At 46.9% G+C, this 70,362-nt stretch overlaps 1 protein-coding gene across 1 annotated transcript; it reads right to left on the reverse strand.

The window, feature by feature from the left end:
* Positions 1–47,980: 47,980 nt before the first annotated feature.
* Positions 47,981–59,360, reverse strand: LOC136629185 (oocyte zinc finger protein XlCOF22-like). The gene is made up of 5 exons (XM_066605351.1): positions 59,334–59,360; positions 54,471–54,618; positions 53,951–54,130; positions 53,751–53,868; positions 47,981–49,348 (listed from the first exon to the last, which is right to left on the reverse strand). Exons 2-5 carry the CDS (start codon positions 54,546–54,548, stop codon positions 48,348–48,350), a joined length of 1,377 nt encoding a protein of 458 aa, XP_066461448.1. The 5' UTR covers positions 54,549–54,618; positions 59,334–59,360; the 3' UTR covers positions 47,981–48,347.
* Between the last annotated feature and the right edge of the window lie 11,002 nt (positions 59,361–70,362).

Consider the following 70,362-nt stretch of genomic DNA (forward strand, 5'->3'; position numbering starts at 1 on the left):
GAATAGTGTACGATGGCTTTGCATTTGCACGTAACGAGGCAGACATGGAGGCCATTGGCAAGCTTCTGGCTATTATGGGAATCCATTGGTACCTTGTAGTCCCACTTTGGGGTGCCGATGAGTGACAGAAGGAACCCCCTCCCCCTGTCATATTCTTCATGCTAAGGTTGCTATTGATTATAGCATGTAAGAAGTTGAATTGGCTGGATCTGGCTGTTAGAGCAGGAGCCTGGTTGTCATTAGTCAGCCAAGTCACTGCCTCAAAAAGATCTATGTGCAGTTTAAAGCCCATTAGTGGGGTCAGTAAAAGGTTTATTGGCCGTCACTAAGGGTTAATATGGCAGCTGTCCCACGCATTGCCTATCCTTTCTACTTGCTCTCTCTGTAGCAGTGGCATCACTATGGAGGAAATTACCACCGCAGTCTGGTGGCATGTCTTCCATATGGCCAACACGTCAGGGTTGTGCATGTTGCTACAGGTAAGCTGTGTTCACATCGGTGTTGGAGGTTCTACTAGGATATGCATGCAGCACTATTTCGTCCTGTAAAATGCCCAATGGAAACAGTCAGTAGGGCCCATTCGGTGCTATTGGGTTCCGTCATATGGATTCATTCGGTCAGTGAGTGCTGTCATTTAGATATGACAAAGCTCTAACACATCCAGGGATCTAGAGTGGACGGTGCCTTTAAATATGACCTGCTCATTCCGGAAAGCCTCTGAAAATGAACTTGACGTGAGTGTCCGCAGCAGCTGCGAGAGAGGACAATCATGTCCAGTGTAAGGCCGGTAAAGAAAGTGAAGACCAACTGTGTGGTGAATGACTGCCCAGCATCTCACAGTCCAGCAAGTGTAGCTGATGAATAGGTGTCCCTCTCGTTACTGGAGTGATTAGTGAACCTGGGGGGTTTGCTTTGTCATTGTGAAGTGGTGAGACCAGAATTGTGTGGCCAGGGTGATGGCTTTCAGGCCTCTCCCTTTAAAAAGTGTTTTCTTTGAGACCCCAGCAGAGTTTTGTGTAAGTTCTTAGGGGCTTGTTCACATCAGCCTTGACCTCGATTGGGAATTTCCGTTTCCTTGTTCCGCTTTTGGAGCAGAAAAACGGAATTAAGTGTATAGTTTTTTTTTCCCATTGATTAAAAAAAATAATAAAATTTCAGTTTGCTTTCCTTTCCATTTCATTTCTGTTTTTGTTCTTTTTCTGCTACAAGAATGGAACAGAGAGGCGTAATTCCCTAGCGGGGTTGGCGCTGACGTGAACAGGCTCTAACTGATCAGACACATTTCAGAAGTTTTGCGCACACGGTGGTTTAATGGCCAAAACTTTTTGTTGGTTCATTAAAAGAAAATGTTCGTACTTTTTTTTTTTTTTTTTTTAAATAGTAATAAATTTCTCTTTTTATTAGGGGTATAAGTGATGGTCACAGCTCACCTCCTCCCTGTATAGATCACATGACACAGCTCGGACTGGGCAAGAACATGTGTATCTGGGAAAAGAACTGGCTTGCAGATGGAAAGCAGAGGATGGTAATAAATGGTTCGTACTCTAATGGGGCCACCGTTGCTAGCGGGGGGGGGGGGGGCAAGATGGTTTAGTATCGGGACCCATTCTGTGCAGTACATTTATCAACAACCTGATAGAGGGACTGCACTGTAAAATATCAATATTTGCAGACAAAATGAAAATCTACAAGATAATTAATACAGCGGAGGACAATGTGCGGCTACAAACGGACCTAGACAAGCTGGGGGCTTGGGTGGAAAAATGGCAAATGAAGTTCAATGTTGATAAATGTATGGTTATGCATAGAGATGAGCGAGCACCAAAATGCTCGGGTGCTCGTTACTCGAGACGAACTTTTCGCGATGCTCGAGGGTTCGTTTCGAGTAACGAACCCCATTGAAGTCAATAGGGCGAGCCGAGCATTTTTGTATATCGCCGATGCTCGCTAAGGTTTTCATTTGTGAAAATCTGGGCAATTCAAGAAAGTGATGGGAACGACACAGCAACGGATAGGGCAGGCGAGGGGCAACATGTTGGGCTGCATCTCAAGTTCACAGATCCCACTATTAAGCCACAATAGCGGCAAGAGTGGGCCCCCCCCCCCCAACAACTTTTACTTCTGAAAAGCCCTCATTAGCATGGCATACCTTAGCTAAGCACCACACTACCTCCAACAAAGCACAATCACTGCCTGCATGACACTCCGCTGCCACTTCTCCTGGGTTACATGCTGACCAACCACCCCCCCACGACCCAGTGTCCACAGCGCACACCAAACTGTCCCTGCCCAGCCTTCAGCTGCCCTCATGCCACGCCACTCTCATGTATATTTATAAGTGCGTCTGCCAGAAGAAAAGCAGGCACACACTGCAGAGGGTTGGCACGGCTAGGCAGCGACCCTCTTTAAAAGGGGCGGGGCGATAGCCCACAATGCTGTACAGAAGCAATGAGAAATCCAATCCTGTGCCACCTCCATCTGGAGCTGCACACGTGGGCATAGCAATGGGGAACCTATGTGCCACACACTATTCATTCTGTCAAGGTGTCTGCATACCCCAGTCAGACCGCGTTTTTTAATAAATAGTCACAGGCAGGTACAACTGGGAATCCCCAACTCCGCAATGGGAATTCCGTGTGCACCCACAGCATGGGTGGCTCCCTGGAACCCACCGGCGGTACATAAAAATATCCCATTGCATTGCCCATCACAGCTGAGGTAATAATGTCATGTTTAATGCAGGTGGGCTTCGGCCCACACTGCATGCCCCAGTCAGACTGGGGTTCTTTAGAAGTGGACACAGATGCATTTACAACTCCCTGTGGACCCACAGCATGGGTGGCTCCCTGAAACCCACCGGCGGTACATAAATATATCCCATTGCAGTGCCCAACACAGCTGATGTAACGTCAGCTGTAATGGAGGTGGGCTAAAAATTAATTTGATTGCACTGTAGGCGAGGGCCCCCAAAAATTGCTGTATCAACAGTACTAATGTACCTCTGAAAAATTGCCCATGCCCAACCAAGAGGGCAGGTGAAACCCATTAATCGCTTTGGTTAATGTGACTTAATTGGTAACTAGGCCAGGAGGCAGCCCAGTTAAAATAAAAATTGGTTGAGGTGAAAGTTTCAACGCTTTAATGAGCATTGAAACGTATTAAAATTGTTTAGAAAAATTATATGACTGAGCCTTGTGGGCCTAAGGAAAATTGCCCGTTCGGCGTGATTATGTGAGGTTTCAGGAGGAGGAGCAGGAGGAGGAGGAGGAATATTATACACAGATTGTTGAAGCAAAAAGGTCCCCGTTTTTGATGAGGATACAGAACGATGCTTCCATCCGCAGGTGCAGCCTACGTATTGCTTAGGTATCGCTGCTGTCCGCTGGTGGAGAAGAGAAGTCTGGGGAAATCCAGGCTTTGTTCATCTTGATGAGTGTTAGCCTGTCGGCACTGTCGGTTGACAGGCGGGTACGCTTATCTGTGATGATTCCCCCAGCCGCACTAAACACCCTCTCTGACAAGACGCTAGCCGCAGGACAAGCAAGCACCTCCAGGGCATACAGCGCGAGTTCAGGCCACGTGTCCAGCTTCGACACCCAGTAGTTGTAGGGGGCAGAGGCGTCACGGAGGACGGTCGGGCGATCGGCTACGTACTCCCTCACCATCCTTTTACAGTGCTCCCGCCGACTCAGCCGTGACTGGGGAGCGGTGACACAGTCTTGCTGGGGAGCCATAAAGCAGTCAAGGGCCTTAAAGAGTGTTGCCCTGCCTGTGCTGTACATGCTGCCTGATCTCCGCGCCTCCCCTGCTACCTGGCCCTCGGAACTGCGCCTTCGGCCACTAGCGCTGTCGTATGGGAATTTTACCATCAGTTTGTCCGCCAGGGTCCTGTAGTATAGCAACACTCTCGAACCCCTTTCCTCTTCGGGTATGAGAGTGGAAAGGTTCTACTTATACCGTGGGTCGAGCAGTGTGTACACCCAGTAATCCGTAGTGGCCAGAATGCGTGTAACGCGAGGGTCACGAGAAAGGCATCCTAACATGAAGTCAGCCATGTGTGCCAGGGTACCTGTACGCAACACATGACTGTCCTCACTAGGAAGATCACTTTCAGGATCCTCCTCCTCCTCCTCCTCCTCAGGCCATACACGCTGAAAGGATGACAGGCCAGCAGCATGTGTACCCTCACCAGTGGGCCAAGCTGTCTCTTCCCCCTCCTCCTCATCTTCCTCCTCCTCCTCACCGCGCTGAGATATAGACAAGAGGTTACTCTGACTATCCAGCGACATACTGTCTTCCCCCGGCTCTGTTTCCGAGCGCAAAGCGTCTGCCTTTATGCTTTGCAGGGAACTTCTCAAGAGGCATAGCAGAGGAATGGTGACGCTAATGATTGCAGCATCGCCGCTCACCACCTGGGTAGACTCCTCAAACTTTCCAAGGACCTGGCAGATGTCTGCCAACCAGGCCCACTCTTCTGAAAAGAATTGAGGAGGCTGACTCCCACTGCGCCACCCATGTTGGAGTTGGTATTCCACTATAGCTCTACGCTGCTCATAGAGCCTGGCCAACATGTGGAGCGTAGAGTTCCACCGTGTGGGCACGTCGCACAGCAGTCGGTGCACTGGCAGATTAAACCGATGTTGCAGGGTGCGCAGGGTGGCAGCGTCCGTGTGGGACTTGCGGAAATGTGCGCAGAGCCGGCGCACCTTTACGAGCAGGTCTGACAAGCGTGGGTAGCGTTTCAGAAAGCGCTGAACCACCAAATTAAAGACGTGGGCCAGGCATGGCACGTGCGTGAGGCTGCCGAGCTGCAGACCCGCCACCAGGTTACGGCCGTTGTCACACACGACCATGCCCGGTTGGAGGCTCAGCGGCGCAAGCCAGCGGTCGGTCTGCTCTGTCAGACCCTGCAGCAGTTCGTGGGCCGTGTGCCTCTTATCTCCTAAGCTGAGTAGTTTCAGCACGGCCTGCTGACGCTTGCCCACCGCTGTGCTGCCACGCCGCGCGACACCAACTGCTGGCGACTTGCTGCTGCTGCTGACACATCTTGATTGCTAGACAGAGGTTGCGTTGGAGGAGGAGGAGGAGGAGGAGGGTGCTTTAGTGGAGGAAGCATACACCGCCGCAGATACCACCACCGAGCTGTGGCCCGCAATTCTGGGGGTGGGTAGGACGTGAGCGGTCCCAGGCTTTGACTCTGTCCCAGCCTCCACTAAATTCACCCAATGTGCCATCAGGGAGATATAGTGGCCCTGCCCGCCTGTGCTTGTCCACGTGTCCGTTGTTAAGTGGACCTTGGCAGTAACCGCGTTGGTGAGGGCGCGTACAATGTTGCGGGAGACGTGGTCGTGCAGGGCTGGGACGGCACATCGGGAAAAGTAGTGGCGACTGGGAACTGAGTAGCGCGGGGCCGCCGCCGCCATCATACTTTTGAAAGACTCCGTTTCCACAACCCTATACGGCAGCATCTCCAGGCTGATAAATTTGGCTACGTGCACGTTTAACGCTTGAGCGTGCGGGTGCGTGGTGGCGTACTTGCGCTTGCGCTCAAACACTTGCGCTAGCGATGGCTGGACGGTGCGCTGAGAGACATTGGTGGATGGGGCCGAGGACAGCGGAGGTGAGGGTGTGGGTTCAGGCCAGGAGACGGTAGTGCCTGTGTCCTCAGAGCGGGGTTGGATCTCAGTGGCAGGTTGGGGCACAGGGGGAGAGGCAGCGGTGCAAACCGGAGGCGGTGAACGGCCTTCGTCCCACCTTGTGGGGTGCTTGGCCATCATATGTCTGCGCATGCTGGTGGTGGTGAGGCTGGTGGTGGTGGCTCCCCGGCTGATCTTGGCGCGACAAAGGTTGCACACCACTGTTCGTCGGTCGTCTGCACTCTCAGTGAAAAACTGCCAGACCTTTGAGCACCTCGGCCTCTGCAGGGTGGCATGGCGCGAGGGGGTGCTTTGGGAAACAGTTGGTGGATTATTCGGTCTGGCCCTGCCTCTACCCCTGGACACCGCACTGCCTCTTGCAACCTGCCCTGCTGCTGCCCTTGCCTCCCCCTCTGAAGACCTGTCCTCAGTAGGCGTAGCAAACCAGGTGGGGTCAGTCACTTCATTGTCCTGCTGCTCTTCCTCAGAATCCTCTGTGCGCTCCTCCCTCGGACTTACTGCCCTTACTACTACCTCACTGATAGACAACTGTGTCTCATCGTCATCGTCCTCCTCACCCACTGAAAGGTCTTGAGACAGTTGCCGGAAGTCCCCAGCCTCATCCCCCGGACCCTGGGAACTTTCGAATGGTTGGGCATCAGTCACGATAAACTCCTCTGGTGGGAGAGGAACCACTGCTGCCCAATCTGAGCAGGGGCCCGAGAACAGTTCCTGGGAGTCTGCCCGCTCCTCAGAATGTCTCATTTTCATGGAGTGAGGAGGCTGGGAGGAAGGAGGAGCAGCAACCAGAGGATTCTGAGTTGCAGCAGTGGACGGCGCAGAACTCTGGGTGAACGATAGATTGCTGGAAGCACTTTCTGCCATCCACGACAGGACCTGCTCACACTGCTCATTTTTTAATAAAGGTCTACCGCGTGGACCCATTAAATGTGCTATGAATGTGGGGACGCCAGAAACGTGCCTCTCTCCTAATCCCGCAGCAGTCGGCTGCGATACACCTGGATCAGGAGCTCGGCCTGTGCCCACACCCGGACTAGGGCCTCCGCGTCCTCGGCCGCGCCCACATCCTCTAGGCCTACCCCTACCCCTCAGCATGCTGTATTACCAGTAATGCAGAAACACAACGCTGTAATTAAATGTGCCGCTTATTGGCCTGTGGTTGGAGGCTGAGTTCGCTTACGGAACGCCAGGAAATAATTTGGCGCAAACCTGCTGTAACACTTAGCTGGCTGAGTATGATTTTGTAGAACTACTACACCCAGCACACACAGACCCAGAACACTGAGCACAGTGACAGGCAGGCCAAATAATTTTTTTCCAATATTTTTTAGAAAAGGCCCACTGCCACTGCCTATATTCAATCAATAATATATGTCTTCTGTCCCTGGAGTGTGTCACAGAACTACAGAGTGTTGCACTGTTATTAACTGCAACAGAGCGGTGATTTCAGAGCACAGACAGAGCCAGGAAATAATTTGGCGCAAGCCTGCTGTAACACTTAGCTGGCTGCGTATGATTTTGTAGAACTACTACACCCAGCACACACAGACCCAGAACACTGAGCACAGTGACAGGCAGGCCAAATAAATTTTTTTCCAATATTTTTTAGAAAAGGCCCACTGCCACTGCCTATATTTAATCAATAATATATGTCTTCTGTCCCTGGAGTGTGTCACAGAACTACAGAGTGTTGCACTGTTATTAACTGCAACAGAGCGGTGATTTCAGAGCACAGACAGAGCCAGGAAATAATTTGGCGCAAGCCTGCTGTAACACTTAGCTGGCTGCGTATGATTTTGTAGAACTACTACACCCAGCACACACAGACCCAGAACACTGAGCACAGTGACAGGCAGGCCAAATAAATTTTTTTCCAATATTTTTTAGAAAAGGCCCACTGCCGCTGCCTATATTTAATCAATAATATATGTCTTCTGTCCCTGGAGTGTGTCACAGAACTACAGAGCGTTGCACTGTTATTAACTGCAACAGAGCGGTGATTTCAGAGCCCAGACAGAGCCAGGAAATAATTTGGCGCAAGCCTGCTGTAACACTTAGCTGGCTGCGTATGATTTTGTAGAACTACTACACCCAGCACACACGGACCCAGAACACTGAGCACAGTGACAGGCAGGCCAAATAGATTTTTTGCACAATATTTTTTAGAAAAGGCCCACTGCGTATATTCAATCAATAATATATGTCTTCTGTCCCTGGAGTGTGTCACTGAACTGCAGTGTTGCACTGTTATTAACTGCAACAGAGCGGTGATTTCAGAGCCAGGAAATAATTTGGCGCAAGCCTGCTGTAACACTTAGCTGGCTGCGTGTGATTTTGTAGAACTACTACACCCAGCACACACGGACCCAGAACACTGAGCACAGTGACAGGCAGGCCAAATAGATTTTTTGCCCAATATTTTTTAGAAAAGGCCCACTGCGTATATTCAATCAATAATATATGTCTTCTGTCCCTGCCTACACACTTCTGTCCCTGGAGTATTACTGCAGGGCGCAATGCTCTGCACGGCCGATTTACCAAAAAAAAAAAAAAAATGCAACACTGCAAAAAGCAGCCTCCACAGTACTGCACACGGTTAGATGTGGCCCTAAGAAGGACCGTTGGGGTTCTTGAAGCCTACAATAACTCCTAACGCTCTCCCTGCCTCCACACTTCTGTCCCTAGAGTATTACTGCAGGGCGCAATGCTCTGCACGGCCGATATACCAAAAAAAAAAAAGTGCAACACTGCAAAAAGCAGCCTCCACACTACTGCACATGGTTAGATGTGGCCCTAAGAAGGACCGTTGGGGTTCTTGAAGCCTACACTAACTCCTAACACTCTCCCTACAGCAGCTCCAACACGATACCACTGTCCCTCAGCTATGTCACAATGCATCTGTGGCGAGCCGCGGGAGGGGCCGATTTTTATACTCGGGTGACACCTGATCTCGCCAGCCACTCACTGCAGGGGGGTGGTATAGGGCTTGAACGTCGCAGGGGGAAGTTGTAATGCCTTCCCTGTCTTTCAATTGGCCAGAAAAGCGCGCTAACGTCTCAGAGATGAAAGTGAAAGTAACCCGAACATCGCGTGGTGCTCGTTACGAGTAACGAGCATCTCGAACACGCTAATACTCGAACGAGTATCAAGCTCGGACGAGTACGTTCGCTCATCTCTAATAAAAACCAATCACAGCGCAGCTTTCATGTTATTTCAGCAGTATAATATATAACAACCAATCGCAGCGCAGCTTTCATGTTACCTCAGCGGTATAATATATAAAAACCAAACACAGCGCAGCTTTCATGTTATTTCAGCAGTATAATATATAACAACCAATCGCAGCACAGCTTTCATGTTACCTCAGCGGTATAATATATAAAAACCAATCACAGCACAGCTTTCATGTTACCTCAGCAGTATAATATATAACAACCAATCACAGCACAGCTTTCATGTTATTTCAGCAGTATAATATATAAAAACCAATCACAGCACAGCTTTCATGTTATTTCAGCAGTATAATATATAAAAACCAATCATAGCACAGCTTTCTTGTTACCTCTGCAGTATAATATTTAAAAACCAATTGCATCGCAGCTTTCATGATACCTCAGCAGTATAATATATAACACCCAATCACAGCGCAGCTTTCATGTTACCTGAGCAGTATGAAAAATAGCAACCAATCACAGCACAGCTTTTATTCTGCCTCAGCAATATAAAGAATAGCAACCATTCACAGCACAGCATTCATTTTACCTCAGTGGTATAATATATGGCAACCAATCACAGTGCAGCTTTCATGTTATTTCAGCAGTATAATATATAAAAACCAATCACAGCGCAGCTTTCATGTTACCTCAGCGGTATAATATATAAAAACCAATCACAGCACAGCTTTCTTGTTACCTCAGCAATATAAGATATAAAAACCAATCACAGCACAGCTTTCATGTTACCTCAGCAGTATAATATATAACAACCAATCACAGCACAGCTTTCATGTTACCTCAGCAGTATAATATATAACAACCAATCACAGCGCAGCTTTCATGTTACCTCAGCAATATAATATATAACAACTAGAGATGAGCGAACGTACTCGTCCGAGCTTCATACTCGGGCGAATATTAGTGTGTTCGGGATGCTCGGTACTCGTAACGAGTACCACGCGATGTTCTGGTTACTTTCAGTTTCCTCTCTGAGACGTTAGCGCGCTTTTCTGGCCAATTGAAAGACAGGGAAGGCATTACAACTTCCCCCTGTGACGTTCAAGCCCTATACCACCCCCCTGCTGTGAGTGGCTGGGGAGATCTGATGTCACCCGAGTATAAAAATCGGCCCCTCCCGCGGCTCGGCTCAGATGCCTTGTGAGTTAGCTGAGGGAAAGTGCTATCTTGGTGGAGCTGCTATAGGGAGAGCGTTAGGAGTTAGTGTAGGCTTCAAGAACCCCAACGGTCCTTCTCAGGGCCACATCTAATAGTGTGCAGTACTGTGTTAGCACTGTATTTTTTTATTTTTTTTTCAAAATTGGATCTGCAGAGCATTGCGCCCTGCAATAGAAGTGGTGGTTAGGCAGGGAGAGTGTTAGCAGTGAGTGTAGGCTTCAAGAACCCCAACGGTCCTTTCTAGGGCCACATCTATCCGTGTGCAGTACTGTCCAGGCTGCTGTTAGCAGTGTTGCATTTTTTTTTTTTTTTCTCAAAACCGGCTGTGCAGACCATTGCACCCGGCATTAATACTACAGGGATAGAATTGTGTAGGCAGGGCCAGAAGACATACATTATTCATTGAATAGACGCAGTGTGGCTTTTCCTTTGAAAAACAAGGGAAAAAATTCTATTTCGCCTGCCTCTGACAGTCCTCAGGGCTCTGGGTACGTTTGTGCTGCGTGCAGAACGTTAAAAAAAAACAGACGCAGCCAGCTACGTTTTACTGCAGGCTTGCGCCAATTTTTTTCCTGCATGGGAAATCCCTGATCTGCTGTAGCGAATAACTTTGCATCACTGCAGTTCTCTGACACATTTGCAGGGCCACAACACAGTTATTAAACTTAGTAGTATTCATTGAATACACGCAGTGTGGCTTGTCCTTTGAAAAACAAGGGAAAAAATTCTATTTTGGCTGCAGGCTTGCGCCAATTTCTTTCCTGGCTTGGAAATCACTGGTAATACAGCATGCTGAGGGGTAGGGGTAGGCCTAGAGGACGTGGACGCGGCCGAGGACGCGTAGGCCCAAGTGAGGGTGTAGGCACAGGCCGAGCTCCTGATCCACGTGTGTCGCAGCCGACTGCTGCGCGATTAGGAGAGAGGCACGTTTCTGGCATCCCCACATTCATCGCCCAATTAATGGGTCCACGCGGGAGACCTTTATTAGAAAATGAGCAGTGTGAGCAGGTCCTGTCGTGGATGGCAGAAAGTGCTTCGAGCAAGCTATCATCCACCCAGAGTTCTGCGCCTCTGCGCCGTCCAGTGCTGCAAATCCGAATCCTCTGGCTGCTGCTCCTCCTTCCTCCCAGCCTCCTCACTCCACTACAATAACACCTGCTCAGGAGCGGGAAGACTCCCAGGAACTGTTCTCGGGCCCCTGCTCAGATTGGGCAGCAGTGGTTCCTCTCCCACCAGAGGATTTTATCGTCACTGATGCACAACCATTGGAAAGTTCCCGGGGTCCGGGGGATGAGGCTGGGGACTTCCGGCAACTGTCTCAAGACCTTTCAGTGGGTGAGGAGGACGATGACGATGAGACACAGTTGTCTTGCAGTGAGGTAGTAGTAAGGGCAGTAAGTCCGAGGGAGGAGCGCACAGAGGATTCGGAGGAAGAGCAGCAGGACAATGAGGTGACTGACCCCACCTGGTGTGCAACGCCTACTCAGGACAGGTCTTCAGAGGGGCAGGCAAGGGCAGCAGCAGGGCAGGTTGCAAGAGGCAGTGCGGTGGCCAGGGGTGGAGGCAGGGCCAGACCGAATAATCCACCAACTGTTTCCCAAAGCGCACCCTCGCGCCATGCCACCCTGCAGAGGCCGAGGTGCTCTAAGGTCTGGCAGTTTTTCACAGAGACGCCTGACGACCGACGAACAGTGGTGTGCAACCTTTGTCGCGCCAAGATCAGCCGGGGAGCCACCACCAACAGCCTCACCACCACCAGCATGCGCAGACATATGATGGCCAAGCACCCCACAAGGTGGGACGAAGGCCGTTCACCGCCTCCGGTTTGCACCGCTGCCTCTCCCCCTGTGCCCCAACCTGCCACTGAGATCCAACCCCCCTCTCAGGACACAGGCACTACCGTCTCCTGGCCTGCACCCACACCCTCACCTCCCCTGTCCTCGGCCCCATCCACCAATGTTTCGCACCGCACAGTCCAGCCGTCGCTAGTGCAAGTGTTGGAGTGCAAGCGCAAGTATGCCGCCACGCACCCGCACGCTCAATCGTTAACCGTCCACATAGCCAAATTTATCAGCCTTGAGATGCTGCCGTATAGGGTTGTGGAAACGGAGGCTTTCAAAGCTATGATGGCGGCGGCGGCCCCGCGCTACTCAGTTCCCAGTCGCCACTACTTTTCCCGATGTGCCGTCCCAGCCCTGCACGACCACGTCTCCCGCAACATTGTACGCGCCCTCACCAATGCGGTTAGTGGCAAGGTCCACTTAACTACGGACACGTGGACAAGCACAGGCGGGCAGGGCCACTAGATCTCCCTGACGGCACATTGGGTGAATTTAGTGGAGGCTGGGACAGAGTCGGAGCCTGGGACCGCTCACGTCCTACCCACCCCCAGAATTGCGGGCCCCAGCTCGGTGGTGGTATGTTCGGCGGTGTATGCTTCCTCCACTAAAGCACCCTCCTCCTCCTCCTCCTCCTCAACCTCTGTCTCGCAATCTAGATGTGTCAGCAGCAGCAGGACGTCGGCAGCAGTCGGTGTCGCGCGGCGTGGCAGCACAGCGGTGGGCAAGCGTCAGCAGGCCGTGCTGAAACTACTCAGCTTAGGAGATAGGAGGCACACGGCCCACGAACTGCTGCAGGGTCTGACAGAGCAGACCGACCGTTGGCTTGCGCCGCTGAGCCTCCAACCGGGCATGGTCCTGTGTGACAACGGCCGTAAGCTGGTGGCGGCTCTGCAGCTCGGCAGCCTCACGCACGTGCCATGCCTGGCCCACGTCTTTAATTTGGTGGTTCAGCGCTTTCTGAAAAGCTACCCACGCTTGTCAGACCTGCTCGTAAAGGTGCGCCGGCTCTGCGCACATTTCCGCAAGTCCCACACGGACGCTGCCACCCTGCGCACCCTGCAACATCGGTTTAATCTGCCAGTGTACCGACTGCTGTGCGACGTGCCCACACGGTGGAACTCTACGCTCCACATGTTGGCTAGGCTCTATGAGCAGCGTAGAGCTATAGTGGAATACCAACTCCAACATGGGCGGCGCAGTGGGAGTCAGCCTCCTCAATTCTTTTCAGAAGAGTGGGCCTGGTTGGCAGACATCTGCCAGGTCCTTCGAAACTTTGAGCAGTCTACCTAGGTGGTGAGCGGCGATGCTGCAATCATTAGCATCACCATTCCTCTGCTATGCATCTTGAGAAGTTCCCTGCAAACCATAAAGGCAGCCGCTTTGCGCTCGGAAACAGAGCCGGGGGAAGACAGTATGTCGCTGGATAGTCAGAGCACCCTCCTGTCTATATCTCAGCGCGTTCAGGAGGAGGAGGAGGAGCATGAGGAGGATGAGGAGGAGGGGGAAGAGACAGCTTGGCCCACTGCTGACGGTACCCATGCTGCTTGCCTGTCATCATTTCAGCGTGTATGGCCTGAGGAGGAGGAGGAGGAGGAGGAGGAGGATCCTGAAAGTCATCTTCCTAGTGCGGACAGCCATGTGTTGCGTACAGGTACCCTGGCACACATGGCTGACTTCATGTTAGGATGCCTTTCTCGTGACCCTCGCGTTACACGCATTCTGGCCACTACGGATTACTGGGTGTACACACTGCTCGACCCACGCTATAAGGAGAACCTTCCCACTCTCATTCCCGTAGAGTAAAGGGGTTCGAGAGTGTTGCTATACCACAGGACCCTGGCGGACAAGCTGATGGTAAAATTCCCATCCGACAGCGCTAGTGGCAGAAGGCGCAGTTCCGAGCGCCAGGTAGCAGGGGAGGTGTGGAGATCGAGCAGCATGTACTGCCCAGGCAGTGCAACAGTCTTTAAGGGCCTGGACAGCTTTATGGCTCCCCAGCAAGACTGTGTCACCGCTCCCCAGTCAAGGCTGAGTCGGCGGGAGCACTGTAAAAGGATGGTGAGGGAGTACGTAGCCGATCGCACGACCGTCCTCCGTGACGCCTCTGCCACCTACAACTACTGGGTGTCGAAGCTGGACACGTGGCCTGAACTAGCGCTGTATGCCTTGGAGGTGCTTGCTTGTCCTGCGGCTAGCGTCTTGTCGGAGAGGGTGTTTAGTGCGGCTGGGGGAATCATCACAGATAAGCGTACCCGCCTGTCAACCGACAGTGCCGACAGGCTAACACTCATCAAGATGAACAAAGCCTGGATTTCCCCAGACTTCTCTTCTCCACCAGCGGACAGCAGCGATACCTAAGCAATACGTAGGCTGCACCCGCGGATGGAAGCATAGTTCTCTCTCACCATCCAAAACGGGGACATTTCTGCTTCATCAATCTGTGTATAATATTCCTCCTCCTCCTCCTCCTGCTCCTCCTCCTGAAACCTCACGTAATCACGCTGAACGGGCAATTTTTCTTAGGGCCACAAGGCTCACTCATATAATTTTTCTAAAAATTTTTTATACGTTTCAATGCTCTTAAAAGCGTTGGAACTTTAACTTGAACCAATTTTTCGTTAAACTGGGCTGCCTCCAGGCCTAGTTACCACTTAAAGGGGTGGTCTTGCGAAACAAAGTGGGGTTATACACTTCCGTATGGCCATATTAATGCACTTTGTAATATACATCGTGCATTAAATATGAGCCATACAGAAGTTATTCCACTTACCTGCTCCGTTGCTAGCGTCCTCGTCTCCATGGTTCCGTCTAAATTCGCCGGCAGCTTGCTTTTTTAGACGCGCTTGCGCAGTCCGGTCTTCTCCATTCAGCACGAGCCGCTTCAGTGTGCTCCGCGCTACAGCTCTTCTGCGCATGCGCAGACGAGCTGTCACTGCTCGGGAGCGCGCTGGAGCGGCCATTCTGTACCTTCCTCTGTTAGAGGAAGGTGCAGAGCTGCCGAGCTGTCCGGAGAAGCCGCCCAGCTGTCCCGCCGTCCAGCTGTCCTGGTAAGTGATGGGCCGGGGGGCTGCCGGGCTGCCGCTGCGATGGGGGGGGGCTGTCGCTAGGCCGGGGGGCTGTCGCTAGGCCGGGGGGGCTGCCGCTGCGCCGGGGGAACTAGCGCTAGGCCGGGGGGGCTGCCGCTGTGATGGGGGAGGCTGTCGCTAGGCCGGGGGGGCTGCCGCTGCGCCGGGGGAACTAGCGCTGGGCCGGGGGGGGGGGGCTGCCGGGCTGCCGCTGCGATGGGGGGGGCTGTCGCTAGGCCGGGGGGCTGTCGCTAGGCCGGGGGGGCTGCCGCTGCGCCGGGGGAACTAGCGCTAGGCCGGGGGGGCTGCCGCTGCGATGGGGGGGGCTGTCGCTAGGCCGGGGGGGCTGCCGCTGCGCCGGGGGAACTAGCGCTGGGCCGGGGGGGCTGCCGCTGTGATGGGGGAGGCTGTCGCTAGGCCGGGGGGGCTGCCGCTGCGCCGGGGGAACTAGCGCTGGGCCGGGGGGGGGCTGTCGCTGGGCCGGGGGGGCTGTGATGGGGGGGGGACTGCGCCGGTTACCTTGTGCCTGGCGGTGGGTGACAGGTCGGCGGTGTTCACTCCAGGGGTCCGGTCGGCGGCTGCGGGGCGTCTGGTTGCCATGGAGACACAGCTGGTAGCGTCTCGGGAGCGCGCACGTCGGGCTACAGCAAGCGATGCGAAAAGAGCTGGCGGCCATCTTGGGAAAAAGTTTTATAAGTTGCTGAAACGCTGGAACGGTAAGTAGAAACCAGCTAGGAAAGTAATTTACAGGGGTAATTAGTAATGTATGTTTAATTAGGGCGACTGGGCAAAAAAAAAAATTCACTGCTTCCTCGAGACATCTCCTTTAAGCCACATTAACCAAAGCGATTAATGGGTTTCACCTGCCATCTTGGTTGGGCATGGCCAATTTTTACTGAGGTACATTAGTACTGTTGGTACACCAATTTTTTTGGGCCCTCACCTACAGTGTAATCATAGCAATTTCTATGTTCTTCGCCTGCACTCATGGTACAGAAAGGTGTGTGGGGTTGGCCTACACTTTAGCTACATAAATGTAACTTGGGCCTTGGCTATACTGCAGCTACTGAAATGGAACTAAGACTGCGCTCCCACTATACTGCTGCTTCGGAATTGTTCCTGGGGCCTGTGTAGGCTGCTACTATTACTTAAATGGAACTTAGACTATGCTCCTCCTATACTGCTGCTTCGGAATTGTTACTGGGGCCTGTCTTGAGTGCTACTATTACTGAAATGGAACTAATACTGTGCTCCCCCTATAATGCTGCTAGTGATATGTTAGTGGGGCCTGTCCTAATGCTACGGCTGAAATGTTACGAATTCTGGGCTCTGCCTATACCGCTGCTAATGGTATGTCTCTGGGGTGTGGAAACGGAGGCTTCCCAAAGACATGATGGCGGCGAGGCCATTTCCCACCAACGCGGTTACTGTTAAGGTGCATATAACCACGGACACGTGGAGAGGACACGTAGTGCCTCAAAAACATCCCCCTCCTCCTCCAACAATGAAAACATTCTTGGCAAATGCCTTTGCATTAGTTCGTCTGGTGGCAGTCCAAGAATTTCACCTTTACCGACACAACAAGAGAGCCCCCCCACCATCCCCCCGCCACGGCCCACTTAATCCTGGCCACATTCAGAAAACCAACAAAATACAACCGTGCTACTAGGTCCGCAGTCACCACCACATTACCACCAACGCGGTTACTGTTAAGGTACATATTACCAGTCTGACTGGGGCATGCAGACACCTTGACAGAATGAATAGTGTGTGGCACATAGGTTCCCCATTGCTATGCCCACGTGTGCAGCTCCTGATGGAGGTGGCACAGGATTGGATTTCTCATTGCTTCTGTTCAGCATTGTGGGCTATCGCCCCACCACTTTTAAAGAGGGTCGCTGCCTAGCCGTGCCAACCCTCTGCAGTGTGTGCCTGCGGTTCCTCCTCATGGCAGATGCACTTATAAATAGACATGAGGGTGGTGTGGCATGAGGGCAGCTGAAGGCTGCGCAGGGACAGTTTGGTGTGCGCTGTGGACACTGTGTCGTGCAGGGGGGAGGGGGGTTGGTCAGCATGTAACCCAGGAGAAGTGGCAGTGGAGTGTCATGCAGGCAGTGATTGTGCTTTGTTGGAGGTAGTGTGGTGCTTAGCTAAGGTATGCCATGCTAATGAGGGCTTTTCAGAAGTAAAAGTTGTTGGGAGGGGGGGGGCCCCACTCTTGCCGCTATTGTGGCTTAATAGTGGGACATGTGAACTTGAGATGCAGCCCAACATGTAGCCCCTCGCCTGCCCTATCCGTTGCTGTGTCGTTCCCATCACTTTCTTGAATTGCCTAGATTTTCACACATGAAAACCTTAGCGAGCATCGGCGATATACAAAAATGCTCCGGTCGCCCATTGACTTCAATGGGGTTCGTTACTCGAAACGAACCCTCGAGCATCGCGATAAATTCGTCCCTAGTAACGAGCACCCGAGCATTTTGGTGCTCGCTCATCTCTAATAACAACCAATCACAGCTCAGCTTTCATGTTACCTCAGCAGTATAATATATAACAATCTATCACAGCGCAGCTTTCATGATACCTCAGCAGTATAATATATAACAACCAATCACAGCACAGCTTTCATGTTACCTCAGCAGTATAATATATAACAACCAATCACAGCGAAGCTTTCCTGTTACCTCAGCAGTATAATATATAACAACCAATCGCAGCGCAGCTTTCATGATACCTCAGCAGTATAATATATAACAACCAATCACAGTGCAGCTTTCATGTTACCTCAGCAGTATAATATATAACAACCAATCACAGCGCAGCTTTCATGTTACCCCAGCAGTATAATATATAACAACCAATCGCAGCGCAGCTTTCATGTTACCTCAGCAGTATAATATATAACAACCAATCACAGCGCAGCTTTCATGATACCTCAGCAGTATAATATATAACAACCAATCACAGCACAGCTTTCATGATACCTCAGCAGTATAATATATAACAACCAATCACAGCGCAGCATTCATTTTACCTCAGTGGTATAATATATTGCAACCAATCACAGTGTAGCTTTCATGTTACCTCAGCAGTATAAGGAATAGCAACCAATCACAGCGCAGCTTTCATGTTACCTCAGCAGTATAGGAAAGAGCAACCAATCACAGCGCAGCTTTCATGTTACCTCAGCAGTATAAGGAATAGCAACCAATCACAGCGCAGCTTTCATGTTACCTCAGCAGTATAGGAAAGAGCAACCAATCACAGCGCAGCTTTCATGTTACCTCAGTAGTATAAGAAGTAGCAACCAATCACAGCACAGCTTTCATGTTACCTCAGCAGTATAAGAAATAGCAACCAATCACAGCACAGCTTTCATGTTACCTCAGCAGTATAAAAAATAGCAATCAATCACAGCGCAGCTTTCTTGATACCTCAGCAGTATAATATATAACAACCAATCACAGCGCAGCTTTCATGTTACCTCAGTAGTATAAGAAGTAGCAACCAATCACATCACAGCTTTCATGTTACCTCAGCAGTATAAGAAATAGCAACCAATCACAGCGCAGCTTTCATGTTACCTCAGCAGTATAAAAAATAGCAACCAATCACAGTGCAGCTTTCTTGATACCTCAGCAGTATAATATATAACAACCAATCACAGCACAGCTTTCATGTTACCTCAGCAGTATAATATATAACAACCAATCACAGCGCAGCTTTCATGTTACCTCAGCAGTATAAGAAATAACAACCAATCACAGCGCAGCTTTCATGTTACCTCAGCAGTATAATATATAACAACCAATCGCAGCGCAGCTTTCATGTTACCTCAGCAGTATGAAAAATACAAACCAATCACAGTGCAGCATTCATTTTACCTCAGCAGTATAATATATAACAACCAATCACAGCGCAGCTTTCATGTTACCTGAGTGGTATAAGAAGTAGCAACCAATCACAGCACAGCTTTCATTTTACCTCAGCAGTATAATATGACGACCAATCACAGCACAGCTTTCATGTTACATCAGCAGTATAAGAAATAACAACTAATCACAGCACAGCTTTTATTTTACCTCAGCAGTATAAGAAATAGCAACCAATCACAGCACAGCTTTCATGTTACATCAGCAGTATAAGAAATAACAACCAATCACAGCACAGCTTTTATTTTACCTCAGCAGTATAAGAAATAACAACCAATCACAGCACAGCTTTTATTTTACCTCAGCAGTATAAGAAATAACAACCAATCACAGCACAGCTTTTATTTTACCTCAGCAGTATAAGAAATAACAACCAATCCCAGCACAGCTTTCATGTTACCTCAGCATTCTCAATATCCAGCAATTGTCTTGCGAAACGTTCGGCGGATGCATCATTTTGTAGTTGAACACTCATCCCGTTGCTCGTAATGCCTTTTGCTTTCGTGCTTGAGATGGAAATCAAACGATCTTTGTCTGGGGGGCATAACTGTCGACGATGCTCGCAGGATAGTTGTACTAATCTTCCCAGGAGTGTACTCAACAACTTCCCAAAGTTTCATGGCGATCGGATGAATGGTGTAGTAATGCAGAAAGGACAAACAGACAGACATTCATTTTTGTATATATAGATTTAGGGAATGTCAGAAGGGGGGGTTATTTTTAGGGATTCAAATTGTTCTGCACAAGTGAGCATTGGAATTTATTCAGTTGTGCCCTGAACTCCAATGGGTTTTCCCTCCATTACAATCTAGCCATGTGTCCAGTAGGCAAATTGGGGCTACAATGGGTATGTTTCTGAACACAGGACAAACGGGTATCTATTTTGGGGTGCAAATCCTCATTTATATGTATGCTGTACAATAAAAACTGTTTTTAAAATGACACAATCGCCAAAAAAATGAAAATTGTAACTTTTTTCCTTCTGCTTTGCTTATATATATATATTTTTGAACTCGTTTTATTGACAAGTAAGCAATTTACAATAACAAAACTTCTGCAGTACAAGGTCCTATATGAGGTTCAAAAACAAACAGTGACAAATTTACATTGCTCATAAAGTGCAGTACATTTCATGGGTAGAAGTGGGAAAAGGGGAATGGTGAGGAGAGGAGGCTTATAGGAGGTTCATGGAGGGGGTAGGAAGCTGCAGCTCCTGTAGTTAAGGTCACATACCGGTTGTGGGGCTGTTAGTAAGTGTGTAAGCGTCTGTGTGGGGGAAGGGGGAAAAATGGGTGGTAAATGTGTGCAAAGTAAGGAATTTTGTGTAGTATGAAATGTATAGTTGCCAGGGGCTTTTGGATAGGGCGTTCTAGCTAAAATGATCGAGAGTGATAATTGAGTTTTGAAAGATGGCGGTCAGTGCCCTGGGTTGTTAATGTCGTCTTTGCAGTGCTGATATGGATGAGGTGAGAGGTTGCTGGGGATACAGGGTTAATGATGAGTCGCACCACTGACCCCACACCTTTTGGAATTTGTCTTGGCACTTACGTGCCTTATATATCAGGTTGTTGTAGGGTATGGTTGAGTTGGTAATCTTTTTCCACATAGCCAAAGTTGGACCCCTCGGGTCCATCCACCGCAGCGCGACGACCTTTCTTGCCAGGAACAAAACTTCCCGCAAGAAGACTCTGTCATAGTGTTGCCAATGTTGTGCATCGAGGACACCAAAGAGGCATATTTCCGGAGTGATGGGAACTGGGACGTCCAGGATTGCAGCCAGCAGGCCAACGACATCGCCCCAGTACGACCCAATCGACGGACAGTCCCATATCATATGCCAGAAGTCAGCGTATGTGCATGTACATCGGACACAGTGGGAAGATGGGTATCTGCCCATCCTATGCAGTCTCGCCGGGGTGAGGTAGCATTGATGAACTATGTATAACTGGGTCATTTTATTATTTACTGAGGGGGAGACGAGTAGAGGGGATTCTAAGACTTCTTGAAAAGTTTCTTCCGTCAGTGCTGGGATTAGGGATTTCCATTTCAAGAGGGCCGGGGGGACCTCTCGAGTGGCTTTTGAGGTTGTTAGATGAGAGTATAACGTTGAGATAAGGCCCCTAGGCCCTCGTGATCTTAGTATTCCTATTAACAGGTAAGGCGATATATTGCTACTCGCGGGTGGGAATTGTGTCTGGAGTGCATGACGAATCTGTAGATATTTATAAAAATGGGTTCGGGGAATTTGGTATTGATTTTGTAACTGCTCAAAGGATAGCAGAACATTGGAATTGTATAGGGTGCCTAGGCACGTTATATCATACTGTTCCCATATCTCAGGGTCAGCTAGTGGTAGCAGTTCCCGCAGCACAGGGTTTCTCCACAATGGCATATCCGCTACAATGTCAGAAAATCCAATTGCTTCTTTAGCCTGTCTCCAGACTCGCACCGCCAGTCTATGGATAGGAAGCATCTTACTACCCAAGGTATCGGGAAATTCCAGTACCGGCCATAGATTGGTGATGTTTAATATCTGGGCTAGATGTGCCTCCAAGTTAGGTAACAGATGGTCCTTCAGCCAGGGTTTCAGGTGGAGAAGCTGGCCGGCCAAATAGTATAGAAACAGATCTGGAAGTGCCGACCGGGCAGCGCTCTTGGGCCTTTGGAGGGTTGAGAGTTTAAGTTTTGGTCGGGATCCTCCCCATATAAAGGAGGTTATGAGGGAGTTCATGGTCTGGAAAAATTTCCTTGGAACGGGTACCGAAATATGTTGTAGGATATAGAGGCACTTGGGCAAGACTATCATTTTAATTAAATTTATGCGGCCCGCCACCGATAAGGGGAGGGATCCCCAAGTTCTGAATTTAGATCTATAAAGGTCCGTCAGAGGGTATATGTTCAGGTCAAGGGCTCGACTCATCGCATTTGTAATCTGGATGCCCAGATATTTAAATTGTTTTCTCTGGGAGCATATGCGTCTCTTGCAGGCAAATAATGTGCGGGTTAAGGTTCCTGATATATGAGAAAACCATGGCCCATTTCCTAGGGGTGCCCATTACCCGTACGTTCCAGGAGAGTATGTTAATACCAGCCATTGATATAGTTGGTTCTATGTGTGTAGGGGAGGGTAGCCCCTGTCAGGGTAAGCCAGTTTCCCGTGTAGCTCACTGTCAGTGTTCCATGGATTTCAGACAATGGCTGTGTCCAGTGGTAGTAACGTGTATTGCATATGAACATTGTACTGCGAAAACTTATCCATATAGTTACTTTAAAAGTTACAGAAGTCAGCAGAAATATGGTTGGATAAAACAAACGTAATAACCATTAACAGAACATAAAGTGCATGTGGTAACGGGGAAGACTGTGCACCAAGTATAAGGTGTTTGTTTTGGGCACAGTCAAACAGAGCAGAACTGTTTTGAGCTCTGAGACCCCATCATCACAGGTATATAGATTTTCAACTGCCCAAAGAGAGGGAGCTCCTCTAGATGGTTGTGACGGTGGGAATTTGCAGAATTATGAATTCCATTCCATTCGTCATCTAGTTTTAATTATATAGGCCAGGCAAGACAATTGGTAAGCTTAAAATGTTGGAGGGCGAGAAGGGGGGGGGAAGAAAGGTGAGGTAGAGGGGGATATGGAGGAAGAGGGAGCGGGGGAAGCAAGACATAGCACGGCTCTAATTAGATTTGAAGCTCTCCAGTGACAAACAGCTGGCCGCAAACGGACGTCCCAGCCCCCACCCTAACAGTCCTACCAGGATGGAATAGTAAGGTGATCACTGACGCCTAGGTGATCTTGGCAGGCGATTGAACCAGTCCTCCGCCTCGTCTGGGGTGGAGAAGAAGGAGGCTTGTTCATTGTGTACTACACGAAGTTGGGCTGTGTACATCATGGAGTAAGGTATAGATGCCTCTCGCAGTCGACGCTTAACAGCCACGAAGGTCGCTCTGGTTTTCTGGAGGGCAGCAGAAAAATCTGGGAACTGCTTTGCTTATATTTATTCAAAAACTGTGCAGTCAAAATACACACTATAACCCTAGATGGGTCTAGTTTTCAAAATGGGGTAATTTGTGGGGGTTCTCCATCATTTTGGATGCTCAAAGGCTTTACAAGTGTGCTATGGGGCATAAAGTACCTTCAAGCAAAATTTCTGTTCAGAAAGGCACCAACTGCTACTTTCGGTTTGGGCTCCGTTGTGCATATGGACATAAGATTAGGGTCACAACGGGTATGTTTCTGAACACAGGACAAACAGGGATATCCATTTTGGGGTACATTTTCATGTACAGTATAGAAAAAAAAACTGTCTTTAAAATGACATATTTGCAAAAATATCTTTTATTTTTTTCTCCTCTAAATTGCATTAACTCCTGAATAGAAACTGTGGGGTCAAAATACTCATGACCCCCCTCAGTGAATATATTAAGGGTGTAGTTTTTAACATGGGGTCATTTGTGGGGGTATCTATCATTCTGACACCTATGAGCCTTTGCAATCTTGGCTTGGTGTAGGAAAAGAAAATGTTCCTTAAATTTAGGTAAATTTATGTAGATAAATTTGTACCTCTCCAAAATGGTTTAAAAAAACTTGAGGTTTTTCCAATGTGCTTCCAGAATAAAGTAAACAGATGAAAATATGCATCTCATCAAAAATTTGTTGAGTATGCTTGCACATATTTGACATATTGCAGTTGAAACTGTGAAAGAAATGACAATTTTTTCAAAATTTTCCCAATTTTGGCACTTTTAATAAATGTACACAAATTTTATCGGTCTATTTTTACCATCTAAATGAAGTACAATATGTGTTGAAAAAACAATGTCAGAATTACTTAAATATGCGAAACCCTAATGGAGTTATTCTTTGTAAAAGGGACGTGTCAGATTTCCAAAATTTGGCCTTTTCATTAACGCGCAAACAGGCTTGGTCACTAAGGGCCTAAATAAGAACAATTGACTATACATCATCACATTCTAAGACCCATAGCATTTTTATTTTTCTGGCAACACAGTTCTCTGAATTCTTATGATTTTTGCAGGAAGAGTTGTAGTATTATTACAATTTTGGGCTACATGTGACTTTTGAATTGCTTTTCATGGCATTTTTGAGAGGTGAACGAAATATAGCACCTCTGATATAACTTTTTTATTTTTAATACAATAATTTTTAGTATAAAATATTTAATTGTCTGGATCGTTATGAATGTAGCAATGCTTATGTTCTGATTTTTTTTTTAAAATATATATAAATATTATATATATCACTTTTAAGTGCTCAATCAGACGAGCATTTTTTTCACGCATGTATAGGCGCAGTTTAAAAACTCGACTAGACTCTATTAGAACCAATGCTTTTCAATGAAAGCACTCGTGTCCGTTTTTGCAAGCGCTAAAAATCCGCACGTGTAAAAGATAGGACAGCATTTTTAAAAGCGGAGCCTTCCTCTCTGTTGCATCGCATTGAACGAAAAGCGGTTTTCATGCGATGCAATGCAACTTTGACAGTAGGAAATCTTACTGTCAAAGCCCTTAAATAAGCCCTAGATACAGTAAAAAATTCCTGGTGGCGTCAAGATACATTAATACCTGGGCTTCATGCAGATCTCCTCTTTACCTCCCTTTACCCTCTTAACCTTACCCTCCATTATCCTGTCCCCTTCCTCCCCAACTCCCTTATCCCTAACCTCAGAAATGTTAAAAGCTTACTTTGTAACTTTCAGACAAGACAATGAACAGGTATGTAATACTTGTACGTTAGGGTGTTATACGCTATGTATAGTTTAGTGTGCTACAGAATATTTACAGGTTCCATTATATGTTAAGGCATTACGCTATTTTTTATCTAGGGTAAGGCCGGCTGCACACGAGCGTGACGGGCTCCGCCGTGGAGTATTCCGTGGCGAAGCCCGTCACGGCGCCCCCCAGAGACCCCATACTTACCAGCGGATCCGCCGTTCTGGGTCCCGCATGACGTTTCCCCGCCCACCGCCGCCGCGTCACATGACGCGGCGGCGATAGGCGGGAAAGCGTTTTCACGCTATCTTCCGCTGTGTTACAGCGGGAGATAGCGTGAATGGACGGCTTCCATTGACTGCAATGGAAGCCGTCAGCGCGTACACCCGCGGCAAATAGAGCATGCCGCGGGTGAAAACGGGAGGTTTCACGGTGCGGAATTCCGCACCGTGTGCCCTGAGCTATTAGGTTCAATAGAACCTAATAGCTGCGGGCAACGCAGCGGATTTTCGCCGCGAATTACGCGGTGGAAATACGTTCGTGGGAAAGAGGCCTTAGGGTGGGTTTACACGACCGTGTTTTTGTGCATGCATACGCACGCACAAAAACACGCTTGTATTTACAACAATGCATTCCCTATGGTGTGTTCACATGTCCGTACTTTGCAGGTGCGTGCCTGCAAAGATCGGACATGCGTGCACCATTGGGAATGCACTAGAGATGAGCGAGCGTACTCGTCCGAGCTTGATGCTCGTTCGAGTATTAGGGTATTCGAGATGCTCATTACTTGAGACGAGTACCACGCGATGTTCGAGTTACTTTCACTTTCATCTCTGAGACATTAGCACGCTTTTCTGGCCAATAGAAAGACAGGGAAGGCATTACAACTTCCTCCTGTGACGTTCCAGCCCTATACCACCCCTCTGCAGTGAGTGGCTGGGGAGATCAGGTGACACCCGAGTATTAAAATCTTCCCCGCCCGCGGCTCGCCACAGATGCATGGTAACAGAGATCAGGGAAAGTGCTGTCTTGCTGTAGCTGCTATAGGGAGAACGTTAGGTGTTATATTAGTCTTCAAGAACCCCAACGGTCCTTCTTAGGGCCACATCTGACCGTGTGCAGTACTGTTGAGGCTGCTTTTAGCAGTGTTGCACAATTTTTTTTTTTTTTGTATATCGGGCGTGCAGACCATTGCATCCTCAGTCTGCAGTCATTGTACAGAGTATAGGGGCAGTACTGGTGAGGCAGGGAAAGAGGGTAAGGTGAAAGAGATATACTGTCTATATAGGCAGTGGGCTTTTTCAAAAAAATTGGGGAAAAATACTATCTTTGGGCTGCCTGTGACAGTCTTCAGTGTACTGCATGTTTGCTGGGGGTAGTAGTCCTAATTAATACGCAGCTAAGCGTTACAGCAGGCGTGCGCAAAATTGTTTCCTGGCTCTGCTGTGCCCGTTACATCACCGCCGTCATAGCGCCAGAGGGAAAGAGTATACAATATATACGCTGCATACAGTATCTGCTGTTTCAGCTCACCATTTAAAAAAAGGGAAGCCAAATACTTAAGGCGTACCACTGCCCTTTGGCAACTTGACTGCTTCTGCGCTGTGAATTCCACTAGCTCAGTCCTACGCACCTAGGTCTCACTATAGGCATGCGCAAAATTGTTTCCTGGCTCTGCTGTGCGTTCCGTAAGCGAAGTCAGCCTCCAACCACAGGCCAATAAGCGGCACATTTAATTACAGCGTTCTGTTTCTGCTCTATTCGTAATACACCATGCTGAGGGGTAGGGGTAGGCCTAGAGGACGTGGACGCGGGCGAGAACGCGGAGGGCCAAGTCAGGGTGTGGGCACAGGCCGAGCTCCTGATCCAGGTGTATCGCAGCCGACTGCTGCGGGATTAGGAGAGAGGCAAGTTTCAGGGGTCCCCAGATTCATCTCACAATTAATGGGTCCACGCGGTAGACCTTTATTAGAAAATGAGCAGTGTGAGCAGGTCCTGTCGTGGATGGCAGAAAGTGCATCCAGCAATCTATCGACCACCCAGACTTCTACGCCGTCCACTGCTGCAACTCTGAATCCTCTGGCTGCTGCTCCTCCTTCCTCCCAGCCTCCTCACTCCATTACAATGACACATTCTGAGGAGCAGGCAGACTCCCAGGAACTGTTCTCGGGCCCCTGCCCAGAATGGGCAGCAATGGTTCCTCTCCCACCGGAGGAGTTTGTCATGACCGATGCCCAACCTTTGGAAAGTTCCCGGGGTCCGGGGGATGAGGCTGGGGACTTCCGGCAACTGTCTCAAGACCTTTCAGTGGGTGAGGAGGACGATGACGATGAGACACAGTTGTCTATCACTCAGGTAGTAGTAATTGGAGTAGGTCCGAGGGAGGAGCGCACAGAGGATTCGGAGGAAGAGCAGCTGGACGATGAGGTGACTGACCCCACTTGGTTTGCTAAGCCTACTGAGGACAGGTCTTCAGAGGGGGAGGCAAGGGCAGCAGCAGAGCAGGTTGGAAGAGGCAGTGCGGGGGCCAGGGGTAGAGGCAGGGCCAGACCGAATAATCCACCAACTGTTTCCCAAAGCGCCCCCTCACGCCATGCCACCCTGTAGAGACCGAGGTGCTCTAAGGTCTGCCAGTTTTTCACTGACAGTGCAGACGACCGACGAACTGTGGTGTGCAAGGTTTGTCGCGCCAACATCAGCCGGGGAGCCACCACCACCAGCCTCACCACCACCAACATGCGCAGCCATATGATGGCCAAGCACCCCACAAGGTGGGACGAAGGCCGTTCACCGCCTCCGGTTTGCACCACAGCCTCTCCCCCTGTGCCCCAACCTGCCACTGAGATCCAACCCCCCTCTCAGGACACAGGCACGACCGTCTCCCGGCCTGCACCCACACCCTCACCTCCGCTGTCCTCGGCCCCATCCAGCAATGTCTCTCAGCGCAGCGTCCAGCCGTCGCTAGCGCAACTGTTTGAGCGCAAGCGCAAGTACGCCGCCACGCACCCGCACGCTCAAGCGTTAAACGTGCACATAGCCAAATTGATCAGCCTGGAGATGCTGCCGTATAGGCTTGTGGAAACGGAGGCTTTCAAAAACATGATGGTGGCAGCGGCCCCGCGCTACTCGGTTCCCAGTCACCACTACTTTTCCCGATGTGCCGTCCCAGCCCTGCACGACCACATCTCCCGCAACATTGTACGCGCCCTCACCAACGCGGTTACTGCCAAGGTCCACTTAACAACGGACACGTGGACAAGCACAGGCGGGCAGGGCCACTATATCTCCCTGACAGCACAGTGGGTGATTTTAGTGCAGGCTGGGACCGAGTCAGAGCCTGGGACCGCTCACGTCCTACCCACCCCCAGAATTGCGGGCCCCAGCTCGGTGCTGGTATCTGCGGCGGTGTATGCTTCCTCCACTAAACCACCCTCCTCCTCCTCCTACGCAACCTCTGTCTCGCAATCAAGATGTGTCAGCAGCAGCACGTCGCCACCAGTCGGTGTCGCGCGGGGTGGCGCCAGCAGGCCGTACTGAAACTACTCAGCTAAGGAGAGAAGAGGCACACGGCCCACGAACTGCTGCAGGGTCTGACAGAGCAGACCGACCGCTGGCTTTCGCCACTGAGCCTCCAGCCGGGCATGGTCGTGTGTGACAACAGCTGTAACCTGGTGGCGGCTCTGCAGCTCGGCAGCCTCACGCACGTGCCATGCCTGGCCCACGTCTTTAATTTGGTGGTTCAGCGCTTTCTGAAAAGCTACCCACACTTGTCATACCTGCTCGGAAAGGTGCACCGGCTCAGCGCACATTTCCGCAAGTCCAAGACGGACGCTGCCACCCTGCGGACCCTGCAACATGGGTTTAATCTGCCAGTGCACCGACTGCTGTGCGACGTGCCCACTCGGTGGAACTCTACGCTCCACATGTTGGCCAGGCTCTATGAGCAGCGTAGAGCTATAGTGGAATACCAACTCCAACATGGGCAGCGTAGTGGGAGTCAGTCTCCTCAATTCTTTACAGAAGAGTGGGCCTGGTTGGCAGACATCTGCCAGGTCCTTAGAAACTTTGAGGAGTCTACCCAGATGGTGAGCGGCGATGCTGCAATCATTAGCGTCACCATTCCTCTGATATGCCTCTTGAGAAGTTCCCTGCAAAGCATAAAGGCAGACGCTTTGCACTTGGAAACGGAGGCGTGGGAAGACAGTATGTCGCTGGATAGTCAGAGCACCCTCATGTCTATATCTCAGCGCGTTCAGGAGGAGGAGGATGGGGAGGAGCATGAGGAGGAGGGGGAAGAGACAGCTTGGCCCAATGCTGAGGGTACCCATGCTGCTTGCCTGTCATCCTTTCAGCGTGTATGGCCGGAGGAGGAGGAGGAGGATCCTGAAAGTGATCGTCCTAGTGAGGACAGCCATTTGTTGCGTACAGGTACCCTGGTACACATGGCTGACTTCATGTTAGGATGCCTTTCTCGTGACCCTCGCGTTACACGCATTCTGGCCACTACGGATTACTGGGTGTACACACTGCTCGACCCACGGTATAAGGAGAACCTTTCCACTCTCATACCCGAAGAGGAAAGGGGTTCGAGAGTGATGCTATACCACAGGACCCTGGCGGACAAACTGATGGTAAAATTCCCATCCGACAGCGCTAGTGGCAGAAGGCGCAGTTCCGAGGGCCAGGTAGCAGGGGAGGTGCGGAGATCAGGCAGCATGTACATCCCAGGCAGGGGAACACTCTCCAAGGCCTTTGACTGCTTTATGGCTCCCCAGCAAGACTGTGTCACCGCTCCCCAGTCAAGGCTGAGTCAGCGGGAGCACTGTAAAAGGATGGTGAGGGAGTACGTAGCCGATCGCACGACCGTCCTCCGTGACCCCTCTGCCCCCTACAACTACTGGGTGTCGAAGCTGGACACATGGCCTGAACTCGCGCTGTATGCCCTGGAGGTGCTTGCTTGTCCTGCGGCTAGCGTCTTGTCAGAGAGGGTGTTTAGTGCGGCTGGGGGAATCATCACGGATAAGCGTACCCGCCTGTCAACTGACAGTGCCGACAGGCTTACACTCATAAAGATGAACAAAGCCTGGATTTCCCCAGACTTCTCTTCTCCACCAGTGGACAGCAGCGGTACCTAAACAATACATAGGCTGCACCCGCGGATGGAAGCATCGTTCTCTATCACCATCAAAAACGGGGACCTTTTAGCTTCATCAATCTGTGTATTATATTCATCCTCCTCCTCCTGAAACCTCACGTAATAACGCCGAACGGGCAATTTTTCTTAGGCCCACAAGGCTCAGTCATATGACTTTAGTAAACAATGTTTATACGTTTCAATTCTCATTAAAGCGTTGAAACTTGCACCTGAACCAATTTTTATTTTAACTGGGCTGCCTACAGGCCTAGGTACAAATTAAGCCACATTAACCAAAGCGATTAATGGGTTTCACCTGCCCTCTTGGTTGGGCATGGGCAATTTTTCTGAGGTACATTAGTACTGTTGGTACACCAATTTTTTTGGGCCCTCGCCTACAGTGTAATCCTAGTAATTTTTATGGGCTTCGCCTGCACTCATGGTACAGCAAGGTGTGTGGGGTTGGCCTACACTTTTGCTACATAAATGTAACTGGGGCCTTGTCTATACTGCAACTACTGAAATGTGCAAGAGCCTGTTATCTCCCTAAACTGCTGCAATGGGAATGTTACTGTGGCCTGTCTTGACTGCTACTACTACTGAAATGGCACTAATACTGTGCTCCCCTTATACTGCTGCTTCGGAATTGTTACTGGGGCCTGTCTAGACTGCTACTACTACTGAAATGGAACTAATACTGTGCTCCCCCTATACTGCTGCTAGTGATATGTTACTGGGGCCTGTCTAGACTGCTACTACTACTGAAATAGAACTAATACTGTGCTCCCCCTATACTGCTGCTTCAGAATTGTTACTGGGGCCTGTCTTGACTGCTACTACTACTGAAATGGAACTAAGACTGCGCTCCCCCTATACTGCTGCTTCGGAATTGTTACCAGGGCCTGTCTTGAGTGCTACTATTACTGAAATGGAACTAAGACTGTGCTCCCCCTATACTGCTGCTTCGGAATTGTTACTGGGGCCTGTCTGGACTGCTATTACTACTGAAATGGAACTAATACTGTGCTCCCCCTATAATGCTGCTAGTGATATGTTACTGGGGCCTGTCCCTTATGCTACCGCTGAAATGTTACTAATTCTGGGCTCTACCTATACCACTGCTAATGCTATGTCACTGGGGTGTGGAAAAGGAGGCTTCCCAAAGACATGATGGTGGCGATGCCATTTCCCACCAACGCAGTTACTGTTAAGATGCATATAACCATGGACACGTGGAGAGGACACGTAGTGCCTCAAAAACATCCCCCTCCTCCTCCAACAATGAAAACATTCTTGGCAAATACCTTTGCATTGGTCCGTCTGGTGGCAGTCCAAGAATTTCACCTTTAACGACACAACAAGAGAGCTTCCCCACCATCCCCCCGCCACGGCCCACTTAATCCTGGCCACATTCCGAAAACCAACTAAATAAAACCGCGCTACTAGGTCCGCAGTCGCCACCACATTCCCACCAACGCTGTTACTGTTAAGGTACATATTACCACTCTGACTGGGGCATGCACTGTGGGCCGAAGCACACCTGTATTGTATGTGACGTTAGCTCTGCTGAGCAGGGCACTGCAATGGGATACATTTATGTACCGCCGAAGCCCACCTGCATTTAATCTGACGTTAGCTTTGCTGTCCAGGGCACTGCAATGGGATATATTTATGTATCGCCGGTGGCTTCCTGGGACTCACCCATGCTGTCGGTCCACACGGACTTCACAATAGGGAGTTGTACCTGCCTGTGTCTACTTATAAAAAACCCCAGTCTGACTGAGGCATGCAGTGTGGGCCGAAGCCCACCTGCATTTAATCTGACGTTAGCTTTGCTGTCCAGGGCACTGCAATGGGATATATTTATGTACCGCCGGTGGCTTCCTGGGACCCACCTATGCTGTCGGTCCACACGGAGTTGTAACTGCATGTGTCTACTTATAAAGAACCCCAGTCTGACTGGGGCATGCAGTGTGGGCCGAAGCCCACCTGCATTAAACCTGATGTTACCTCAGCTGTGATGGGCAATGCAATGGGATATATTTATGTACCGCCGGTGGGTTCCAGGGAGCCACCAATGCCGTGGGTCCACAGGGACTTCACATTAGGGAATTGTACCTGCCAGTGTCTATGTATTAAAAACCCCGGTCAGACTGGGGCATGCAGTGTGGGCCGAAGCCCACCTGCATTAAACCTGACGTTACCTCAGCTGTGATGGGCAATGTAATGGGATATATTTATGTACCACCGGTGGGTTCCAGGGAGCCACCCATACTGTGGGTGCACACGGAATTACCATTGCGGAGTTGTACCTGCCTGTGACTATTTATAAAAAACCCCGGTCTGACTGGGGCATGCAGACACCTTGACAGAATGAATAGTGTGTGGCACGTAGGTTCCCCATTGCTATGCCCACGTGTGCAGCTCCTGATGGGGGTGGCACAGGATTGGATTTCTCATTGCTTCTGTACAGCATTGTGGGCTATCGCACCGCCCCTTTTAAAGAGGGTCGCTGCCTGGCCGTGCCAACCCTCTGCAGTGTGTGCCTGCGGTTCCTCCTCATGGCAGACGCACTTATAAATAGACGGTGGTTTGGCTATGAGGCCAGCGTGTGGCATGAGTGCAGCTGAAGGCTACACAGGGACACTTTGGTGTGCGCTGTGGACACTGGGTTGTGCGGGGGGGTTGGGCAGCATGTTACCCAGGAGAAGTGGCAGCGGAGTGTCATGCAGGCAGTGATTGTGCTTTGTTGGAGGTAGTGTGGTGCTTAGCTAAGGTATGCCTTGCTAATGAGGGTTTTTCAGAAGTAAAAATTGTTGGGAGGGGGGGGCACTCTTGCCGCTATTGTGGCTTAATAGTGGGACTTGGGAACTTGAGATGCAGCCCAACATGTAGCCCCTCGCCTGCTCTATCCGTTTCTGTGTCGTTCCCATCACTTTCTTGAATTGCCCAGATTTTCACAAATGAAAACCTTAGCGAGCATCGGCGATATACAAAAATGCTCGGGTCGCCCATTGACTTCAATGGGGTTCGTTACTCGAAACGAACCCTCGAGCATTGCGAAAAGTTCGTCTCGAGTAACGAGCACCCGAGCATTTTGGTGCTCGCTCAGCTCTAGAATGCACGCCTTGTCTTCAATGGAGCTGTGGCTGCTGCCAGCGGCTCCATCGAAAACAATGGTCTGCCGGCACCCCTGCATTCTTTTTCAGGGAAGGGCTTTACATATAAGCCCTTCCCTGAAAAAGAAACATTTTTGTGTTAAAAAAAAACAAAAAAACGTACCTCTCCGCCGCTGCCGTGATCCCGGCGGGCATGAAGAACACATCTGCTGCATGCGGCAGATATTTCCTTCACCCCCGCTAGTTAAAAGAATTCCCTGCTGCTACATCTGCCACATCTGTGGCAGATGCAGCAGAGGAATTCTTCAATTCTCAACCACTGCTGGCATCCCCATCAATGGCTTTTCAGGGAAGGGCTTCACGTTTTATAAGTGACTAGCGTACCCGTCGCGCGTTGCTGCGAAGACAGACATACATACATACATTCGTTTTTATATATTTAGATAGCAGCTTTCAAGTTACCTCAGCGGTATAATATATAACAACCAATCACAGCACAGCAGCTTTCATGTTACCTCAGCGGTATAATATATAGCAACTAATCACAGCACAGCTTTCATGTTACCTCAGCAGTATAAGAAATAGCAACCAATCAGAGCACAGCTTTCATTTTACCCCAGCAGTATAAGAAATTGCAACCAATCACAGCACAGCTTTCATTTTACCTCAGCATTCTCAATATCCAGCAATTGTCTTGCGAAACGTTCAGCGGATGCATCATTTTGTAGTTGAACACGCATCCCGTTGCTCGTAATGCCTTTTGCTTTTGTGCTTGAGATGGAAATCAAACGATCTTTGTCTGGGGGGCATAACTGTCGACGATGCTCGCAGGATAGGTGTACTATGCCAGTAATCTTCCCAGGAGTGTACTCAACAACTTCCCAAAGTTTCATGGCGATTAGAAGAATGGTGTAGCAGCGCAAAAAGGATAGACAGACAGATATACATTCCTTTTTATATATATAGATGACATCAGGAAGTGAGAGAATCCTATTTATGACATATTCAATGCTCGTGCCAAATTTCGAGTTTCTATGACATTGGGAAGCGAGAAAATTAGATTCCGTACGTAAAATTTGGACGCTAATTCTTTTGCGCATAGAATTCAATAATCGAGTTGGGACCCATTAGCGTTTCCTATTTGTGACATATTCAATGCCCGTGCCAAATTTCAAGTTTCTATGTGAGAAAATTAGATTCCGTACGTAAAATTTGGACGCTAATTCTTTTGCGCATAGAATTGAATAATCGAGTTGGGACCCATTAGCTTTTCCTATTTATGACATAATCAATGCTCGTGCCAAATTTCAAGTTTCTATGACATTGGGAAGCGAGAAAATTAGATTCCGTACGTAAAATTTGAACGCTAATTCTTTTGCGCATAGAATTGAATAATCGAGTTGGGACCCATTAGCTTTTCCTATTTATGACATAATCAATGCTCGTGCCAAATTTGAAGTTTCTATGACATTGGGAAGCGAGAAAATTAGATTCCGTACGTAAAATTTGGACGCTAATTCTTTTGCGCATAGAATTGAATAATCGAGTTGGGACCCATTAGCTTTTCCTATTTATGACATAATCAATGCTCGTGCCAAATTTTGACTTTCTATGACATTGGGAAGCGAGAAAATTAGATTCCGTACGTATAATTTGGACGCCAATTCTTTGGCGCATAGAATTGAATAATGGAGTTGGGACCTATTAGCTTTTCCTATTTATGACATAATCAATGCTCACGCCAAATTTTGATTTTCTATGACATTGGGAAGCGAGAAAATTAGATTCCGTACGTAAAATTTGGACGCCAATTCTTTGGCGCATAGAATTGAATAATGGAGTTGGGACCCATTAGCTTTTCCTATTTATGACATAATCAATGCTCACGCCAAATTTCGAGTTTTTATGACATTGGGAAGCGAGAAAATTAGATTCCGTACGTAAAATTTGGATGCTAATTTTTTTTGCGCATAGAATTGAATAATCGAGTTGGGACCCATTACCTTTTCCTATTTATGACATAGTCAATGCTCGTGCCAAATTTCATGTTTCTACGACATCGGGAAGTGAGAGAATTAGTGGCAATGATGGAAATCGAACGATCTACGTGGCTCTGTACGTGTCATAATAGAGCCTTAATGACATCACAATGCAGCTTTAACTGTCAGACATCCAGTGATGGAAATCAAACGATCTATGTGGGGGGGGGCGTAACTTTCGACGACGCTCGCGCGCGTGCCATTTATCGTAGGATAGTTGTACTATACCTATAATCTTCCCAGGAGTGTACTTAACAACTTCCCAAAGTTTCATGGCGATCGGATGAATGGTGTAGTAGCGCATAAAGGACAAACACACAGACAGACAGACATACATTCAATTTTATATATATAGATGAACTTCTGACGGACATAGTCCGCAAAACAAATCTGTATGGTAGACAGCACATCGCTCAACATCCCTTTTCTACGCATGCAAAAAATTGGAAGCCTACAACCCTGTACAAGTTTAAAAAATTCTTAGGGCTTACGTTAAATGTGGGGATTGTCAAGAAGCCAACGATTAAATCTTACTGGGCATCTTGTCCCACACGCCACCCCCTTGTTTCCTGCAGTGATGCCCAGACACCGCTATGAAGAAATATTACTTCTTCACTTCAGTGATAATTTGCAAGCCCTTCCGAGAACAGATCCAAACTTTGATCGTTTATTAAAAATTCAGCCATTAATCACATATTGAAATGAGATATTTAAAACTCATTACACCCCAGAAAAAAATCTCAGCGTAGATGAGTCCTTAAAGGGGTTGTCCCGCAGTGAAATCCAAATTTTTTTTTTTAACTTACCCCCGCATTCTGCCCCTTTAAAATCAATTCCGTTAGGTTTTTTTTTTTTAAAAATCACTTACCTGCATCCCCATTCGCGCAGCATCTTCTTTTCTTCTTTTAAAGATGGTCGCCGGTCCTTTCCCAATGATGCACCGCGGTTTTTTCCCATGGTGCACCGCGGGTCTTCTCCCATGGTGCACCATGGATTGTCTTCTCCTTCCTTGCGTTCCACTGCCGATACAGCCACCTAATTGGCTGATCGGCACCAAGTGACTGGGCGGAGCTACGATGACGACGCGCAGACCAGCTCTCCGGCGCGAGCACACAGCAGAAGACCGGACTGCGCAAGCGCGTCTAAAGAAGCAAGAAGACACCGAAATTAAACGGATCCATGGAGACGGGAACGCCAGCAACGGAGTGGGTAAGTGAATAACTTCTGTATGGCTCATATTTAATGCACGATGTATATTACAAAGTGCATTAATATGGCTATACAGAAGTGTATAACCCCACTTGCTTTCGCGGGACAACCCCTTTAATGAATTTTAAGGGGAGACTACATTTCAAGCAATATATTCCAACTAAAAGGGTGTGTAATGGAGTAAAGCTATATAAACTTTGTGAAAGTGAGATAAGGTATACCACCACTTTCAGAATTTATGAGGGTAAGGACAGTAAAAACAGTCCTCCACGGTGTCCCCCTAATCTATAAGTGGTAACATTGTCTGGGAGCTAATCAAGCCCTTCCTGCACAAAGGGTTTCACCTCTACACAGACAATTACTTCAAAAGTTATGTTTGGTTGTCAGCAGCACTCACAGTACTTCACAGGCTGTGCGGAAGTCCACCTGCATTTAATCTGACGTTACCTCAGCTGTGCTGGGCACTGCAATGGAATATATTTATGTACCGCCGGTGGGTTCCAGGGAGCCACCCATGCTGTGGGTCCACAGGGACTTCACATAGGGGATTTGAACCTGCCTGTGTCTATGAATTAAAAACCCCGGTCAGGTTGGGGCATGCAGTGTGGGCCGAAGCCCACCTGCATTTAATCTGACGTTACCTCAGCTGTGCTGGGCAATGCAATGGGATTTATTGATGTACCGCCAGTGGGTTCCAGGGAGCCACCCATGTTGTGGGTCCACAGGGACTTCACATAGGGGAGTTGTACCTGCCTGTGACTATTTATAAAAAACCCCAGTCTGACTGGGGCATGCAGTGTGGGCCGAAGCCCACCTGCATTTAATCTGACATTACCTCAGCTGTGCTGGGCACTGCAATGGGATATATTTATGTACCGCCGGTGGGTTCCAGGGAGCCACCCATGCTGTGGGTGCACACGGAATTCCCATTGAGGAGTTGTACCTGCCTGTGACTATTTATAAAAAACCCCGGTCAGACTGGGGCATGCAGTGTGGGCCGAAGCCCACCTGTATTTAATCTGACGTTAGCTCTACTATCCAGGGCACTGCATTGGGACAAACTACAGGAGCAATACAGCGCTAATGAGACGTGCACAGCTACGCTAGCATAGGAGTCCGCTGTAGGCCCGCGATTGCTGAGGGTTTGTGCAGAGGCCTATGTCCTGGGTGCAGTGAAAGTCCGCTTCCTGCCTAGGATTGCTGAATCTGTGGGCCGAGGCCTATGCCGTGGGCGCGGTGCAAGTCTGCCATGTTTGGCCGCTCAGATCAATTTTTTGTTCATGTCTTGGGCTTCCTAGGACCCACCTATGCTGTTGGTGCAAACTTAGTTCCCATCGCGGTGTTTGACCTGTCTGGCACAAAGACACTGACTGACTTGGGTAGAGGGCAGAGCGCTGACGGCTTTCCCCTTGCAGTGTGGCTTGAGCTATGCGACACCTTGACAGAATGAATACTGTGTGGCACATGGATTCCCCATTGCTATGCCCACGTTTGCAGCTTCTGACGGAGGTGGCACAGGCTTGAACGGAAAACAAGATCCTGGTATAAAAAAGTGTCCGTATACCTAATTCAGGTGGCAGTCCATAATTGTTTTGTCCTGTACAAAAACAGAGGAAGCAGAGATTCATATATTGACTATCAGGAGAATGTAATTGTACACGTCCTCTTTCAAACTGAAGACCCCCAGCCTTGTCATGAGTCTGAAGATGTCCGAAGACTAGCAGGAAGACATATTATTTGCCGAGTACCCATCACAACCAATAGGACAAACCCACAGAAAAGATACAGAGTGTGTAGCAAACATGGGAGACGCAGGGAGCTTTGCCATAGGGCAAATGAACTACAGTAGAATGACCCCGCATTGCATTGCAAATTTGCTTTGTGTTAAGCGACAAAATTAAAGATCTCATGGTTTCACATCCCTCACCTAGAATTCTTGACGAGGCCATGTCTCTAGCCATATGGATTGGTTAGAGAGCGGGCAAGTGAGCTATCTTTTGCCTCGTCCATAGAACCCCCGGATCTTGATGAACCCATGCAATTGGTCTCTTTATCTGGTGGAGCTGAGAGAGGGGAGAAGCAGGGGGGTAGAGGTCGCTGTTTTTTCTGTGGCCGTACCAGGACACTTCATACAGGTATGTCCTTTTTGGGGGTATATTTCGGGAAACTAGCTGACCTGGAGGTTAAGGGGAAGTTCCCTTTGGACCCGCAAATCATCTGGATATCATCCCCCAGGTTGATCCTTCCCGCAGAGATTCTTATTACCCGGTGTAGTTGTCCAATGACGATTTTCTGGAATACTGGAGCCGGAGTCAATTTAATTTAGGATGAGGTGGCCAAACGTCTGAGACTTAATATTAGACCTTTGGACTGCCCGATATCAGTGTCAGCCATTGATTCCGCCACACTGTCCAAGAAGTGTTTAAAAAATGTTGTTTCTGATATTTGTTTAAAGATTGGGATATTCCATACAGAGAAAATAGTTTTCTTTGTCATGAAGTCCCTCCCTACACAGGGGCTGTTGAGATTGCAATGGCTGAAGTTGCACAACGTTCAGTGGAATCCTTCCTGTAGACAGAATTCCATGCCAGTTAATGTCTCTGCGGTACAATCTGAGGAATTACCTGAGTGCATCAAGAATTTTGCTGAAATCTTCTGAGGAAGCAGATAAGTTACTACCTCATAGGGAGGGAGACTGCTTTATTGATCTCATTCAAGGTTGCAAACTACCCAAGAGTCGCTTGTATAACGTTTTGGCTCCGGATAGGCAGTCCCCCAAGAAGGATGTTGCTAATAGCTTGAGAAAGTGACACGTACATCCATCCAATTCACCAGTAGCAGCCAGACTCTACAACCATGTTAGGACTTTAGGGAATTTAATAGGATCACTGAGCGTGATTCTTATCCATTACCTCTCATTCACGATTTGTTTAGCCAGTTAATGGGTGCCCGCTGGTTTTCTAAGTTGAACTTGCGGGGGGCATACAGCTTAATACAGATCAGAGAGGGTGATGAAAGGAAGACAGCCTTCAAGGTCAAAATCTTGTTATACCTTTTTGTTTGACTCATGCTCCAGCAGTGTTTCAGGCTTTCATGAATAGCGTACTTCAGAAGTTCATTAGACATTTTGTGTTGGTTTATTTGGATGACATTCTTATTTTTTCCACTGATTATGAGTGTCATATTTTGCACGTTCGACGGATGTTGCAAGCTCTCCATCAAAAGATCTATTTGCCATAATAGATTTTACCTTTCTGGGGAATATTATAACCCAGATTGATTTAAGATAGACCCTGGGAAGGTCTGAGCTGTTTTGAACTAGGCTCAGCCTGGGAACTTGAAGGCACTTCAAAGATTCTTGGGGTTCACAAATTATCGTACGTTTATACACGGGTTTTTGGAGAGGGTCAAACCTTTGACCGATATGACAAAGAAAGGGTCCTTTTCTTCTAAATGGTCTCCAATAGCAATTTACTCATTTGAGGCTTTGAAGAGGTGTTTTGTGTCTGCTCCTATTCTTGAACAGCCAGATTCATCCAGGCCATTTGTTGTTAACCCCTTAACGACCGGGCCATAGCCTTTTTACGTCCTCCCGAAGTGGGCTTTATTCTCCGAGGACGTAAAAACATGCGTCCTACAGAGAATAAAGCCCCTCAGGATGTGGACGCGTCAGCTCCATGCTGTCGGTGTCCGCAGGTAGCCAACAGCATGGAGCTGTCATCCCGGGCTGCAGTGCCCCCCCCCCCCCCCCCGGCATTGTGATCGGCGCTATCCAATGGATAGCGCCGAAAAAAAAGTTAATAAAAGTGCTTTAAAAGTTAAAGATTCAGCTGCCCTGATGGATCGGATCCACCCAATTATCCAATGGATAACGACGATCGCGGAAAAGTGAAAAAAAGTTTTAAAAAAAGCAAAGTTTCACCTCCCCTCATGGATCTAATCCATGAGGGGAGGTGAAAATACTCACCTCGGTCCTCCCCGATGTCCTGCTGTCCCGGGACCCGAAATCCCCTTCTGCGTATGCGCGCCCGATGATTGACATCGGGTGCGTGCACAGAGGGGCTCGAGCCCCGGGAAATTCAAAATCCCTCTGCTCCTGGCTGCCATGTGTAGCCAGGAGCAGAGAGATTATACCGTGGACATGATCACTGTTATCCAATGGATGACAGTGATCATGTAAAATTTAAAAAGCGTATGTTTCATCTCCCCTCACGGATCATATCCATGAGGGAGGATGAAAGTACGTACATAAGGCCCCCGGATTTATCCGCGGACCTTACCCCAGCTTCTGCGCACGCGCCCGTCGCCACAATGGCGGACGCATGCGCAAAAGCTGTGGATCGCCAGGATAATTTAAATTCTCCCTGCTCCTGGCTACAAAACGTAGCCGAGAGCCTGGAGATTTCACGTGGGGCTGCGGTGAGCGGTTCCTGGTCACGTGTTCACCGTTATCCAATGGATAATGGCGATCACGTAAAAGTTTTAAAAAAGGTGAAGTTTCATCTCCCCTCACCGATGCGATCGGTGAGAGGAGATGAAACTTTTTACCAGAGGCCTCCGTATTTGCACCCCGACGCAATCCTCCTTCGTGAACCTTCTCGAATTCTGCACATGCGATTGCCGGCAAAAAGCCGGACACATGCGCAGGAGTCGGGGAGCCCAGGAAATGTAAAATCTCCTTGCTCCCAGCGACCAACAGTCGCCGAGAGCCTGGAGCAGTGACAGGTGGCCTCGTTGAGCAGTCGCCGGTCACGTAATAAAAAAGTAGCGCTCTAACATAGGTCGGTCTCACATGACCGGATAGGAATTAGATTCCGCATGCGTCTGATCTGCGGTACTGGGTAGATCAATCGCATTGGATTACACAATTCCGCTCACCTTAGCGGGTTGGAATTGTGTAATCCACTCGCAGAAAAGAGAACGCAGCAGGTTCTATTTTACCGCGGCTATCCGCAGCATAGAGCCCATTGTGCTCCATGGTCGCGGATATACCCGCAGCCCATACACAACTACGATGTGTACGGGCTGCGGGTACCCGCGTCATCGCTAAGTGACGGTGCGGGAAATGCAAACAAAAAAAAAGTACTGCAAATGACCGCCTGTGTGAGTAGGCAGTTATGCGCAGTACATTACGCGGCCGTATGCAGGGTCACAGCCGGGCTCACAGCTGGGATCCGCTACGGGCCTCCGCAAGCGTATTCCACCTACGGCTGCGTGAGCCCGGCGTTATTCAGACCGCTACCTGTAATACGTATTTTACAAGAAGCCCCGGGAACGCTTGCCTTCCTGCAGTTCCTCATCAAGCTCACGGAGACCCACAGAGCGCCACTTTTTACACCCCATACCCAGCACTGAGGTCAAGAAATGACCCCAAAAAAGCATGAGAGGAGGGGGGATACACGCTTTTATTGCCCCATGTGCCCATTCCAACCAGCCTCCGTAATTACCCCTGTCTTCGGAAATACCACACAGTTCACATTATTACTTTTATCTAAGATTTGCGAATGCCGAAAAGGGCGCGGAGTGTGTGGGAGAGGGGGGGGGGGATTTTTAGGGAGTCAATTTTTATTCCGTACAAATAAGCAATGGGGCCTGGAATTTATTCAGTTGTGCCCTGAAATCCAACGGGTGTTCCGTCCTTTATAGGCCTTGCCATGGGTCCTGTAAGTAAATTAGGGTCACAATGGGTATGTTTCTGAACACGGGACAAACGGGGGTATCCATTTGGGAGTGAATGTCTTCATTCCTATGTACCCTGTACAAAAAAACTGTTTTTAAATTGCCCAAAAAATTGAAAATCGTAACTTTTTCCTTCTGCTTTGCTTAGATTCATTAAAATACTGTGGGGTCAAAATACGCAGTACACCCCTAGATGAATTCGTTAAGGGGTCTAGTTTTCAAAATGGGGTCATTTGAGGGGGTTATTTATAGTTTTGGCCGCCCAATGGCTCTATAAGTAGGCAATAGGGCCTGGAATTTATTCAGTTGTACCCTGAAATCCAACGGGTATTCCTTTCATTGTAGGCCTAGCCATGTGTCCTGTAAGTCTATTAGGGTCACAATGGGTATGTTTCTTAACACGGCACAAACAGGGGTATCCATTTTGGGGTGCAAGTCTTCCTTCATATGTGTGCTGTACAAAAAAAGCTGTTTTTAAAATGACAGAATTGCCAAAAAAACGAAAATCCTTATTTTTCCCTTTTGCTTTGCTTGAATTTATTCAAAAACTTTGGGGTCAAAATATGCAGTACACCCCTAGATAAATTCGTTAAGGAGTCTAGTTTTCAAAATGGGGTCATTTGTGGGGGTTCTATATGGTTTTGGGCGCTCAAGAACTCTACAAATGGGCAATGGGGCCCAAAAGGACTTCAAGCAAAATCTATGTTCTGAAAGCCACTGACTACTCCTTTCATTTTGGGCCCTATTGTGCATCCAGACATAAGATTAGGGCCACAATGGGTATGTCTCTAAACACGGGACAAACAGGGGTATCCATTTTGGGGTGCAAGTCTTCATTCATGTGTGTGCTGTACAAAAAAAGCTGTTTTTAAAATGACAGAATTGCCAAAAAAACGAAAATCACAATTTTTTCCTTTTGCTTGGCTTGAATTCATTCAAAAATTGTGGGGTCAAAATACACAGTACACCCCTAGATAAATTCCTAAAGGGGTCTAGTTTTCAAAATGGGGTCATTTGTGGGGGTTTTCTATGGTTTTGGGCGCTCAAGAACTCTACATGTGTGCTATGGGGCCTAAAAGGACTTCAAGCAAAATTTCTGTTTTGAAAGACACTGACTACTCCTTTCATTTTGGGCCCCGTTGTGGACTCACATATAACATTAGGGCCACAATGAGTATATTTCTTAACACGGGAGAAACAGGGGTATCCATTTTGGGGTGTAAATCCTCATTTTCATGTAAACTATAGGAAAAAAATATGTCTTTAAAATGACAGATTTGCAAAAATATGAAATTTTACGTTTTCTCCTCTAAATTGAATTATTTCCTTAAAAAAAACTGTGGGGTCAAAATACTCATGACCCCCCTCAGTGAATACACTAAGGAGTGTAGTTTTTAAAATGGGTCATTTGTGGGGGTATCTATTATTCTGACACTCATGAGCCTTTCCAATCTTGGCTTGGTGTAGGAAAACAAAGTGTTCCTCAAAATGCTAAAAAGGAATGTTAAATTTGTACGTCTCCTAAATGGTTAAAAAAAACGAAAGTTTTTCCAATGTGCGCCCAAAATAAAGTAAACGGGTGGAAATATAAATCTTAGCAAAAATGTCTATATTATGTTTGCACATATTTAAGATATTGCAGTTGGAAATGTGAAAAAATGACGATTTTTTTCAAAATTTTCCCAATTTTGGCGCTTTTAATAAATAAACACAAATTCTATCGGTCTATTTTTTCTGCCTAAATGAAGTACAACATGTGGCGAAAAAACAATGTCAGAATCGCTTGGATATGCAAAAGCTTTCTGGTGTTTTTCCATGTTAAAGTGACACGTCAGATTTGCAAAATTTGTCCTGGTCATTAAGGCGCAAACAGGCTTGGTCACTAAGGGGTTAAAGTGGATGCTTCATTGGTCAGGGTGAGGGCTGTTCTGTCTCAAGGCACTGGTGAATTGAAGAGTCTTCACCCATGTGCATTTTGTTCATGGACGTTTACCTCTACCAAACAGAATTATGGCATTGGAGACAGAGAGATGTTGGCCATTAAATGGGCTTTCAAGGAGTGGCAGCACCTTCTGGAGGGAGCTCAACATATGGTGACAATTATCACCGATCACAGGAATCTGATATATTTAGAATCAGCGAAGAGAGTTAACTCTAGACAAGAGCGGTGGTCGTTGCTTTTCTCTCGTTTTGATTTTGAGGTCACATACCGACCTGGTAGTCGAAATATCAGGGAGGATGCTCACTCTATGAGTTTTGTCCCGGTGGTCTCTGATGAACCCCCTACACTTATTCAGTCTGAGGGGGGGGGGGGTCGTGTCCGCGGTGTCACTGGAGGAGCAGATTCAGAAGGCTCAAGATGTGACACCTGCAGGCCTGCCCGAGGGGGAGCTTTTTGTTCCTCTACATTTGAGGCTTTAGGTACTCTCCAAAATGCATAGCCCGTTCTGGCAGGTCATCCAAACATCAACAATACTCGAAAGTTTATAAATTTAGTTTTTGTTGGCCGTCCCTGAAACATGATTGTTTTTGCTTTCACATGCGATATCTGTGCTAGAGCCAAATCGCCTCGGGATCTCCCAGCCGAGAATTGTTTCTCTCCTGTGTGTGTTCTCTTTTATTTTTATTTTTTTTGTGACGATGTTCATTGTGCGGGGTATGTAATGCGTTACTTTGATAGATTGGACTTTTACAGATGCAGCGATACCATTTTTGTTTTATTATCTATATTCTTTTATTACAAATATGGCAAAAGGGTTTTTTTAACTTTTATTCCTTAAAAAAAAAAAATTGTAAAACTTTATTGATCTTATTTTTGCTCTTTTTTTAGGTCCCTTTTTAAGAAAACAACTTGCAATGCTTTAATCGGTCCTGCAGTATGATGTAATTTCATAGCATTACCTCATACTACTATCAGGCAGGCAGTCTATCAAGCTACCCCACAGGGATGGCTTGATAGGTTTTCTGCTTTGACAGCCCTGGGGCCTTTCAGTAGAGCCCCCGGCTGCCATGACACCCACATGGCTCCCTGCGATTTCATTGTGGGGGGGCCATATGAGACCCTCGAACATCGTTCAAGGGATTTAATTGCCGATGTCAGAATTGACAGCAGCATTTAAAAGGTTAACAGCTCCAATGAGCAGCATGGCTCATCGTAGCTGTTGCTCCTAGGTGGCGGCTGTAAGAAACAGCCAGCACCCAGAATGTATGAAGGGAGTTTGCCCTGCTATCTCCCTTCATACACGTCCTGCATCTGTGGGACGTAAAACACGATAGACCGGTCAGTAAGGGATAAAACTGAAGTACAACTTATGGATTCTGCGCCTGCTGGGTCTAGCTTCACCAAACTATGTTTGAAAATGACTTTGCACACTAATAACAGACTGGTAATCATGAAAATCAAGGACACAAAAAACTCTACTGTTTCCATTGGCAGGCATTTTGTCTCATATTCCCTCAGCGACGACTACTCATTTAGTAAAACTGTCTGACAGTAAGACGGTCCTTGGTGCCCATAGCAACCAATAACAGTGCAGCTTTCATTTTATCCCAGCAGCTGGTGAAATTAAAGCTCTGCTGTGATTGGTTACTATGGGCAAGAAGGAGGTCTTACTGTCAGACAGTTTTGCTAAATGAAACTTTTTGAATTCATTTTTCCATTGATATAACATTTCTGTGTCTGAATGTCATTAGAGGAGTCGTGAGGGGTCTCACATCGGGGGGGGGGGGGGTCACTTGTAATAACTATGAATGCAGTAACTTGACAGAAGTCCTAGGGCAGCTGTGTGTAATTGATGATGTGGTGGGGTTACCTCAGGTGACACTTAGGGACGCCAACACTGTATACGTTGGGAGGTGTTATCTTGCAAGTGGGTTGAACACTGGCCAGCGTGATCTCGCCAACGTGACAGGAATTATCAGAACTGGAATGAGGCATGATGGTGGTGCCAGACAGATGGGACATTCCATTTTCAAGGTTATATGGGCATTTTACATTCCCCTATCCTTGTGACCAATCCTGTCTGCACCTTAATGACCAGGCCAAATTTTGGAAATCGGACATGTGTCACTTTAACCTAGAATAACTCTGTAACAGTTTTCCATAGCCAAGTAATTATGACATGTTTTTTTTCACCACATATTGTACTTCATTTGGGTGGTAAAAATAGACAGAATTTGTATATATTATTAGCGACAAAATTCAGAAAATGTTATAAAAATTGTCATTTTTTCACATTTTCAACTGTAATGTGTCAAATATTTGCAAACATGCTGTACACATTTGGATGTGATCTATATTTCCATCTGTTTACTTTATTCTGGAAGCACATGTGGGAGACATACAAATTTAAAATTGATTATTAAAATTTTGAGGAACTTTTGTTTTCCTACACTAAGCCAACATTGCAAAGGCTTATTGGTGTCAAAATGATAGATGCCCCCACAAATGACCCTATTTAAAAAAAAAACACCCCTTAATGTATTTACTGAGGGGTGTCACGAGTATTATTAATCCACACAATTTTTTTTCAGGACTTAATGCAATTTAGAGAATTTTTTTTTTTTATGTTTTTGCAAATATGTCATTTTAAAAACAGTTTTATTTTAAAGTGCACATGAAAATGAGGATTCGCGTACCAAAATGGATACCCCTGTTTGTCTTGTGTTCAAAAACATAACCGTTGTGGTCCTAATATTATGTCCGTATGCTCAACACGGGCCAAAAGGAAAGGAACAGCTGGTGGCTTTCAGAACAGAAATTTTACTTGAAGGTGCTTCATGGCCCATTGCCCACTTGTAGAGCCCTTGAGCGGCTAAAACGATAGAGAACTCCCACAAATGACCCCATTTTGAAAACTAGACCCCTTAACAAAATTTGTCTTACTAGACACATAGCTAGGTCTATAACGGAGGGTACAGCCATTGGCTTTCAGGGCACAACTGAATAAATTCAAGGCGCCATTGCTCACTGGTGCAGAAATAAAATTGACTCCCTAAAAAGAACCTCCCCCCTTCCCCTTTTTGGCATTCCCTAAATCTTAGATAAAAGTAATAGTGTAAACTGTGTGGTATGTCTCAATACAGAGGTCTGGTTGGGATGGGCACATGGGGCAATAGTCTGGGTATCCCTCCTCCTCTCATGCTTGCTGCAAACCTGACACTTTTTAGGGGATATTTCTTGACCTTAGTGGCGGGAAGGTGAGCGTTGCCTGCGACTTTTTGTAAATTACGTAGGAATTACAGGTAGCGATCTGAATAATGCCAGGTTCACATGGCTGTTTGTGGAATTTCCTTGTGGAGGCCATATATGAACAGGTTTTACTGCAGAAATATTTTATGTTTATTTAATGCTATAAATTGAGTTGCAGAACTAATAAAAAAATTAAAAAAAAAAAAAGTACTATCTGATTTACACTAAATCAAGTGTGGTGTGTAGAGATGAGAGAACGTACTCGGTAAGGCCGATTTCGCAATCGAGCACCGCGATTTTCGAGTACTTCACTACTCGGGTGAAAAGATTCTGGGGGGCTCCGGGGGGCGGGGCAGCTCTCCCCCCCCCCCCCCCCCCCCACTTCCCTCTGCAACCACCCGCTCACCCACGGCACCCCCGAATAGTGAAGTACTTGAAAATCGCGGTGCTCGATTGCGAAATCGGCCTTACCGAATACGTTCGCTCATCTCTAGTGGTGTGTCCTAGTTTCTGTGAAGTACTCCATTTTTCTTTTTGTAATTAAGAAAACACAAAATATACCTTAAGCATAGAATTTCGCTAACACACCTACTGCGAAAGGCGTATCCTGTGCTATCTATATAAAGGTATTCACCTTTCAGTGTAATCCTGCATTATAATGAGATGACTGCTTAGGAAGTATTCTCAACAGAACAGTTAGTTTCAGCCTATTTTGCGGTGGCTTTAGGGCACTTTTACACGTAACAATACTCGTTCAGACTCTCGCTAGATCTTGAAAATTGTAATTTGCTTGGTTATCGTTCATTATTAGTTTCTGCAGGCATAAAAACTGAACGACGATCTGCCCGTGTAAACAGGTCTATGTTTATCTATGGCGCAGGCTCAGTTCCCAAACCCACCCTATAACCTTCCCCATACAATCTACAGTATATTTACTTCATATGGTTGTTATGGGGTTAAATTTGGTGCATCTTTTGACAGTCCATGTGCTAGAAATTTATTTCCATGGGAACTGGCATAAATTTGTGCCAAAATTTACTCAAGACTTTACAGCATAAATTATTGTCACTCTGGTAGGCAATAGAGATCATGTCCTTCCCGCTAAGCCAACAATAGTTTAGAAAATGTCGACTACCATATACAATTTTTAAAAATTGCAAACTTTTACACAAAAAAGTTTAATACAATGGCCATTTTTTTGTAATAGCAGTCAGGTGGTACAAATACTTTGTTAAAATATCCCCCCGGGCTCCAAATTTCATTCCCTTCTCTAGTATCTCATGTAATTTTAATTCCAATTTTTTTCTTGCATCATTTATCAGTAAAATGACTTAAAAAAGAAAGAAAGCAAATGGCTACTTTCCCGTGTGAGTGATTTGATGTTTAAAAAGATGTGACTTGTCAGTAAAACATTTTCCACATTCTAAACATGAAAACGGCTTCTCTCCTGTGTGAGTTCTCTGATGTCTAACAAGATTTGTTTTCTGAGTAAAACATTTCCCACATTCTGTACATGAAAACTGCTTCTCCCCTGTATGAACTCTTTGATGTATAACAAGATCTGATTTCACGCTAAACCGTTTCCCACATTCTGAACATGAAAATGGTTTTTCTCCCGTGTGAGTTCTCTGATGTCTAACAAGATGTGATTGTACAATAAAACATTTCCCACATTCTGAACATGAATATGGCTTCTCACCTTTGTGAGCTCTTTGATGCACAACGAGATTTGATCGCGCAATAAAACATTTTCCACATTGCGGACATGAAAATGGTTTTTCTCCTGTGTGCGTTCTCTGATGTCTAGCAAGATGTGAATGCACAGCAAAACGTTTTCCACATTCTAAACAGGAAAATGGTTTCTCTCCTGTGTGAGTTCTCTGATGTCTAACAAGATGTGATTGCACAGTAAAACATTTCCCACATTCTGGACATAAATATGGCTTTTCTCCTGTGTGAATTCTTTGATGCACTACAAGACTCCATTGCGCAGTAAAACATTTCCCACATTCTGAACATGAAAATGGTTTCTCTCTTGTGTGAGTTCTCTGATGTCTAATAAGATGTGACTGCGCAGTAAAGCATTTCCCACAATCTGAACATGAATACGGCTTCTCCCCTATGTGAGCTCTTTGACATACTCCAATTATGTGACTTGTTTTTTGTTTATCGGCCTGTGATGAATCAGAAGACGGGGCCTGTATAAGAGGATCAGATGATGGATCTTTGCTGTATAGGGCTGAGGGGATATCTGTGATAAAGCTATATTCTGCATATGTATCTTGTGTGATATCACAATCTTCTGCTTTACAATCTGAAGTTATCAGATGTCCCTCCGAGCAGTCAATACCGTCATCTGCCAAGAATAAAAACTAATTATTGCAAAATATAAACCTTAAAATTATTGGTATTTACAACATTTCTATATAAAACATTCTGACAAATTATAAGTCATGTAGCTAAACTCAGGCATCAATTATGAACAAAGGTAGCAAAACAGATCACAATTTAACGGTCAAGCTCAGAGTGAGGACCAGCAGATCATGAGGTTAGGCCAATAGGCTATTTTCTTGCAGTTTTTCACTTCTTTGGTGAAGCCTCCATCTTTATCGGTTTATGTATCAGTGTACCTGTCACCATTCTTCTGGTAAATGCTCAGTAGAGAATCATAAAGGGACCTGTGAGTCAGTACTATTAGGTGATATCTGTCTCACACACTCGATGACAGCTACATGCATTTTTATCACAGAGCAGATCAAAAGAAGCAGTATGATCACATATGAAGCCATGGCTGTAGAGCAAGTGTAAGGCCAGATTAACACACATGGTTTTCTATTTTATCAATCAAATTTCAATCTAATTTATCAAAATCAAGATTTTTACACAAGGTCAAAAACACTTTTGTGTATCTTAATTAATCAATGGAATTCCCACCAATCTCGAGAACAGAGATCCAGTGTCACAGTCTTCCTTCCAGCATGGTTACTGCTCCCACCACAGTGAGGAGGAGACTGGAGTGCTGGTCTCACAAGCGTGCTGATGCTCTCTTTACTTTCAATGGGATTTTGCAAATGGTCAAGCGGCACATGCGCCGGGATATCCATCAGCCCCTTTGAAATTATTGAAGCGCTCTGCTAGTGCTCTATTCATTCTGACTTCACTGTACTGAGAAAAGCAAGCCCTGTAGTAACAGGCAAAGTGGACAACAGTACTCCCTTTCTTAAATTAATCCCTATCCTGTAAATAGGGTGTAACTTGTAATCTTCATACAACCCCTTTAAATACAGCAGTCTAATATCCAAAGTTGATGTCGCACAGTAAAGTAGTTGTTACTAGTTAGTAGTTACTTATAAGCAATCCGTTTTTCGGATATTTTCTACACCAGCACCAACAGAAAACTTGCCTATTGCAGCCTCTCTGTAATCCACTGCGTGTCATTAGGCAATTAGCTTCCCTAGCAACTAAGTCATTAGGACAATTTCTTAGCAGTCTTTCACTATCTGAGTCTATTAGAGATGAGCGAACCTACTTGGCCACGCTCCTTTTTTGCCCGAGCGCCGCGATTTTCGAGTACTTCCGTACTCGGGTGAAAAGATTCGGGGGGCGCCGTGGGTGAGTGGGGGGTTGCAGCGGGGAGTGGGGGGGTGGGGGGAGAGAGGGCTCTCCCCTGTTCCCCGCTGCTCCCCCCGCTCCGCCACGCCTCCCCCTGCCCCCCGGAACCCCCCGAATCTTTTCACCCGAGTACAGAAGTACTCAAAAATCGCGGTGCTCGATCGAGTAATTACTCGAAACGAGTACGTTCGCTCATCTCTAGAGTCTATGTTTCCGCAGTCTGGATTCTTTTGCCAGGGTCTATGTCTACATTTAAAAGAAAATAACAAACAACCCTCATAGACGATGTTGTAATTATAAGGAAACTAATAATAACATTTGCATGTTATTTAAATTGCACAGTGAACAAGTTAGAAAAATAGATAAATGCAATATATTATATAAACCAACATTTGAGTAGTTTTTTGTTCCATATTTACCAAAAACTATTAAAAGCCAATCAATAAATTATTTTACAGTGCCTCGTGAAAGTATTCACTCACCCTGGCGATTTTACTCTTTTGTTGCATTACACCCTGGAACTAAAGTGGATTTTAATTTAGATTTTCCAGATTGAAATTTAGTGCAGTGGTCGGTAAAAAAAACCCTTGGTTAAAAATAAATACGAACTGAAAATCTCTGAGTGCATATGTATTCACCCGCTTTACGATGAAACGCCTAAATGAGGTCTGCTCCAATAAATTAAATCAGATGTCACATAATTAGTTGTATACCGTCCCCCTGTGCAATCAAAGTGTCACATGATATCAGTTTAATTACACTTATTCTGATAGACCCCTGAGTCTACAATACCACTCATCAAGCAACATGAAGACCAAGAAGCTCTCCAAATAGGTCTGAAACAAAGTTGTGGAGAAGATCAGAGTTGTTTTATAGAAATATCCCAAATTATGAACATCAAGAATAAGCAAAAAATCCCGGTATTTAGATGTACGGTACTAACAGAGAGCCGAAGAGACCTGCATCTGTAGTTGTAACACAAGGTGGCTCCACGAGGTATTGACTTTCAGGGGTTGAGTATATACAGACATTAAAGTTCTCAATTTTAATTATTCTTTATGCCACAATAAGGAAGCTTCCACACAGGCACAAAATTGTGCAATTTTCTCGCTATGCGACAGTGCTACTAATTGCATGCACATGAAGCCTATGATTTCCAATGGGTTCTTTCACATGAGCAATGTTTTGTAGCCTGCTACATTGCAAGAATACAAAATTGCAGCATGCTCTATACAGCCGCGATTTGCAATATTTTGTAGTCCATTTTCCCTATGGATCCTTCCTTTGTGTTGCATCATATGGTGCAATGCAACTTTGATGGTAGGAAATCCTACAGTCAAAGCCCTAAAATAAGCCCTATGTGCATCAAACCAAAAAAAAAATCCATCACCTATCAGGCACTGTCATCTTCAGCGCGCAAGTCTCCCCTGAAGCTCTGGAACACTTTTTTGTAGACAGCAGGCAGACCTTCCTGGATTGCAGGTTGAAAATCCCCGCCTCCAGGAAGCGCTGGCTGTGATTGGTTCTCGAGCGCTGTTTCAGCCAATCAGAGCCAGCGTTCAATGAACCAAATCACATTCCATTCAATGAAAACAGATGTAATCTCGCTGCGATTTTCTCAAATCCATATTGTTGTCGCCCGTGTGGAGGCAGCCTAAAAAATATTTTGCACTTTCAAGCTGGTTGGCACATTGTATAACTCAAATAGTACAACTCCCCAAAAATACATTTTATTTCAATGTCAGAATGCAACAAAATAGAATTAATGTTTTTGCAAGGCTCAGTACCCCAAAAGGGTTCTGTTAAAAAATATGGGTCGGAAAATAAAATCTTTAAATGATTACATCAATGAAAAAATAATGTTATTGCTCTTTGAATCCAACATCATAAAAGCTACTTTTTGAAGTCTGCTATTTTTTCCAAATCTAGTGAAGCACAGACTATAAATATGGCATTTATTAGGTTATGGGACATGTGGTTTTACAGGTTTCCATGAGCACAGCTTTACAGGTGAGGGTTAATTGAGCTGGCTGGGTGTGGTATTTTTCTGCCAATCCCCCAGGTCTGCTGCACATACATAAAAGCTTCTCTTGTGAGAGTATGCTGGTCATTTTATCCTGTTTATGCATTCTGTGTTAACCCCACTCTGAGCTTGGTGTTATGCATGTCTAGTCTGCAGAGTCTGTTTCACCTTCCCTGAGGATGGTCTGGAGAGCTGTTGTCCTTGTCTGCATCATATGCGGACCCCCTCTCCCTTCCCGTTCCACAGATGCGGCCTCCAGACATCTGATGCCATGTATGGTCAGATGGGCGAATCCTGACACTGTTCTCTGTATGTCAACATGGTATCTTTCCCCTTGGTGTGAGGACACTTGGACTAGCTATAGTTTGCTATCTGTATGCATGAGAGTTCTGTGTGGGGTTCCTGTTCTGTGTGGTAAACATTACCTTGCGTGTAGGTGTGAACAGTGACTTATTTTGTATTTCTGTGCAGGTGGCCAGACATGTGCAAAATGAACAGTCGTGTTCTGTATGTGAGAACAGTGTCATGCCCTGTGTATTGTGCATCTCTCAAGGTTCCTAATCAGGAATAGCCAGGTCCCAAATGAATACAGTGGGGCCGTCCTTATCGAGACGATCACCCTGCTTTTAGGCAGGAGTGTCCTCACTTTCCCTAACTAGTAAGGGGCAGGTGTCATCCCATCTTTGCCTGGAGTGGTTCAATTGATCCTTGCAAATACTATGAGAGGTGTTTGCGGTTTTATTAGGACACCATCTTGCGTCCGTGTGGATGCGGTGCTGTAGTGCGCCCGCCCAGTGCACGTAACAGCAATATAATGAGAACAAAGAAAATGACTTATTTATGCTGCATGGAGAATGACATAAACATAAAGAGAAAAATTGCAATTTTTTTTATTCTTCTGACAAAAAAAAAAAAAAAGAGTTAGGCGACAAGCTATATGTACATCAAAAGGTGCCACTGAAAAAGACAACTCAGAAAAAAAGTTATTATACAGCTAAATCGACAGAATGAATTAACAAAAAGAAAAGTTACGATTCCCTGAATTCGGTGACACAAAAAAAAGTCTACAGTCCTAAATACCAAAACTGGCACTGTACCCCGTGTATTTAGTCCTGTCTATTACCTGTGAGCGGCTGGTGGGTCTCCATCATGGCATCCTTGTACAGATTCTTGTGTTCTTCTAAATACTCCCACTCCTCCATGGAGAAGTAGACAGCGACATCCTGACACCTTATAGGAACCTGACAACACAATATACAGTCATTACCCAGAAGCCACCAGTGCTGTTACTGTATAATCTTCCAGCATTCCCCGCAGCGTCACCTCTCCAGTCAGCAGCTCAATCATCTTGTTGGTGAGTTCTAGAATCTTCTGTACATTGATGTCCTCATGTATCAGGGGGTGAGGTGGGGGCCCTGTGATTGGGCTCAGGGGTCTTACCCATCCTTCACACTCAGGTGACCAACAGCCATGCCTAGGGGTCTTCTTCACTACTGTGTAATCCTGTATATGGGAAGACATGAATAAATATCACCGCAGACATTTCCAGAATCTGTCCCCTTTCCAGTGACATCATCTGGTACTACCACAGATAAGAATGATGTAATGTGACATCATCAAAATCTCTCCCATCTCCAATCACATCATCTGTTATTACCATAGATGGGAATGATGTAATGTGATATCATGATAATCTATCTCCTTCCCAGTGACATCATCTGTGATTCCCATAGATAAGAATGATGTAATGTGACATCATCAGAATCTCTCACCTCTGCAGTGACATCATCTGTTATTACTATAGATAAGAATGATGTAATGTGACATCATCAGAATCCCTCACCTCTCCAGTAAGCTGGAAAAGTATCTCTAGGGTGAGATTTAATATGACATCTGACATCTTGTTCCTATCCTTATCCATCTGTGTTGGACCAATCAGGAAAATGCTCTTATATATAATCTATCAATGGAGGATACTTTATGGTAGGCACCTAAATGGAAAGAAGATGAACCAGTGTAAAAACCAGATAGAATCCCATCTTAAAATATACAATTAGTATAAATAAGGAGTACATTTGAGGAGATAATAAAAATCGTTTTCAGAGTTAATTAAAAAAATTACAAGAGGACAGGAAATTTTGAAAATAGCAAAATAAGTTCCACTTACTCAGTCCCTCAAGTTGGTCCAACACCACTGCTCCAATTCTCTTTGCCAGGCATTGTGTACATGTGGTGACATGCCCATATACACACATAAGTGCTGCAGGTCTGTGATTGGCTGAAGCTCTCATGTGCCTTTAAAAACAGGTCACCGCAGCAGCATAATGCCTGTTGGAGCATGCCAAAACTATTGTACATGTTGTAGAAAACAACTGCAGCGGGAATAGAATAATCTGTAGAATGTAAGTTTATGCTGCAGATTTTGGTTAGTTATTGCTTTGTCTTAAACCCCTGGCATCTTTTTCCTCAGCTGGTCATGTGATCTCAGATCTACATGGGGGTTGTGGATTCATTCTCTAATCAGATCCTCAGTTTGTGTGATGCTATAACAGTTACTGCTTGGAGGGGGAAACAGACTGTCCTGTCACAGTCTGACAGGACAGTCTGGTAATCACACAGCTCCTGTCACACAGGCATAATAGAGGAGATCACGGCTCATTTTCCTGACTGTATACTTATGATCTGTAGCTTACTTAGGTGAATATAGAAAGTAATGATAATTAAACTGTCCCCCCCCTGTAGGCATAAATGGTACAGCCTCTAGTTAATGCTGTGCTAATGCATAATGGCATAGGTGTGAAAGTAAAACAATTCTCAAGGTGGTGTCTGATAAGCATCAGACAGGGAGCTGCACTGCATGGAAGTAGCTGCAATATGCAGAGTGTGACAGGCAATCAGGTGAGAGGGGCAGTGATGGAAAAATGTGTTTTTGCCAAAGTGGTCCTTTAACTATTGTAGAAATGATCACAAGATGATCCAGATCCCTATGGGAACTGGAAAAAAATGTAAAATTAAGTTAAATAAATTTTTTCCAAATAAAAAAACATTTAAAAAGGCAATTTTTCCTGACAAAACAATTTCAGCAATAAGAAAACAACATAATTGTTATCACTGTATCTGAAGAAGTCTGAACTATCTAAATATTGAATTATTTATCTCAGACGGTGAACGGCCTCTCCCCGCCCACAGCATACTGTCTGACAGCTGCTCAACCTGCTTGTCTATAGGCACAGAGCTGTCAGACAATATGCTACGGACGGGGAGAGCAGGAACATTTTAAAGTGTGTTTAATATAAAGCACCACAGTGTTTGGGAATACAACATACATGAAGTACTAACATTATCCTCCCACTATATAAGGCACTCGTGAGGCCCCACATGGAATACTGCGCACAGTTCTGGTCACCGGTGCTCAGGAAAGATGTTGTTAATAAACGGAATGACGGGACTGGAATACTCAGAGAGGCATCAAATTTGGGATTATTTACCCTGGAAAAAAGATGGTTAAGGGGCGATCAAACTAGGTATAAATACATGAGGGGACGATACAAGGATCTCTCCCATGATCTGTTTATACCCAGGACTGTGTCGGTAACAAGGGAGCATCCGCTACGTCTAGAAGAAAGCAGGTTTCATCACCAACACAGAAAAGGGTTCTTTACTGTAAGAGCAGTGAGACTCTGAAACTCTGCCTGAGGGCGGCTTCAGACGACCATATATCGGCCGGGTTTTGACGCCCGGCCAATATACACTGTCCCTCTCTGCAGGGGGAGGAGGCTGGAAGAGCCAGAAGAAGTGCACTGAACTCCCGTCCAGTCTCCGCCCCTAGCAACTATTTGCAATGGGAGGGGGCGGGACAGGGGCAGAGCTAAGTACTGGTACTCAGCTCCACCCCCATCCCGCCCCTCCCATTGCAAATAGTGCCGAGGGGCAAAGAGGGGGGCGAGAGTTCAGTGCACTGCTCCCGGCTCTTCCAGCCTCCTCCCCCTGCAGAGAGGGACAGCGTATATCGTCTGGGCGTGAAAACCCGGCCGATATACGGTCGTCTGAATAAGTCCTGAGGACGTGGTGAGGCAAAATCCATAGAGGAGTTTAAGAGGGGACTAGATATCTTTCTAGAACGCTACAATATTACAGGATATAGACATTAGGTGACCAGCGGGGTTGTTGATCTCAAATGTTAATCCAGGGATTACTCTGACTGCCGTTATGGAGTCAGGAAGGAATTTTTTACCTCCATAGGAGCTAATTGGCTCGCTAAGTTTTTTTTTTGCCTTCCTCTGGACCAACAAGGGGAGGTTAAAACAGGCTGAACTAGATGGACATTGTCTCCCTTCAGCCCAACATACTATGTTCTATGTTATCTTGCATATCTGTACCAGATTCATGCTGTCTGAACAACGGACACCACAAACTCGGTGACAGGTTCTCCCTAACGCCTTAAAGACATGGCCTATTTTCAGCATAAGGACACAACAATTTTTGGCGGATTTCCATTTCCACTTTTCCATCGGCTCGGCCATATGAGGGCTTGTTTTTTGCGTGGCAAGCTGTAGTTTTTATTTGTACCATTTGGGAACATATAATGAAGTGTAAAACTTTTTTTTTTTTTGAGAGCAGGTAGAGAAAGCATCAATTCTGCCATTGTTTTTATTTGTATTTTCTTTTTTTTTTTTTACACAGGCCGATGTCACAGGGGTGGACAGGATTCCGCATGCGGCAGGCCTGCAGCGCATTTCGTCTGTGCCGGGCCGGCAACCCTGCATACCTGTTGTTTCTGTATTCTGTCATCGTCGGTCATGTACAGGATAGTTTTTCTTTTTTTCAATATTTGTATTTCCCGCTGAGCAATGTCACCGGTACCCGCGGCCCATGCTCAATGTTAATGAGTATGAAGGTGGACTTCAATGGCGGCCATTTGCATCGAATCCGCGGCAAAATAGAGGATACTGCGATTTTTCCTACACTGGCGGAATACGCAATTTATATCCATATGTGTGAACGAAAAAGATATTTACATGCTTTTCAATGCGCACGTTTTGCCACACGGACGACAATTGCGGATTCTGCAATTGGATTCTGCCTGTGTGAGCCCGGCCTTAATGACATGATAACTTTTTTCAGCGGGTCAGTAGGATTATGGCGATACCCAAATTTTTTTTTAGGTTTTTCCACAATAAAAATCCTTTTTTTGTAAATTATTTTTTTCTAATTGCTGCATTCAAAGTCCTATAATGTTTTTATTTTTCCATGGACCGAGCCCTGTAAGAGCTTGCTTTTTTCGTGCCGAGCTGTCATTTTTATTGCTACCATTTTGGTGTACATATGGCTTTTTGCATTGCATTTTATGGGAGGCAAAATGAAGAAAAGATGGATTTTGCCTCCATTTTTTAGGGGATTTTTTTTCTTTTTTTTACAGTTTTTACCATGCAGAATAAAAAGTGCGTGGAATTTATAGTACAGGTCGTTATGGATACAACGATAACAGTTTTGTAAAAAAATTTTACAAATAGGGGGAAGTGTGCAAAAAATGTTTTTTTGTAAATTTTTTTTACACAGTTTTTTTTTCTTTTAGATTTTCTATATCCCTGTAAGGGACTTGAATAGAGATGAGCGAGAACGCTCAGATAAGGCAGTTACTCGAGCAAGCATCGCTCAAATCAAGTAACTGCATTCTCGTCCGAGCAGGCTCGGAGGGGGGCAGCAGTGGTGAGCGGGCGGAGGGGGAGGGGAGATCTCGCTCACTCTTGCCCCCTCCCCGCACACCCCAGCCCCCCCTTCCCCCCGAGCCTGCTCGGACGAGAATGCAGTTACTAGAGAAGAGCGATGGTCGCTCGAGTAACTGCCTTATTCGAGCGTGCTCGCCCATCTCTAGACTTGAACCATACCAGCTATGATTGCCAATGTCTTCTGTACTGTAATGCCTTATAATAGTGATCATAGGCAATGGCAAGCAGGGACGCCAGACATCCTGTTGCAACCCATCACGACAGGTGGGGGTTAAAAACAGGGATTGCTGTCCTTATGTACCGCCGCTGTTGCATTGGGATGTTGTCTATCGGTAACAGCTGGCTCCGGCTGCGGGATGGCGTGGGTTTGGCTTCTGATCACACACCATCCACATGACGTAGGTTTATGCCCTGGTGTATTAAGTACCCCGCAGCCAGGACGTAAACTAACGTCATACAGTGAAAAGGGGTTGAAAATCCGTAAACCCACAGAATGGAAGGGAACACGTTACTTCTGCTGCACGATAAACTACACGATCTACATTAAAAATGCCACAATCAGAGGCTGGGCTCACACATCCGTGTTTCCGGCGTGCTGCACACGTATCTTTCGCACACGAGCATGCAGCAAGGCTGCTCACTTGGTGTGTATGCACACGTAACGCGCACCAACATGCAGCACGCCGTGACTCTCTTTGCACACATTTTTCACACGGCTCGTGTCAGCGGCAAAATAAAAATGTATGGGAGATCGCTACTGCGTATTACGCACGCAAAACTGCACATGTAATATGTGATGAGCATACGGTCATGTGAGCGCGGCCAAAGACAGAATTACCTACAGCGACCCTCATGGAAAATAAGGCGTTACGGATCCTGGAATTGCGATACTAAAAAACAAAAGACGCTGATAGGTTCGGAATGGGTTAATAATCCCCACCCCCCAGGGCTCCCAAAATAATGGGGCACACACTTACCTCCACCTGCAGAGCTGAACAGCAGCCTTTTGCCTACAGGACCTGTGATGATGTCACTGTCATGTGATCAGTCACATGTGGGAAGAGTCAGGGATCACATGACCAGCTTTGCTGTGACCTTTATATGTATGGTGTAATGTCTTTGCAGAGGAGCAAGAACGCTATCTTTTCTACCTTGGGAGATCACCTAGAAGGTGAATGCGTGGAGATTTATAAGGCCATGCATGCTCCTCTGGGTAATATGCAAATAAGGGAGATGAAACAATACCTCTGCAGCGCCACCTATTGGACAGCAGCATTCCTGCAAGTCAATCTTAGACTCTTTATACAAGCCTTGTAACAATGATTGGAGATTGAAGGCAAAGCCAGAATCCATACACAGGCAGCTGTTTCAGGGTGTTTACCCCTCATCAGTGTGCAGTAGGTTTCTGGTTTGGCTAGTGAGAGGCCTGTGATGTGGGTCAGGAATGTAATCCTTTCTCCTTATGGAGAGCACCTAGATGGTGAGTGAGGAGACTTATAAAGCCATCCATGCCGGGGAACATGCATGGCCTATAGGTCTTCTCACTCACCTCCTAGGTATGTCCAAGCCCCCTCTGGTTGCTTTCCTTAGGGAGAGATGATGCCCCTCCCAACCTGCAATACAGCTGTGTCTTTTTAACCCCTGAGTGATGGAGCTTTTTTTTTTTCTATTCTCCCCCCTTTTAAAAAAAATCGTAACTCCTTTATTTATCTATTGGTATAGATGTATCAGGGTTTGTTTTTTGTGGGACGAGTATATTATTTCAATGGTACTATTTAATGTACCTTATAATGCACTGAAAAACTTTGAATAAATAGAGAGAAATGGAAAAAAATGAAATTCCGCTATCTTTCAGTACGTCTTGTGTCTACGGCACACAAACTGCAACAAAGGTGACATGATAACTTTATTCTATGGCTTCGCACGGTTACTACGATATGAAACTTAGAGCGCATTTAGACGACCGTATATCGGCTGGGTTTTCACGCCCAGCCGATATACGACGTCCCTCTCTGCAGGGGGAGGAAGCTGGAAGAGCCTGGAGCAGTGCACTGAGCTCCCGCCTCCTCTCCGCCCCTCGCCACTATTTGCAATGGGACAGGGTGGAGCTAAGTTCCCTGGCGTAGCTCCGCCACATCCTGCCCCCTCCCATTGTAAATAGTGGCGAGGGGCGGAGAGGGGGTGGAGAGGAGGCGGGAGCTCAGTGCACTGCTCCCGGCTCTTTCAGCTTCCTCCCCCTGCAGAGAGGGACGCCGTATATCGGCTGGGCGTGAAAACCCAGCCAATATACGATCGTCTGAATGCGCCCTTAGGGCTCATGTCCACGGGCAAAATATGATTTAAGATCCGCAGCGGATCTCCCGCATGCGGATCCGCATCCCATAGGGATGCATTGACCACCCGCGGGTAGATAAATACCCGCGGATCGTCAATAAAAGGGATTTTTAAAAAAATGGAGCATGGAAAAATCTGGACCATGCTCCATTTTCGTGCGGGTCTCCCGCGGGGACGGCTCCCGCGGGCTTCTATTGAAGCCTATGGAAGCCGTCCGGATCCGCGGGAGACCTAAAATAGGAATTTTAAGTATTTACCATCCGTAGCGGACCGGGAAGGTCTTCTCTTCCTCACGGCCGCATCTTCCTTGCTTCGGCTCGGCGGATGTGCCCGGCGCATGCGCGCGGCACGTCGACGACGTGCCGGCGACGTGCCGCCGGCGTCAGGAATTCATCCGCCGGCCGAAAATGAAGATCCGGCCGTGAGGAACAGCTGACCTTCTCCGCCCGCGCCGGATAGGTAAATGCTTTTAAATTGCTATTTTCGGCGCTCATGTCCGCGGGGCAGGAGGGACCCGCTGCAGATTCTACATTGAGAATCTGCAGCGGATCTGATTTTCCCCGTGGACATGAGGCCTTAGGGTGAACACCAACTTGCGTTTTTTTAACACTGCGATATCGCTGCGTTTTTTTAATGCGATTGTCAATGGGACTTTCTGATGTTAAAAACGCATCGCAATCAAAAATCTGAACGCAGTAAGATAAATTATCTATACCTGTGTAGCCAGTTCCAGGCTTGTCTGTATGTCCGTGCCCGATCCTGTCAGTCCAGACCCGTCAGACAGGTACCTTATGTCTCGACCACACTATACAGAACCTGTCATATTTTTAAAAGGAATGGTTTGCATACCCGTTGTTCAGAGAGTACTGGTTAATCGGCAGAGTCAGCAGAGTGTCCAGGGGGAGGGTTAAATTTATTGAATTTGTCTTGACGGACTCTTCTCCAGGGAAGCAATAGTTAACTCCAGGGAGATAGAGGGTGCTGCCAGACGGCGTTAGGGTTGAAATAAGTCAACCTGGTTGCTCCCGGGAGGGCAGTGAGACGAAACCGATTGTATAATTGCTCCGTCTATGTGTATGTATGTCCTGCTCAAACTGTATGAAGGGATTGTTGTTGGCAATAAGTCTGCATTGGTTGGGCTATAACCAAGATTGATGCACCATACACAGCGGCTCGATGTGGGTTTAGCCCACTGGTAGAGGACTGTCCTCAGATCAAAGTGTATAGGTTAAATGTGCATTATTGGATCCCTTCTAGTAAAGGCAGATTGCTAAACTGTGTTGCTGATGAAAGGTTTGAAAGTACAGGACGTCATATATTGTGTCCAGTGAACGTTGCCTTGACAGTCAGGTGGTGAGTGAAATATGGGGAACAAACATAGCGGAGAGAAAGGTTACAAGGCATGTGATTTGGTGGCAGAGAGCGAGAGAGGATCAATATGTGATCTATAGATGTCACCTATAGATATATAGGAAAAAGTATATAATACTAGGTAGATATATATGGATGTATGTGTGTGTGGCTGCCGTGATAGGGAGGGTATGTGTGTATATATGTATATATATATAATATATATGTGTGTGTGTGTATATATATATATATATATATATATATATATATATACACACACAAATGGTTAACTGAGCTTGCTTTTAGTGAGAGAAGGACTCTCTACTTGAAGCTGCAGGTTGAGACAACCCCCTCTCCTTGCCTCTGTCTTCTTCTCAGGGCCATATGAGAGAAGAATGTGATACTAACCTTAAAAAGTAGCTTTGTTTGCTTTAATGGAATAGAAGCTTGTAATAAATATAATGAATTATACTGTCTTAGAAGGTAGGAAAGATAGGAATTTTAAGGTACATTCTTGCTGGGGTCTGAGGTCACAAATGGACGTTCAGTGATGTACTAAATGGTCAGAGCAGGTGGGATATCAGTAGCATTAGACTCCAGCAGTAGAAGAGGAAGCAAGTTCATGGAGAATCTGTGGACAATTATGTGACAAATAACCACTACTGTTTGTATTGTAGGTCTTGATGTTATGTAATCTAATCTTTGTTGTAAGTTTTGGTCTGCTCCATACAAGTGTAAAAAAAAGTTATACTCCACTCACATTCTGTGGGGGCTTTTAAGAATACAAGGGTTCAAAAAAAATGTTGCGTTGTCATAAGCTCCTAGCATATGTTTTCTTTTCTTAGGAGTTTAACCGCAGGGAATAGTTAAACTAGAACAACTTTGTTCAGTCTGTGTTTCATATTCAAAGAGAGATAACAGTCAGAGTTATTTTGAAAAAGTGGGGTCTGTTTGGGCCCCATTATGCATACAGACATAATATTAGGGCCACAATAAGTATGTTTCTGAATACAGGACAAACAGGGCTATCCATTTTGGGGTAAAAGATTTCATTCATGTGTATGCTGTACAAAAAAATTTTTTTTAAATGATATAATTGCTAAAAAAAAATAAAACTCGGAATTTTTTTCCTCCTGCTTTGCTTAGATTCATTCAAAACTTGTGGGGTCAAAATACGCAGTATACCCCTAGATTAATTCAATAAGGGGTCTAGTTTCCAAAATGGAGTCATTTGTGGGGGCCTAAAACACCTTCAAGCAAAATTTCTGTTCTGAAAACCACTGGCTGCTCCTTTTGGTTTGGGCCTCGTTATGCATATGGACATAAGATTAGGGCCACAATGCGTATGTTTCTGAACACAGGACAGACAGCGGTATCCATTTTCGGGGTGTCAATCTTCATTTTCATGTGCACTATAGAAAAAAATCCTGTCTTTAAAATGACATTTTTGCAAAAATATTACTTTTTTTTCCTCTAAATTGCATTAATTCCTGAAAATACTCATGACACCCATCAGTGAATACACTAAAGGGTGTTTTTTTTTAATGGGGTGATTTGTAGGGGTATATATCATTCTGACACCTATGAGATTTTGCAATCTTGGCTTGGTGAGGGAAAACAAAATGATCCTCAAAATGTTACATTTGTAAATCTCCTAAATGGTTAAAAAAGGAAGGAAATAAAAAAAGCATCCCTTCTGTGATCCACTGCATGTCATTATGCATTTAGTTTCCCTAGCAACTAGGACAATTGCTTAGCAGTGTGGAGGGGCTGTCTTAACAGGCTCAGCTTCCGTGCATTCAGGTCTGCAGTCAATGTCTACACAATCTGCACTATATGTGTCTCTTGTTTGCTTGAGCAAAGCAGCATAGTGGATTTCTCTTTAATAGACGCTTTCATGAGGAAATAACTTATTCATGATGCATAGTGAATAGCATAAATATAAAGGGATAAATGGCAATTTTTTTATTCTTCAGAGAAAAAAAGGCATCAAGCAACATGTGTGCTGTGCTAGTGTAGCTAGCAGAACGACCAGCAGAGGGATCCAAAGTGGTCATTATTGTAAAATGTTGAGAGAGAACACCTGGGCTATTCCTGCCACACTAAAGGCCTCATGTCCACATGGTTAAAATCCGCAGCGTTTCTCCCGCACGCGGATCCGCACCCCATAGGGATGCATTAGACACCCGCAGGTAGGTAAATACCTGCGGATGTCATTTTTCCCGTCAGGCGCGGATCCGCGTGCGGGAAAACATCTGGACATGCTCCATTTTAGTGCGGGTCTCCTGCGGGGACGGCTCCCGCAGGCTTCTATTGAAGCCTATGGAAGCCGTCCCGATCCGCGGGAGACCCGTACCAGAATTAAAACTCACCTGCTCCGGACGATGCAGTTCTTCTCTTCTTCACGGCCGGATCTTCTTTCTTCGGCACTGCGGATGTGCCCGGCGCATGCGCGCGGCACGCCGCCAGCGTGCCGAGCACATCCGCCGGGCCAAAGAAAGAAGATCCGGCCGCGAAGAAGGGAAGAACCGCATCGTCCGGAGCAGATGAGTTTATTCTTCTTTTTAGGCCTCATGTCCGGGGGGCAGGAAGGACCCGCTACGGATTCTACATGAAGAATCCGCGGCCGGCCTGATTTTCCCCGTGGACATGAGGCCTCAGGGCTCCGGAGACTCCTCAAGGCTAGGGGAGACTGCCCTCTCTGGGATAAGGGCCTGTGAGATCCCAGAGAGGAAAATATAGACACTTGCTGCCCTGGGACCCCGGGATGTGTTTGAGGCTGGTAATCCCCAAGATCTCACCAGGGAGGACGCCCCTGAGATACCATGTATGATATGGGAGGAATAATAGCATGCGGCCAGGATTTATACTTGACTTATGTTATAACATAAACGGACTTGCTTCATTGTCACCATAAACTGGACTAGATGTGGGTGTTCTGAATGCTGCCCACCCTCTCAGAGTAGAAGACAGCGATCCTGAGCGAGTGATAATCCCCGCCGGTTGTCACAGCACCCCAAAAGGTGCCTCTGAAAAAGGCAACTCTGAAAAAGTCCACATACAGCTACATTAACAGAGAGATCTAACAAAAAAAAGTTATGATTCTCCGAATTCGGTGACACAAAAGCAAAAAAAAGTCTGCAGTCCTAAATACAAAAACTGTCTCTGTGCCCTGTGTATTTAGTCCTGTCTATTACCAGGTGATGGAAGCGGCTGGCGGGTCTCCATCATGGCCTCCTTGTACAGATCCTTGTGTCCTTCTAAATACTTCCACTCATCCATAGAGAAATATTAATGACCCGTATAATCACGTACATTTATTTAAAGTGCAAACAGCATAAAAACAAAACACAAAATGGCGGAATTGCTTTTTATTTAACCCCCACCAAAAAAAAAAGAAAAAAAGTTCACATAAAATCTTAGAATCTATCCACAATATAAGGACGGCTTCACACAGACGTTGTTTTTAACGGATCAATTTTCATTTTTGTTTTTGCAACCGCAAATACCCCCCAAAAAACGCAACTAGCGGTATCTTTGTGCATTAAAGGCCCCATAGGAGTCTACGGGGGGGGGGGGGCAAATGCACATTTAATACTCACGTGATTGTGCATTATTCTGCACAATTTTGCTGGAAATCAAACACATCTGATGCTAATCAGGTCCCCAACATTGCAAAAAGTACAGAAAAATGCGCAGATACGAGGATGATAGCGCGACGTTCCCAGCACAAAAATGACATACTACTGCATACATCTTGTGTTTACGCTCACGTGAGGCCGCCCTAAGTCAGGGATATCAAACACATTTTCACAAAGGGCCACATCAGCATTATGGCTGCCTTCAATGGGCCTTTTATAAGGGCTCGTTCACACGGGCGTATTTGCGCTCCATATTACATGTGTCACACTGACAACTTAATCCTCATTGATTTGCACTGCGGAATTCAGGCATGCATTTTACACGCGTGAGAAAAAATAAATAAATTGTAACATCTGCGATTCATCTTGATTTTCATCCATATTATGGAACAAAGTTGCCCAATAAAGTCAATAAGATCTCATAAATGCGCAGTGAATACACAATACATACGTATTCACCGCATAGTTATGTATGAAGGCAGGAGAGATCTACGGGACCTTTATGTGGACCTATAAGATAGGTTCTTGAAGTCTAATCGGCAAGGATCTCACTATCCAGACCCCCAACAACCATGAGAACAAGGTTCCTGTGTCCCCCACTCTGCAGACTCAGAGCTCTTCCTCCTGCAGTGACGTGGAAACTGAAGAGATCTGTGGTCACACATCTGCCCCGCCGCACCACTCATGTTCATGGGGGTGACAGATATAGCATGGTACGGTACTAGTGTATCTTGACACCACCAGGAGGCTAGGGGTTTGATAGGGCTTCCATGCAGGAACGCCTCTCTCACACCCCTAGTTCCGGATTGGCTACATGCCAGCAGGTCCTAGCAGCAGTGTGTGCCCGCTCATTACACCGTCCAGCTGGTCCTCCCCCGCTCCTGACACAGCGCTTCCCGTGGCTAGGGTTGCCATGTTTGTCACAAAAGATATCACCCATGGTTTAAAAGGGGCGTGGCTTATTGCAGCTTTTTTTTCCTGTGCATGCAACAGGGATATGTTGCATGCACCAGCTCTGTTCGGACGGCGGACACCAAGGAAGCTGCAGGTCGGAGACCAGTTCGTCTTCCCTGCAATTAGACTCAAGGAGACAGTTGGCAGCAGAGTGCGAGAAGCATCTGGCAGGACAGAGCAGCATCCGGCTCGGATCCGCCTCCCATAGAGCGCAGAGATCACACAGACAGCAGCTAACGATAGCCGAGCGAATTGTTTCCACCTCTTCTGTTGCAGTCTGATAGGAAGATGGCCATAAAGAGACAGGTCACGTGACCAGGCTGCGCGGTAAACCAGAAAAAAGCGAGGAAATCCGCCATCGAATGGTAGTGACTGCGGTTGCTTTTCTCGCAAGATTTGATTGACTTTTTTATCTTTTGGTTGTGCAGAACTGCAGCCAAACTTGAATGTGGCTTTGAGTGATGCATGACTTGCAGGATGATATCAGTTGTGCGACAGGAGGTGTGTGGGCCTAATTGAGATTAATACATGTCTCCATGGGTTGCAGTCCCCGGGGCCTGACCAAAATACCGTCCTGTAATATGGCCAGTAAGAAAAAACATACCAGCATCGGCCTGGTGGGAAAACTACCGACCAGGCCGGTGAATTACCGGCCGGATGGCAACCCTAGGGCCGGCATGTTCATTACACTGCGCTCCCGGACACCCCCACTCCTGACACTGCGCTACCACCCAACGCCGCTCCTAATACTGTGCTCCCGGCTCCCTCAGATCATGACAGTGCGCCCCCTCTGCTGCACTTCACTCACCTCCACAGAACAGCGCTCCCAAATTTAGCTGATCATCACACTGTGCTGCCGCCTGACCTACCCTCCCCACTTCGCTCCCGGACACCCCCACTCCTGACACTGCGCTACCACCCAACGCCGCTCCTAATACTGTGCTCCCGGCTCCCTCAGATCATGACAGTGCGCCCCCTCTGCTGCACTTCACTCACCTCCACAGAACAGCGCTCCCAAATTTAGCTGATCATCACACTGTGCTGCCGCCTGACCTACCCTCCCCACTTCGCTCACCACTGCTGTACGCAGATCACAAGTGGAGTCCGCCAGGTTCCACCTTCCTCAATAGCTGCAACCTACTCCGACAGCCAGCCCTCAGATGTGGCACAGCAGCGCTCACTGCTACAAGGGAGTGGAGGCCATGAGGTTCAGCACAGCAGAGAGACCATCGGCGCCTACAGGACCTGTGAGCATGAGGATGGGGAGACAGTCTGCCAGCCAATAACGAACAGGGGGCGTCAACCCCCTGTTAAACACACTGTATCTTGGTTCCACCACTACTTCTGGTGGCCTCAAGATACACCAGTACCGCATGGTACTCACTGAAGATAAATGGCGCAGTGCCATACATGTGTGACCACCGCTCCATTCAGTCTCCATGTCACTGGGGAGTGGGATGGGTGGGCTGAGACTGCAGTGAGGTTGAGAGGGGGACATGAGGCCCCCACTCTTGGGATCAGTGGGGGTCTTAGCAGTGACATCTTCACCAATCAGATGTTTAGCACCTGTTCTACAGAGAGATGATAAAAGTCGATTTTGATAAACCCCTTTGACAGAGCACTGAGGCGCACGCATGACCACAACTCTATTCAGTCAGAAGCACTCAGCATCCTTATTCTTGTGTCAATGGGGTCACACGTACCCCAAAGAGGTTATATTAAAACAATCCACAGAATAAAGGAGAGACATTCTTTCTGCTGTACGGTGAAGGATGTAGATTTAAAGTGGAAAATACAAAAGCAGAATTGCTACTTTTCCCATTTCCCTCATAAAAAGTTATTGAATAAGTTATAAGTAACCCAAAATTGTACCATTTAAAAGTACACCTCATCCAGTAATATACAGTGACACTGATGGACAATAAGAAGTTATGGCTCCTGGAATGTGATAATGAAAAATAGTCAATGATGCTCCATCATGAAGGGGTTAATAGTAACCATGTGGTGGGGATATGAGGAGACACATACTTACCTCCAAATGCAGAGCTGGTCAGCAGCCATGTGCTTACATGCGGTATGTATGCGGTCCTTGATCAGCCGATCGAGGGTGCATACTGTTGCGCAAGATGCGTGCATGTTGCACATTTGGAAGCCCAAATCCTGGATCTAAATGAGCACCTGGCAACACAGATCCATTGACATCAAGGAAAGGAGTTTGGTGCTCACTGAGCAGGCACTCGTTGGGGTAGAGGCGGGGGCGGATGGTAGAACGGAAGAGCAGGGGGAGCAGGCAGTCAGCTGGGTAACAGAAGGGGTAGAGGGAAGAGAAACAGTGAGGCTAGTCCTGAACTGGCACAACCCAACAAGTTTGCAAAGTTGGCAGATAAGGGGAATGCCATTACAGAGCCAGCAATGCTGCAGCACGACATGCCCTTTGAACGCCAGGGAGATGACTGCTCCAGTGAGATGGGGACGGGGAGTGCAGGGCAGACTAGACAGGCCCTAGTGGTGGGGGACTCAATTATAAGGGGGACATATAGGGCAATCTGCCATAAAGACCGGGATCGTCGAACAGTGTGTTGTCTTCCTGGCGCTCGAATTTGACACATCGCGGATCGGATTGACAGATTACTGGGAGGGGCTGGTGAGGATCCAGCAGTCATGATACACATTGGCACCAATGAACAAATTAGAGGTCAATGGAGGACCCTCCAAAAAGGATTTCAGGGACCTAGGGTCCAAGATTAGGGCGAGGACCTCCAGGGTAATTTTCTCGGAAATACTACCTGCACCTAAAGCCACACTAGAAAGGCAGCAGGATCTTAGGGAGGTAAACAAGTGGCTCTGGAGTGGGTTCAGGTTCCTGGAGAACTGGGCTGACTTTGAGGTCGGCTACAGGCTCTACCGTAGGGACGGGCTGCATCTAAATTGGGAGGGTGCAGCTGTGCTGGGGGAGAAGATGGCTAGAAGGCTGGAGGAGTGTTTAAACTAGGGACTGGGAGGAGGGCAAATAGGTAAATAGGCAGGGAGACAGTGTCAATAGGTACCTGGGTCTAAGTAATGGGAAAGGGGGTCGAGCAGGGGGTGGGGTTACTACAGTTAGAACTGACAGAACAGCCAATAGTACCATTAGTAGCAAAATTAATTTAAAGAACAACAACCATATAAATTGTATGGCTACGAATGCAAGAAGTCTGATCGGCAAAGTGGGCGTGCTTAAAGCGAGAATGACTGATGAAAACTATGATATAGTTGGAATAACGGAAACCTGGCTTGATGATAAGTGCGATTGGGCGGTGAATTTACAGGGTTACAATCTCTTCAGAAGAGACCATGCTGAACAAAAAGGGGGAGGGGTGTGTCTGTACGTTAAATCGTACTTAATGCCGAGGCTACGGGAGGATATAGGGGCAGGAGACGAACACGTAGAATCTCTGTGGGTAGAAATACAGGGAGAAAAAAATAAAATAAAATCCTGATAGGGATTTTCTATAGGCCACCAAAAGCAACAGAAGAAACTGAAATCTTATTATTAAGGCAGATAGAAGAGGTGTCAAACCGCAACAAAGTAATTATTATGGGGGACTTTAATTACCCAGATATAACATGGGAAAACGAAACCTGTAAATCTCACAAGGGGTTGTCCCGCGCCGAAACGGTTTTTTTTTTTTTCAATAGCCCCCCATTCGGCGCGAGACAAACCCGATGCAGGGGTTAAAAAAGAAAA

Source organism: Eleutherodactylus coqui, chromosome 5 (genome assembly GCF_035609145.1).
Source record: "Eleutherodactylus coqui strain aEleCoq1 chromosome 5, aEleCoq1.hap1, whole genome shotgun sequence".
NCBI lineage: Eukaryota > Metazoa > Chordata > Amphibia > Anura > Eleutherodactylidae > Eleutherodactylus > Eleutherodactylus coqui.

Bases quoted from the DNA above. Each gene is read 5' to 3' on its own strand.
- LOC136629185 (XM_066605351.1), bottom strand. From the start codon at position 54,548: ATGGATAAGGATAGGAACAAGATGTCAGATGTCATATTAAATCTCACC. The intron at 54,131-54,470 runs GTGAGGGATTCT...TCCCATATACAG, and splicing joins TTTTCCAGCTTACTGGAGAG to GATTACACAGTAGTGAAGAA. The intron at 49,349-53,750 runs GTAATAGACAGG...TATTCTTGGCAG, and splicing joins GACCCACCAGCCGCTCACAG to ATGACGGTATTGACTGCTCG.